Source organism: Lissotriton vulgaris, chromosome 2_1 (assembly GCF_964263255.1).
Source record: "Lissotriton vulgaris chromosome 2_1, aLisVul1.2, whole genome shotgun sequence".
Classification (NCBI taxonomy): domain Eukaryota; kingdom Metazoa; phylum Chordata; class Amphibia; order Caudata; family Salamandridae; genus Lissotriton; species Lissotriton vulgaris.
This window is the reverse complement of record NC_141687.1, coordinates 1623645161-1623717249: the sequence shown is the minus strand read 5'-3', so window position 1 is coordinate 1623717249 and position 72089 is coordinate 1623645161.

Below are 72089 nucleotides of genomic sequence, written 5' to 3'. Positions count from 1 at the left end.
ATGGCCCCCAACCACATGGCCTGTCCATCCACAACAGGCCAAAAAAACGAAAATCACAGAAAAATCACCACAATCCCATGCCATGATGTTTACATTCAAGACAACCCACAGAAAGACTAGGCACATGCACCACTCACTACCCCTGGGCCCTGGGCATAATGGATGAAAGCTAGGCAAAATGGGTGCAGGCCTGAGAACCCTTCCTACATTCAAAATGGCCCCCTCCATCACAGCACATGGCCAGGGCCTGTAGCAGCACTCAAAATGGCCCCCAACCACATGGCCTGTCCATCCACAACAGGCCCAAAAAACGAAAATCACAGAAAAATCACCACAATCCCATGCCATGATGTTTAAATTCAAGACAACCCACAGAAAGACTAGGCACATGCACCACTCACTACCCCTGGGCCCTGGGCATAATGGATGAAAGCTAGGCAAAATGGGTGCAGGCCTGAGAACACTCCCTACATTCAAAATGGCCCCCTCCGTCACATCACATGGCCAGGGCCTGTAGCAGCACTCAAAATGGCCCCCAACCACATGGCCTGTCCATCCACAACAGGCCCAAAAAACGAAAATCACAGGAAAATCACCACAATCCCATGCCATGATCCAGCCCCTCAATGATGTTTAAATTCAAGACAACCCTCAGAAAGACTAGGCACATGCACCACTCACTACCCCGGGTTAAAAGGCCACAACAGGCCCAAAAAACGAAAATCACAGAAAAATCAGCACAATCCCATGCCATGATCCAGCCCCTCCATGATGTTTAAATTCAAGACAACCCACAGAAAGACTAGGCACATGCACTACTCACTACCCCGGGTGAAAAGGCCACAACAGGCCAAAAAAACGAAAATCACAGAAAAATCAGCACAATCCCATGCCATGATGATCCAGCCCCTCCATGATGTTTAAATTCAAGACAACCCACAGAAAGACTAGGCACATGCGCCGCTCACTACCCCTGGGCCCTGGGCATAATGGATGAAAGCTAGGCAAAATGGGTGCAGGCCTGAGAACACTCCCTACATTCAAAATAGCCCCCTCCATCACAGCACATGGCCAGGGCCTGTAGCAGCACTCAAAATGGCCCCCAACCACATGGCCTGTCCATCCACAACAGGCCCAAAAAACGAAAATCACAGAAAAATCACCACAATCCCATGCCATGATGTTTAAATTCAAGACAACCCACAGAAAGACTAGGCACATGCACCACTCACTACCCCTGGGCATAATGGATGAAAGCTAGGCAAAATGGGTGCAGGCCTGAGAACACTCCCTACATTCAAAATGGCCCCCTCCATCACAGCACATGGCCAGGGCCTGTAGCAGCACTCAAAATGGCCCCCAACCACATGGCCTGTCCATCCACAACAGGCCCAAAAAACGAAAATCACAGTAAAATCACCACAATCCCATGCCATGATCCAGCCCCTCCATGATGTTTAAATTCAAGACAACCCACAGAAAGACTAGGCACATGCACCACTCACTACCCCGGGTGAAAAGGCCACAACAGGCCCAAAAAACGAAAATCACAGAAAAATCAGCACAATCCCATGCCATGATCCAGCCCCTCCATGATGTTTAAATTCAAGACAACCCACAGAAAGACTAGGCACATGCACCACTCACTACCCCGGGTGAAAAGGCCACAACAGGCCAAAAAAAACGAAAATCACAGAAAAATCAGCACAATCCCATGCCATGATGATCCAGCCCCTCCATGATGTTTAAATTCAAGACAACCCACAGAAAGACTAGGCACATGCACCACTCACTACCCCTGGGCCCTGGGCATAATGGATGAAAGCTAGGCAAAATGGGTGCAGGCCTGAGAACACTCCCTACATTCAAAATGGCCCCCTCCATCACAGCACATGGCCAGGGCCTGTAGCAGCACTCAAAATGGCCCCCAACCACATGGCCTGACCATCCACAACAGGCCCAAAAAACGAAAATCACAGAAAAATCACCACAATCCCATGCCATGATCCAGCCCCTCCATGATGTTTAAATTCAAGACAACCCACAGAAAGACTAGGCACATGCACCACTCACTACCCCGGGTGAAAAGGCCACAACAGGCCAAAAAAACGAAAATCACAGAAAAATCAGCACAATCCCAAGCCATCCAGGCCCTCCATGATGTTTTTATTAAAGAGACCCCACAGAAAGACTAAGTCCACCCACCACTGAGTACCCCTGGGCAAAAGGCCCCAAAACAGCCCAAAAATCAAAAATTCCAAAATTGTACTTGCAGCAACTGTAATGCCCAAACAAACTTACTTGTGAAATTTCTAATCCAAAAGTGATCCAAAGAAAGTCAAAAAGGCCTCAAATCCAAATATCCAGCAGCATCCACAAAAAGTAATCCTTCCAGCTCCAGATCCAAATGAAAAGTGACCAGGAGATGGACAAAGCATTGGGAGGAGCCTGCTGGACAGGAACAGGAAGTTGAAGACTGTGGGGCACTTCCTTCCTCCCACCACCCCCCCCTCCCCAAAATGGACTCCTCACAAAAAAAGTGCAGGCAAATGTCAACCTAAGGAGTTATTCAGATAAAATCATCATTTCAAGAAGGTTTATGCTGCTTGCTGGTGGATTTCTTGTGCAAAATTGCAAATTTTATATTTTCGCGTGTGCGAGATTGTTGCTGCTCGCCGCATCTCAAAGCTCGCAATTGCGAAGTACCGCGATACGTGATCATGGCGTACTCGCGTTGACAAACGCTCGCTGTAAAAGTTGGCAAGCCGCGATTACGTAATCGCGTTTGCCAAATTCCCGCGGGATCCCGCAGCAAGATCCAAAATGGCGCAGCACTCGCAAAATATCAAGAAAAATAACTCGGCAAACGATGATAAACGCCGTGCGCCGCAAAATTGTATCACCAAGAAAAAAAAAAATCTGCTGCGTGCGAATTTGCGGATTTTGCGGGAAATTCGCAAATCTCGCGGATTGCGAATTTACCGAAAATCCGCAAAATCCGCGAGCGTAACGGATTTTCCGCCCATACTTAATGCTGAGGGGATGAGAGCCTCACATCTATTTGCAGTAGCGTACCCAATACCTTCTAGAACTTAGACACACTTTCGGGCCTCTATCTGATACAACAATGGATGGGAGGCAATGAATTCTCACTATATGTTGTAGAAAAACAGAAACTAACTCTTTAGAATTAGGTACATTTTTCAAAGGTATAAAATTAGACATTTTGGACAACATGTCGACAACCCTGAAGATTACAGTATGTCCCTGTTTAGTGGGTGGTAGCGCTACTATAAAATCCATTCATATGGAGTGCCATGGATAAGGAGGTGTGGGCATTGGAGTTAGTAGCCCAGCAGGGTTTTGTTGTGAGCTCTTACTCTGTGCACAGATATGATACTGCTGAGTGTATAGATGAGTGACTTGAGCCATGGATGGCCACCAAAAGGATCTTCTAAGTAAGGCAATGTTTTTTTTGTAACCTGGATGTCCTGCTAAGACATGTGAAAGACACCAATCCAAAGCCTGTTGGTGCAAGGCCTTGGTAGGAAGCACCACGTTTCTTTGAATGTATAACAGATCTTGCCTTTTCACACCTTTGTGTGTTGTTTCATACTCTTTAGTTTCCTCAGGGTCTTGTGCATGTAGCACCTCTTTCATAAATGGTTCTTCTGAACATAAAACCCCAACAATAAGCTCCAGACTGAAGAGAATGGATTGGTCATGAGTATTTTGAGTGTCTGGTATATTATAGCCAACGCATAACACAGCATCCACCTTACCATGTTTCTTGGCTGCCTGAAATTGTATGATGTAATCAAAGTTGCTAAAAAAATGTGTCCATCGCAACTGACGCAAGGACAGGGCCCTGTCTGCTTTCAAAAACTGTAGGTTTCGGTGATCCGTGATGACGTTAACAGTATGCAAAGCTCCTAACAGATACTGCCGCCATTCTTCAAAGGCTTGTTTAATGGCCATTAATTCCCTGTCTCCTGCAGAATAGTTCTGTTCGGTGGATACAAGTTTGTGTGAATAAAAGGCAACAGGGTGTAGTTGTCAGGCCTGTCTGTCTCTCTGAGTTAAAATATCTCCAATGGCCACCCATTATGCATCTGCTTCTACTATCAAAGGTTGAGAGGAATCAGGGTGGTTCAAGATAGGGGCTATAACAAAAGCTGATTTCAAAAGAGAAAAGACTTCTTCAGCGGATGGTGTCCAGAGAAAAGGAATCCCTTTTTTCAAGAGTTTAATGATGGGAGATGCCAAAGATGCAAAGCTGTTGATGAAACGTCTGTAAAAATTGTCGAAGCCTAATAAACTCTGCACTCCCTTCACAGTACTAGGAGAAGGCTATGCCGCAATAGCTGTAACCTTTGGGGGATCCGTGGTCACCCCTTTTGGGGATAACATAAAACCCAAAAAAGTAACTTCAGTAACATGAAATTCACTTTTGTGCAGTTTAACATTTCATTATTATCCCTGAGTAGTTCTAACACAGTTTTCACATGTCCTATGTGTTCCTTTATGATAGAAGAATACATCAAAATCTCATCAATATATGCAATGGCGCTCACATCCAATACCTCTCTTAAAGATTCGTCAATGAAATATTGGAAAGCAGCAGGGGTATAACAAAGCCCAAAGGGCATGACTGAGATTCATAGAGTCCAAATTTAGTACGAAAATCCATCTTTCACTCATCTCCGTCTCTAACCCTCACTAAATGGTATGATCCTCTCAAGTCCAGGTCCATAAAGATGGTAGTGTCTTTTACCTGGTCGAGCAAGGACTATATGAGAGGCAAAGGGTATCTGTTCTTCACTGTCACATTGTTCAGGGATCTATAGTCGCTCCAACACCAAAGACCTTCTCGTTTGGTATTAAAAAATAGGGGAGAAGAGGCAGCAGATCTAGATGGCTGAATGAACCCTTTTTTAAACATATATCATCCATGTATTTTCTTAAGTATATATTTTCCTTCTCAGTCAATGCATAGATTTGACAATGCATTGTTTTAGCTCTCGGAATCAGATCACACAACAGTTGTATGACCGATGAGGTGGTAAGACAGATGCCTTTTCTTTATCAAACACCTCTTTAAGAGGATGACAGTAGGCGGGCGATTCAGGTAAGTTGGAATCTATGGTCATGGCTATGTGTTATGAAGCTGTAACTTTCTTTATGCAGTGTAAGTTAAAAAAATCCGAAAAAAATACCAGATCTCGATATCTCCAATTTATCTCTGGGTTATGATTCCTCAACCAAGGAAGTCCTAAAATAGTTTGGAACTGAGGAGAAGAAATCAAATCAAAAGGGCAGGTAAGGAATCAACTGGTGTGCAGGAGGCTAGGCTGCAATTGTGACGAAACGCAAAGCGCGTTCCATTCATAGACCATTCCTTTTATGTATTTGATTTCGCTCCACCCTCCGTTCGCTTTCGGTGAATGGGGTGTGCCTGACAGTTATGGTTAGAAGATGCCTATGAGGTCTAAATGCATGAATTGAATATCTAACAACATCTAATGACACATCTTTCTCTTTCTTGAAACACATGTTTATACCAGTGCGAAGTTGGAGGGATTTGATGGTGGTTTATTTGTACTGTATTTGCCCAAAAATCATAAGGAGATCTGTGACGGACAAACATTTGGCTTCACATTTCTAAAGTTTCTATATTCCGAGCTCGAAATGTTTGAAATAACCCATCCTTCTACCAATATTGTTTCATCTGTTTGTCAATTTTGAATTTTGAACAAAGCAGGCACAGCTGTGTTTAGTCAATTAAAGAGAGGTGTACATTTCTAAACCTAGGCGAAATTATAAATTTTGTATGGCGGCACTCGACAACTTTCATTGTGCAAAGCCAGAAATTGAGCAGAACTGTACCTTCATTTTCGTTGACTACTGTTAGAGATGGGGTTTCTGGTTGGCTAAGGTATACACCCAGGTCAGGCACACCCTACACTCTAGTCAGGGTAAGCTAGATACAAAACAAAGATAACCTTTGCTCACTCTCCAATAGCTTGGCATAGAGCAGTCAGGCTTATCTAAAGCTGCAGAATGTAAATTATTTGTGCAACATCCGCTCATTAGCACAATGAATACAGCACAAAAAGACTCCACACAGGTTTATAAAAATAGGTTATTGTATTATATACAAAAAAAGTAACCAAAATGACAAAAATACAGTGTATACTTTTCAAGTTATCACATTAAATGCCACGGTAATTACAGTGCTAAAAAAAACATGTTTTCCAGTTCATAAGGTAACGTCTGTGCTAGTGGCCAGTATGATAGTGTGGTTACTGAGAAGTATTACTACCTTACCGTGGCGGGGCAAAGCAGTGCGGAAAATGGTAGTAAAGATTAATTGGTATATGGGTTCCTTGAATGTCCCTCCCTTGGACACCCCCCTGGTCACCTCGTAAACGTGTTTCAGTAGAGCAGCGGGGGAAGGCGTTGTGCGGCAGCAACTAACCAATTACAGAGTCCCACAGCAGTGGAAGGGATGAGATCTTTGATGAGCCTAAAACCTCCTGAACAGGAGGAAAGCCAGCAAGTCCTTGGCAAATGCTTGTAGTTCAGCAAAGCACAAAGGTAGCAGGCAGCAGGCCAGCACAGCAAGTCAGATGACAAAGTGGCAGTCCCTGCTGCAGCTCAGCAAGCAGCAGGCCACCACAGCAGAGCGGTTATCCAAGTGGCAGTACCTCCTGACCGCACAATGTGCAGATGTAGAGCCAGCAGTGTCTGGTTACAGGTCCAATGAAATATCTCCTTAGTGGGGGTCAGAGACCCAATACTTTTACTCAAAAGTGCCTTTGATGTAGGGTGACTTCAAAAGAATTCTTCGAAGTGCACTGATTCCCTTGTCAGCCTAGTCCTGTCAGCCAGCCTAGCAAGGGGAGAGGTAGATTAGCCCTTTGTGTGGGGATAGGACACTAGTCATGTGAGGTGTTACCTATTCCACTCGCTCTTGCCCAGGAAGACCCATCAGTATGCAGATGAATGCAGATGCAGTTGAGTGTCCTGTGTTGTGGCTGTATAAAGAGAATGCACGAATGAAGCTGTCACAAGTCCAGCCCCACCCAGATGTGTATTGGGGAAAGGCTGTGAGGCACACAGAGCAGTAAGTGCATAGAAATGTCTTCTTTCTAAAAGTGGCATTTCATTTCATTTCATAATCTTTATTTCGGCACATTAGAACCATAAAAGATACATAAACCATAAACTCACATTACTACAAGGTACTTATAAGGAAGCTGGCAATTTGATTTTACAAGATGTCACGGACACGGATAGGAAATTGTTACATTTAATACCTTAATTTAAACAGATTAAAAAGGCATCAAGAATAAATACACATGGAATTTGTTGCTTAGGTCCATAATCATCAGAAATTACTAAAATTTTAAAATAATTAATATAAGTACACATCATAATTCTGGACATGAATAGCAACAACCTTTTGTAAACCGTTACTCCAATAATAGTACATAATATATAATTTCTCTAAAGTTTCAGGCCCACTTTAGCACAAACAAAATTTATTGCTAGAAGAAATCTACTAACGCCAAAAATTATCACCTGACTAGTGTCAGTTTTTAAAATCCTTTCCCCTTCTTTATATGATCGCACTCCTAGATTTAGACAGAGAGGTTTGATCCATCTTTTTCTAGCTGCCTCATAAGCTGGGCAGAAGAAAAGAATATGTGGCTCGTCTTCTCTTTTTTTACATGAGCACATAGTACGTAGGTCATTGGTCTTTTCAATGTGGTTACTTGACCACCTGGCTACAGTCACATTTGTTTTCAAAATTCCGTACCTATATTTAATATATAGTGTTTTGGCCAAAGGTGGCTGTAACTCATTCAAAAACTGCTCAAAATGAGCACTATCTTTGAACGCGAGGAACTTACTTATCAAGGTTCCACCAACTCATTCTTTTAACACACTATCAGCCAGATTCGTGAAGCAAAATTGCGATCGCAATAGCTGCGAAAAAGCTATTGCGAGCGCAATTGTCAAAAACGGTATTCTAGAAAAAAAAGCGAATTCGCAAACACAGAATTGCGAAATCGCAAAATTATTTTCAGAATCCCGACAGTAGCCCAATAGCGATTCTGAAATTGCGAGAAACCACGGATTCTGCGAATAAAATAGCGAAATCGCAATACAATCGCAATCGCTATTCAAGAAAAATCGCAATTAGCGAAAAACCCGTAAATCGCATTTAGCGAGGCGCAATTTAAGGACAACCCAAAGCAGGTGGTAACCATCAAAGCAAAGCAAATTTTTTTTTGAAAAATCGTTTCCCAATCAGTAACAGGTGCTGGCCTGACCAAACACACTTAAGGAGATGCAGCAGCAGCATTAGGAGTCTCACAATGCCAGGACTCTGCATGGTGGTCAGGCGGCGAAGGCTACAGCGAGCAGCACGGATCAGACGTAGGATCCAGGAGAGGATATTCCGCCAGCGGGTCACCCTGCTGGGCCAAACCAGAGAGCAAATATACGCAAAGTACCACCTGAATGGGCCAATGATCATCAAGCTAATTCAGGACCTTGACCCCCTGATGCAGCACCCAACAAGGCGGACCAATGCCGTGCCCACACATGTCCAGGTATTGTGCAGCCTGCACCTTCTGGCCTCCGGGAGCTTCCAGGGGATAGTTGCCAATGCTGGGGGGATATCCCAGCCCACCATGTCCCGCTGCCTAAGGAGTTTCCTAGATGCAATGCTGACCCAGTTACACCACCACATCAAATTTCCCACCAGCCAACAGGACTTGGATGAGACCAAGCATCATTTCTACAATGTTGCGCAATTCCCACATGTGATAGGATGCGTTGACTGTACCCACATCCACATCTGCCCACCAGCTGAAACGGAGTACATGTACGCAACCGCAAGTCCTACCACTCCCTCAAACATCCAGATGGTGTGCAATGCTAAGACATACATCACGGACATAGTGGCACAGTACCCGGGGAGCACACATGACTCCTTCATATTCCGGCACTGCGGCCTCCACACACGACTGGCTAGGGGAGACTTTGGTGAAGGACACCTACTTGGTAAGTACACTTGGCCCACAATGTTACACTGTGATGAAGTAGCTGTGCTGCACATGCACTGACCCTCTGCTCCTCTCATTCAGGTGACAGTGGCTACGCCCTCCGTGAATACCTCCTCACCCCATACCTCAACCCTGCTACACCACAGCAATGGCGTTACAATGTATAACACATACGCACAAGGAATTGCATTGAAAGGACATTTGGGCTACTGAAGAGCAGATTCCGCATACTGCACAAGACTGGTGGGGCCATGTACTACAGTCCTGATGTCTGCTGCCGCATTGTGGCTATGTGTGCAATACTACACAACATTGCTACCAAGCGCCGGATACCTGTAGAGATCTCTGGCAGTGAGTCGGAAGGGGACGACCGGCCACCTGCACATGTGCGTCATGCTCGCCAGGAACATCCTGCTGAAGGACACAGACGGCGCAACCACATCACAATGAACTTTTTCTAGTGTACCCACTCCCCTCACCCAACAATTCACAAATGCATGCCTACGGAAAGAATGACAGGAGGCCGATGTACGATGCTTGAACAAATATTATTGTTGAAGGCACAATAAAAATGAACATTTGAAATGATTTACATGTGAGTAGTATTCCGCCATATTGCTCAAAGTCATAACCACGACATGCTTCTGTCATCTGCATGTCCCTGCCAATGGATAGTAATGTCAAGTGCGCCTCCGGCGCGCGGCACCCAATCGCCTCTCAGGCTCATCCTCAGGGAGGGCACGTGAACCCGCAGTGGGCCTGCTGCTGCGGCGTAGGACACCGACCTGTGAGGCAGACAGGCTGCTGACACTCGAGGTCCCCTCACTAGTGTCGTCCCCACCACCATTGGCTGGGCCAGTTGGATGTAGTGCCAGTACAGCACTGGTCACCTGCTCCAGTACACGCGCCACATCCCCACAGCATTGCACCATCTGCTGCTGCATTGCCAGGGACCGACATGACAGCTGGGAGGTGGCATTACCTATCACGTAGTTGGAACGCGTGTAGGCAGATAGGCGCGTGAGTAGCTGGCGGTGGCGGCGGCGGGCGATGTTGCGCTGCGAGATGATGGCCGCTGTGTTTGCCTCCATGGCAGTTGTCATCCACTCAATTCTATCCGGCACATCTGCAATATTTCTGCCAATGTTGTGCAGCTGGAGTTGGATTGCACCTTGGCGTCGTACCTGCAATTGATGGATGCGCAGCATGCGGCGCTCAATACTGAGCCCTGGCACACTCACAGCCATCCCCCTCCTGCCGCTGCGTGCTGTGCTATGCTGCCGCTCCTTGCCATGCCTGCTGTGCTGGCTGGCCACAGTGGGTGTGTGCAGTGTCGCCGGTCTAGCAGCACCTGATGTTGAGGGTGCCGCTGGTGGTGGTGTTGCAGCTGCCAATGGTGCAGCGCCTGATGGAGCTGGCGCTGATGGTGGTGGTCTAGCAGCAGGCAATGGAGCAGCGCCTGATGGAGCTGGCGCTGATGGTGGTGGTCTAGCAGCAGGCAATGGAGCAGCGCCTGATGGAGCTGGCGCTGATGGTGGTGGTCTAGCAGCAGGCAATGGAGCAGTGCCTGATGGAGCTGGTTGTGTGGATGTTAGCACCTCCTCTGCATCCTCTGCTGCCTCGTCTATCTGCAGCCTATCGCTGTCGCTGGTGTTGTTGTCTGCGCCACCTGTGATGGGAAGTGGACGTAGATTAATTGCATGTATCTTTCACATGTGCAGTTGCTACATGCATGCTGGCTGACATTCCCAGACTGGCTGTGGCATTGCGTACTTTGGGACATGTCTGGCTGCATTGGAGTTTTTGTACATTGTGGGCGGACTACATGTCCCACAATGCAGTTGGGCATATCCTAATGTGCATGGGTTGCATGACTGGGGTTGATTATGGGAGGCTATACGGTCATGGCCATTGTTAGGGGACAGGGTTGCAGTCGCATGCCACTTACCTTGGCTGTCTTGGGTGGGTCGGGATGAGTCCAGAGGGATGACCCCTATGCATGCCTCACGCTGCAGTGTGTCCTCCACACGATCCTCCATGGGGGTGTTGGGAGGGACTGTTGGATCTCCACGTCCGGTTGCATGGCTCTCGCCCAGCCTCTCTGCCACCCTCTCCTTGGCATGACCTCGGAGGTCGTACCACCTCTTTTTTAGGTCGTCTATGGACCTCTGTGTCACCCCCACAACGTTGACTCTGGCGTGGATCCCCAGCCACATTCGCTGTTTCTCGGCCTCTGGCACCCTCCTGAAGTCCTTGCCGAATAGTTTGGTGTGGTTTTGGCAGACTCCATCTATTAGGTGCTCCAGCTCCTGCTCGGAAAATTTCAGCTTGCGCTTGCACCCGGTGTCACTGGGCCCTGCTGCTGCATCCTCTGCCATTGCTGCAGTCTCAAATGTCAAAGATTTCCAAGTCTGGAGGTGTTCAGAGAGGTGCTCTGTGTGATGCAGCTTCGATCTCTGCCTCAGTGTTCTGAATGGGGGTGGGAACTGCCTGCTTCCTGGTTGTGATGTCATCACTGTGCTCGAAATGCGACTTCCCGTTTTTGCGATCTCGCTATTTGCGAGATCGCATTTTGTGATCTCGCAAATTGCGAGATCGCTATTCCTACACGGAATTGGACATATTTAGCGATTTTTATGAGATTTTGAAAAATTGCTATCGCCTTTTGCGGCCGCTTGCGATTCGCTTTATTTTATCGCAGAATTTGATGACTGCCGTTCTGTGAATTCTAAATTGCGATTCGGTATTAATCGCAATTTAAAATTCACAGAAATCGTTTTTCATGAATCAGGCTGTATGTCCAATGTCTACCCAAAATGAAGATTTCAATACCCTTTTTGAGTTTTGGGCCAGTGTCAATGGTGCTTCTCAAAACTGCGCGAAACCAATCCTTTTTAACCATAAACGAACATGTTTTAACCATATGTTGTTATTGTTGTGATCTAATTCAATTATTTCTTGTAGACCATCTTTGTAATCACCAACTCTGGTGTAGACCAGAGTCTTACTCACAATGACAATGGTCTCAGGATAGCGTAATGATCCATACGTTTCATGTTCAGATCGAGCATAATTGGTATTAATGGTGTACTTGTGAGCAATCTTAGAAGTGCTCTATAACATTTATTTTCACTTGTGGCGAAGGCATTTTTACTCGAGGTCCCCCATATTTCTGCTCCATATAATGCGGCAGACTGGGCTTTGAATTTAAAAATCTCGAGAGCCGGGGAAAGAGCCTTACTATGGCTGTTCCCATGTCTTTTCGTGATTGGTAAAATATTCTGCGCTAGAATCATTTAGTTTTTTTCTATTTGGGTTTTCCATGATAGTTTTGAATCCAGTGAAAAACCCAAATATGTGAAATTCTGTACGTGTTCCAACTTTTGGCCATTTAAAGACAATTTCCCCGAAAGGTTTTATGGGGGTTTATGGCCATATATCTGGTCTTATTAGGGTTGATCTGAATTTAGTAAACTTTGTAGTCCTCTGGGCATTTGAGATATTAATATTGTATCGTCCGCAAAAAGGAGGGCTGGTACCCTCTCTCCTCTCAGTTTCGGTGCATCGTTATTGCAACCCTTTAAATAGGATGGGATGTCATTAACAAACATTGAAAATAATGTGGGTGTCAATACACATCCTTGGCAACCCCCCTCTTTATGGGGATCGGACTTGTCAGTTCGTCCTGGGCCTCACCTAACTTTAGCATAATTGTTTTCATGCAATCTCATGATCTGTTGCAAAAGGCAAACTGGCAGCCCTCGGCAATTTAATGAATCCCATAACAATTCATAGGGTATAAGATCAAACGCCGCCCTGAGATCTATAAAAGCAACATACAGATGGCCCTTTCTTATGTTTACATACTTCCAACATAAACAACAGAATCTAAAACCTGGTCTATAGTGCTTATTTTGGGTCTGAAATCTGTCTGGAACTTAGTGAGGGTGGTATTTTCCTCAATCCATGTGATCATACGATTTAAAATATGCCTTGCGTACATTTTTTGTAAAATATCCATTAATCTAATCGGGCGATAGTTAGCTGGATCGTTCATGTCGCCCTTTTACAAAATTAATACGATTTCCACCCCCTCCATTTTTCCGGAAAATCCACGCCCGCAGCTACAGCATTACATAAGCAGTTAATATAGGGGCCCCAGACACTAGTTTCATGCTTATATAAGTCGCCTGGAATTTTATCCAGTCCCGGTGCCTTCCCATATTTAACTGCATAATAGCTACTATCGTTTCAACTAAGTCAAATTCTAATTTATCTTCTCTATGGTGTGACAATAGCTCTTCCCTATTTATGGCCCCAACGTTATCTGGGCTCTATATAACTTAGTAAAGTGCTCAACCCAAGTATTCTCATCTAGAAAAACATCCTAAACTACTCCTCCCATTTTATTCCCTTTAGCCACTAATCTCCAGAACCCCACTTGATCCTTGTTCTTTGCGGCAGTGAGCAATTGTGACCAGTTTTCCTTGTTCCAATTACTTTTGCCTTCTCTTGTATTTTCCTGTAATCCCTTCTAGCATCTTTTATTTCGACCATATCATTATTTTTTATGGCTTGAAGTAATTTGGCCTTTCCATTACGACAGTCCTTGTCAGACCACGGTTTCCCACTCGACATAGGTTTCGAATCTTTGGTGGATATCTTTGGCATTTTTGTTACCAACGATACTAATGATTTTTTTAAAAACCCTTATGTAAATCAATGAATATACTTTCGGAGGAGCTCCGCGGGCAACCAAGATGGCCGCGTAAGCTCGGAGCTCCGCGGACTTTCCGATCCTCCGCAATCATCCTGCCTGCAATCCTGATCCACGAGGGTGGATGCTTGTTGCTGATGGTCCACTGAGGCGAGAATCGTTTTCAGATCACGAATCGGTGTTTCCTACGCTAAGCTACGTCGAGTGGGACTCCGTGCCAGTGCAGTGCCATTGTCTCTCCGGACTCCGCCACTACACACTGCCGCTCCGCGGAGTGCCTGCCTGCCTTCACCAACGGCGAGGTGTTCTGGATAGCGGAGCGTTCCTGAGACGGCCTCCTACGGTCCAGCCCGTACAAATCTCCGGCTCATTGGGCTCGGACTTGCCTGGCATAGCCCTTTGTTCTCTCGGACCTAACATGGCGGGCAAAGGGGACCCCGATAAGACATCGAACAAAGGCGTCCGCGGCAAAACACAGCAACAACAGAACAGGATTGATCGCTATACCCAACTGAAGACGCCGCCTGTTACTGGACCCTCTGCCAAGAACATCCCGCACTCGGGCTCGCCGGACGGCTCTGAGCCTACCCTGAGCGATATTATGGGGGCCATTACAAGTTTCAGGGCGGATATGCAGCAACAGCATGAGGTCCTTACGCATAAAGTGGACACTATGGCCGTCGACCTGACTCTCATTAGAGCCGACTTGGGTAAAACTAATGATAGAGTCAAGAATTTGGACATCAAGACATCCAGTCTGACGGGAGACGTCTCGGACCTACAAACAGAGGTCCGGAACCTGCAGAGGACTGCGGAGCAATTCGCAAGGCGGCTGGAGGACTTTGAGAGCCGTGCCAGGCGGCAGAACGTTCGCATTGTCGGAGTACCGGAGGGGTCAGAGGAGGCGGCGACGGACCTCCTCGTGGAAGACCTGATCAAGACCCATCTGGCACCGCCTGGCCTTAGCAACTTTTTCTCGGTGGAGCGAGCCCACCGAGTGCCGGGTGGCCCGCCGAAGTCGGGCGTGGCACCCAGACCCATCGTAGCCCGGCTGCTCAATTTCCGAGACAGAGACGCGGTCCTGCAGGCTTCCAGACGGCAAGGACCGCTTAAATTCCAGAATGCCGACGTCCATTTCTATCCAGACTTTACCAGGACGGTGCAGCGACAGCGCCAGAGCTACGCCGGGGTGAAGCGAAGACTACGGGACCTGGGTTTCAAATATTCCATGATGTTCCCTGCCAAGCTCCGGATCGAACACGAGGGTCGTGCCCTCTTCTTTGACTTTGCTGAAAATGTAAGTGACTGGCTGGACACTTTATCACCGCGCCGAGACGCTCAGGATGAACATGAAGGTGGTGCTGCTGGTGGCCCGGACCTATGAGACTTGGCTCTATAGTGGGTGATTCATCGTCTGTTATTTTTACCTCAAACGACTATCGGATGTTGCTTTATGATACCGTATTAACTTTCCTGTCTGTACATGGAGGGTGGCGGGGGGTGTTCGCGGAGATTCCTCACTCCTCTGGGTGTCTTCTTGTAGAGTAGTTATGGGGCGACAGGCACACTGCTGGTTGGGGGGGCTTTTTAGTCATATGCAGGGGTGCAGGGTGGGGGGTGCAACTATGCAAGTTTCATTGTTCGTTTGTTCTTTCTCTTTCTCTTTCTCTTTCTTAAGGCAATGGACTGTGTTTTTTACTGTAACCTTGATGATTGAGTTGGTTGGAGTCGGGTGGGGCGGGTTGTTGGATGATGGGGGGTAGGAAATTAAAAGTGCTTAGCTGGAATGTCAATGGACTAGGTGACCGAGTTAAGAGAGGGGTGGTAATTCAACTGATAAAGAGGCACATGCCTGATGTTGTGCTTCTGCAAGAGACGCACTTGGTGGGGAACTCCTGTAAGGCCCTAAATCGTAAGGGTTACAAAATGGTTGCCCACTCTGGGTTCTCCTCGGGTTCCCGGGGGGCGGGCATCCTTGTGCGTGCGTCCCTTTCCCTTGAAATAGACGTCACGTTGCTTGATGATAGGGGACGCTATGCAGCTGTGGTGGGAAGATGGGAGGGGCGATCATTAGCGCTGCTTTCGGTTTATGTTCCCCCAGGCCTCCAATCTAGCACCTTTCAAGACCTTGGTGGCGCCATCTTGTCCCTGCCTTCAGGCTTACTGGTCCTAGGGGGCGATCTCAACTCCGTCTGCTCTGGCACCCTTGATCGCCAGCCGCCGAGGGACCTACGGGGTTCCCAAATGTGGCTGCCGTCCTTCCTTGACTCCATGGGTCTAGTGGATTGCTGGCGGCTACTGCATCCTGCGCTCCGCCAATTTTCGTTCCTTTCCGGTGCCCATGGGAGCCTGTCCCGTATAGATTATGTTCTCACCCTGGCGGCGCATTCGCCTGCCGTGTCCGAGGCCCGTTATCTGGCAAGGGGCGTCTCTGATCACTCTCCGTTGTGGGTCTCGTTTGATTTTGGTATCGTCCTGTCCAGCCGTCCGGTGGCGGTGAACCCCTGGTATTTCCGCAACCATAAGACACGTGCACTCCTGACTATGGCCATCGCCTTATATTTCACTGAAAATGCGGGCTCCGTTGGCTCGGCGGTCACCCTGTGGGAGGCGTTCAAGACTGTATTGCGGGGTGAAGCCCTAGCTCTCATCGCGGAGGCTAAGCGAGCTCGTGATGCCAACCTTCTGCATGTGGAAGAAGAAGTCTTGGATCTCGAGTCCCGTTTGGGGCCTGAGCCAGACCCTTCTCTCCTACACGAACTCTCCCTGAAACAGTCGGAGTACCATGATCTCGCTCTGAATGCTGCCCTGGTTTTGGCCAAGGAGCAGCAGGGCCGCATTTATGATGTCGGTGATAAGGCCGGTAAGTTGCTGGCCTGGTTGGACAGGCGGGAGATGGCAAGCCGGGTGGTTCCGGAAATCCTGGGCGAGGACGGAGTGGCGGTCACAGACCCGAGCGCTATTGCCGAGTCTTTTGCAGACTATTTCCGGGGTGTCTATACAGCCGGTTCAGACCGCTCCGAGACCGATTCAGCTGAGTTCCTCTCAACGATTGACCTCCCCTGTCTTTCTGAAGAGGAACGTACCGATATGGATCGAGATATAACCGCGGACGAGATTGCTTTGGCGATCCGCGCCTTGCGGTCGGGTAAAGCTACCGGCCCCAATGGCATACCGGTTGAGTTATACAAGATCCGGCCGGATGTGATCTCTCCTTATCTGAGAGATATGTTCCTCCGGGCCCGTGAAGAGGGAGTCCTTCCCTTAGATCAGCGACTGGCCACCATAGTGGTCATTCACAAGGACGGCAAGCCGCGGGACGTTTGCAGATCCTACCGCCCCATTTCTCTCCTCAACGCGGAGCCCAAGATCCTGGCTAAGCTACTTGCTAATCGGCTGGTCGGTGTTATCAGCGACCTGGTACACCCGGACCAATCAGGTTTTATTCCCCGCCGCAACACTGCCCTCAACCTGAGACGATTGCATGGGGTCATGGCCAGGGCTCACGCTCTGAAGGAACCGGCGGTACTTGCTTCCCTTGATGCCACGATGGCCTTTGATTCCCTGGAGTGGAGCTATTTATGGGCGGTGCTAGCAGAGCTTGGGTTTGGACCGGGCTTCCTGGGCTGGGTGCAACTTCTTTATGCATGCCCACTGGCTGCTGTCACAGTTAACGGTCGCATGTCTGCTTCTTTTGCGCTTCACCGTGGCACTAGACAGGGTTGCCCCTTGTCTCCACTCCTGTTTGCCCTGGCTCTGGAGCCGCTTGCGGCTATGTTACGCTCACACCCTGACTTGCATGGAATCACCTGGTCCCCGGGCTTTGAGGATAGGGTCTCCCTCTATGCGGACAACATCCTGCTTTACCTTACCTCTCCCTGTAAGTCGCTTATTGTGGCGTGCGACGTGCTCAGGCTGTTCGGGCGCTACTCTGGCCTGGTTATCAACTGGGCCAAATCCTCCCTTTACATTCTCAAGGGTGACACGCCGCGCCTCCCTAGGGGCTGCAACATACAGCTGGCCGGACAAGGTTTCAAGTACTTAGGAATCTATATATCGAGTAATCCTAAGGCGAGATATGACTACAACTTACTCCCGCCTCTCCAACGACTGCGGAGGGATGTGGATAGTTGGCGCAAGCTTCCGCTTTCTCTCCTGGGCCGGGCGGCATTGTTCAAAATGATGTCCCTGCCCAGGTTCTTGTATGCCTTGCAGAATACCCAGGACCTTGTTCCGGCTCGCTATTTTAGAGAGATCGAGAGCCTGCAGCGTGCCCTGCTTTGGGAGGGTCGGCCCCGCGTCGCTGTCCAGAAGCTTACATTGCCGTGGTATGACGGGGGCATCGCGCTACCAGATGTGCGGAGGTACTACTGGTCCTCTCAACTTACTGCTATTAACCATGGCCTATATGGCCCTGTGGACAGCCCGGGCTATGCTATGGATAGGTGGCTTTTGCAAGGAGGCAACTATTACCGCGCCCTATATTCCAGATCCTTCGATCGGCGCCTCACAGGCCCGACCAAGGTGGCGGTCCACACGTGGCGGACGATCACCAAGATACAGGGCTGGCAGGGCAGACTGACGAGATTTACCCCTCTGTATGATTCCGATATCCTAGGCAAGCTCTGGCACACCAAGGGTTTTGACAAATGGGACCTTATAGGTATCTCTAGGGTGGAAGACATGTTAGTTAAGGGGGAGGTCAAGACTTTTCCACAACTATAGGCTGAATACCACTTGGGTGGATCGGAGTTCTTCCGTTATGCCCAACTGAAGCACGCGCTAACTGCCGCTAGGCCAGAGGAGGGCGAAATCCCCGAGAGCTCCCCCTTGGAGGACAGAATTTTGGACGGGCATATGCCTGATAGCGCCATTTCTCTGTCCTACAAGAAGCTGATCAATGTTAGAGTCGACCTCCTCCAGCGCCTGCGAGAACAGTGGGTAGCCGACGGCCTGGAACTGGACGACGAGGACTGGCAGAGTGCTGTGTCTTCCCCTAAGGAGGTCGCCATTTCCTCGCGTCTGCGGCTGGTACAGTTTAAAATCCTCCACCGGGTGTATGTTACCGGCCCCCGGCTTGTGCGCATGGGCTTCTCGCCTGATGGCTTTTGTCGTCGTGACTGCGGAGCCCTTGCTACTTTCATGCATATCTTGTGGGAGTGCCCCGTTATTGCCCCTTACTGGGAGAGAGTACACCGAGTGATGAGGGAGGTGACTGGAGTCGAGTTGGCAGCGGAGGCGCGTGGGTGCCTCCTCAATGTCTGGGAGCCGAACGACTACAACACGGCGCAGACTCGTTGGGCTACACTGGGCAACATGGTTGCTAAGAGGGATATAGCGCAGAAATGGGGCGCTAACACGGCCCCCCTGGTGGTGCAATGGAAGGCCAATATGGATTGGTGTATGTTACGAGAGAAGACGGTGTACGCTGCCAGGGGGAGTCCTCAGACATGGAATAAGGTGTGGGGGGCATGGAATGCTTACAGGGGTGACCTGTGCCTACCACCGGAGCCTATTCCCCGTGATGAACACCTGTCGCCGTAGCCGATGACACCAGCTATATTACTCATGTTGTAATTCTCCTGCTCTTTCCTCTCCCCCCTTCCTACATCCTACTTACGTTCTTCTCTAAATTTTTACCTGGCCTCTGACGCCTCCTACTGACTCATACGCATTTCTTTTCTTCCATTGCCTCTCTTTTGCGCCCTTTGGCGCCTCTGTATTGGTTCTTGTTCCTATATAAAATAAAAAACAACCTGCATTGTCCTGATATGAATCGCTTTGCACTCTACTCCTCCTGATACCATGCTGCCTTGCCTCCGGGATGTTAGGCTGAATAGCTGTGTGCTTTGATACAATAAAGGTTTTAAAAAAATTTAAAAAAAAAAAATGAATATACTTTCTTCGAGTGGTATAGTCAAATATCTACAAAAAGTATCAGCAAGTGTACTATACATTTTTGCTAGTACTTCGCCATGCTCCAGCATATAAGCCCATTTTAATGAATGGCGATTATTGCTAGCTAAGACATCATCAAAACTTACGTGGGCTACTTCGTTGTTCATAGTTGTACCAATCATTAAACTATTATAAATAGACAATTGGAGCGGGCAATCGTCACTCTCTATTCTGGGCATGATCTCTAAGTCTGCTACATAAGACCAAATATCAAGGGAAACCATTATATAGTCGATTTTGCTCTGGGAATTATTCCTAAAAAAAGTAGGGGCCTTTAATACATCTGATGGAAAACGGCCATTACAGGCTCTCAACCCATGGGTGGCTGTCAATCTCCTAAAGTTCTAACACTGTACACGGGACCGGATTAATGTTATGTGATGTGGGAATATTATTAACATTATCTTCGTCTTCAAAGATGTCTCCAAGCCATATACTAGGCTCATAATTACAATTCAAATCACCACCTATTATTATACCTGTCTTTGCTACTAGTGAATTTAAGATTGAGTCCATCTGTTCTAATGTCAGTGACTCTTTAGATAATGGGCCTGGTCTGTTATAGATGTTGAATAGATGTAACACCCTTCCTTCCTTCCTTCGTTGTAATTTTTATTCCAAGTATGTCCATTGAATTTGTACATAGTTGTGTAACTCTGATCTCGAGTGTTATTTTCACCCATATTACAAGTCCCCCCGAGGGCCTTCCTCTTATGGATGGAACTGCATTTATGTGGAATGTTCTATACCCCACTCTATGTGGAGTCTTTGTCGCCCAAGTTTCCTGTAGGAAGCAGATATCACTTGTATCAATATACTCATTCCACTCTGGGTCACTAACATTTTTCCTAAGTCCCGCTATATTCCTTGTGATCAATTTCAATCCTAGTGGATTGCTAGCACTTGTAACTATCATGGGTCCATCTATCAGAATGTGGCTTATTTCCATGATTTCCTTTATCAAAGCAACTTTACCAGCCTCATTTGATGTTAAATTTTGAGGCGCTGAACCATTCCCACCCACATAGTCCTCATTTACCTTTGATAGTCTGGGATGGGGTACAGTAATTGAAACATTCTTTTCCCCCTCTGCCTCCCTTTCTATAGGTATCACCAGCATTTCATCTCCCAAAACTATTAGTGGTTGTAGTCAATCGACAGCCTCCAAGGAAACTATTGGAGGCATGAGGGAGAGAGATGTTATCATGATTCCTGATTGTTTCCGCTCCACCAGATCTATAGAAATACCCCAGAGGCAGAGCATGAATATTTGTGTTCTGCCTCTGTGTCCCCTCATGTGCTCTCAATAGGTTGTGAACTATATGGGGACGCCTAAAGTTTATGACTATACAATCACCTCATATGTCTTTTGGGGAATACCCCACCCACCCTACTCTGCGCACCATTAGAATTTAATTCATTTTATGGGGGCTAAACCTTTTGGACTTTAGGAGCCAATCCACTGCTTTATTTCTAAGATTGTACCAGGTTTCTGTTTGTTTCCTCCTCAGGGCTGGTACACCAGCTAATATTAGAACGAAAGGGTTTGCAGCTGGAGGTAAGTTTAAAACATCAGAATTAGGGATTAGGCCAGTCCCTTTTGGGCTAAACACTAAGACACTGGGAGTTTCATTTTCAGAGAGATCTATTCTCTTCTTAGTTAGATCTATTCTCTTCTCTACTCTGGAGTTGGTCTTGCTATAAGCCTCCCTAGTCCCTGCTGTTACTACTCGTTCTTCCACAATACCAGCACTATTTGAAGATTCTATTCTTGGTTGGACTACAGTTTGTCCATCCTGTCTGGCTTCCTTATTTTCGATGTAAATAGTCCTATACTCAGCAGGTAGTTTCGCCCTTTCATCAATAATTCTACTCCCATTCCCAATCATAATGCCTAGTTGAGCTATCGTCTGGTTTAGTTAATCAATTTTACAATCTATATCCCTCATTCTAATGCCCAAACAATCATTTATTTGGGTCTGGACGGAATCTAGAGTAGTTTTAAAAATATCCGCCACAGTTTGCTCTATTGTCTCGATTATACCATCAGTTTTACTAGGACAGGGTAGATTATCTGTCTCAGTTTGTGTTCCAAGGGATCTACTTAAGATCTCCTTATGTTCTATCTCTTTGATGTCTCCTTTCTTTGCCCTCCCCGGTCCACCTGGTTTCCCATTTTTGTCAACATGTCTTTTTCCCTGCGTTATATTCTTTGGTCTTTCTTTAGTTGTTCCCACCTGCTTTAAGGCTCGAAGCCCTGTTGCTATTACTGGCATCGTTGGTTCATCCACATCAGGGTAACCATTTAAGCTTGATTTAAGATCTATCACAGGGCTACCCGAAACAGGAGTAGGGGATGCAATCCGATTGCTCAAAGTTGCTTGTGTTAGAGCAAGCGAGGTTTGTGGGCTAGATCCCTTATATGTTGGTAATTTGGATGGATATAAGGATAATCTTCTTTCAGCAAGTTCAATTTCATGGCTTATGGGTGTTTCTGCTCTTAATATAAAATCATCAAGTGTCCCTACTGCACCCTTTCCTTTACTCATAATTGAATATAAAATATGTGCCACTTTGTTGTACTAAAATATAACTTCTCAACCAGCCCTAAATAATTTAAGCCTTATTCGCGGGCTAAAAATAAGCAAATACAAAAAAACAAAAAATTCACACCTTAAATTGCAATCTTAATCCAGTCCCACTTGATAGGCAGTAATGTAAATTATTGCACTCAAGATCTCTATGGCACTAGTCTATGAGATTGTTTCCAATGTCCCATTAATACAATCTGCTTAATATAGCTGCCCGGAATCTATCAATATTCAATACAATGCACCACAATTCAAGAGTCTATTATCTTCTTGACCAAATCGCGCCCTGGTTTGGCATAATCTAACGTAAGCACAAAGTCAGTTGGAAATGGGTAACACTACAGCATGAAATAAGGCGTATTTTGTCATACCCAAAGGTTGCTTGATGTTTCAAAGTACGATAGCCAAGGGGGCTGGCCCAGCCCAGCCTCCTTCGGCCTACGACAGCCTAAGACGGTCCCACCTTTGTCCCGGCGCTACCAGCGTGCGGCCCGCGACGCGGGAGCACTGTACTCCTTTTAAGTGCCTCCTTGCGCTTTCAGCCCACGCTGATGATGAGCGTGCCGCAAGTGCTGCCGGGCAGTGTAGTTCAAGTCCCGGTAGCTGCGGCACTGGGTATAAGGGCGGTGGTGTCAGCGGTGATCCGCGGTGGCAGGAAGAGGGTCCCGGGCACTCCTAACGTCTGTTGACCCAACAGTAATGGCAGTAAGCAAAACAAGCAGGGCATTTATAAAATAGTATAGTTAAATCCAACCTTAGTAGTAAGTATGATTCATAACTACCATTCCAAACATATGAAACATGAAAAAGCTACTCCTCTCTGATCAATATTTACAGCTTAAAAGTGTATTAAAGAGTTCCCAATGCTAACCTACGAGAGGAGTTGGCCTCACAGTAGTGAAAAACAAAACAGGCTGTTTATCCCTACCAGGACATGTAAAACATGAAGGTGCATGTCCTACCTTTTACGTACATAGCACCATGCCCTTAGGACTATCTAGGACCTACCTTAGGGGTGAGTTTCATGCAATAAAAGGGGAGTTTAGGGCTTTGCAAGTAATTTTAAATGCCAAGTCGAAGTGGCAGTAACCTTCGCACACAGGCCTGAGACAGGTTTGAAAGGCTACTTATGTTGGTGGCAGACTCAGTTCTGTAGCCCACTCGTTGAATTTAACTTACTGGCCTTGGATACGGGGATGCCACTTTACAAGGAACTTACAAGTAAATTCAATACACCAATGAGTTCTACACCAATTACACACATGTTTAGGGATGCATCACATGCACTTTAGCACTGGTCAGCATTGGTAAAGTGCTCAGAGTCCTAAGGCCAACAAAATGATACAGCAAAACATAGAGGTTAAAAGCAAAACGTTTGGGGGAAGATCACCCTTAAGCTGACCGGTCTAACACCTGCCCAATGTTCTTCCTTTGGCATGTGGAAGTAATAATAAAAGATAGAATAAATCAGAAAATATATTTTGAAAGGGTTCATATGCTCTTTGGAGAAAAATACAATTTCTTCATGAATACAGTATGAAAATTCATACAGTCTACTTCCAATAGAAAATGCTATTCATGCCATTCATATTAACTTACACATAAAATCACCACCTCATAAGCAGGTCCAGAGAGGTCACATGACCAAATTGCATAAAACTGCACATATATCAAATACATTTTGCCTCAGAAATAAGAACAGTTGCAAGATATTAATGGAAGAGAAGATTGAAAGATAATGTGGTTTGAAAGTGGCAAAGGCCTTTATCAGCTTTTAAGGAGAGGTATAGTTTCATTGTGATAATGTATCAATTGACAATGCCTAACACAAAGTTTTAGTGTGCCAACATACTTGGTACTAATGTCTTGAGGCAGCGGGTCTGTGCTTTTTAGCGATGATCTCTCTTTGTGACTCTTATGGTTCAACTATTGACTTATTCTCCCCTCCTGAAATGAGGGGTGAGACACCCCAGCTACCAAGTACTTATTTTGCGCACTTTAATATTCAAACACCCTTGTAGAGTTCATAAATTAAGCCTTCTGTACCAAGCAATTACTCGGACAGAAAAAGAAATCTGCAACATATTATCTGCATCAAGAAAGTAAATCAGGTTTTACACGTGATACTGGGAAGGAAGGAAATTGGGATTCTTAATGTACACATCAAATTGAGGCATTGTTTCAAGAGTACCCTGGGTAGAAAAACTGAGTTAAGCTTGTAGAAACCTTTTCTACCACATATGAGCAAAATGGTCAGAAAACAGGAAAGAATTGATGGATTTGAAACCACAGGCCTAAGCCTGTGGCGTTTTGTGCGTGTGCCTACCTGCACGCTGTTCGTTGCCTGGGGATCCCGACCTGCCAACAACCTCGTCTGCCTGGGGACTCGAGCGACCGGCTGATTGAAAGCTGCTGCCACTCCACCGCACCTGCTGTCTCCTCCCCCCGCCGCAGCCCTCTAACACCGGGATTGCCGCAGAGCGGGGGAGTAGAGACTACAGCCCCAGAAGCCTCCGCGACTGGCCCGGAAGTCGCGTTGAGGCTTAGCGCCCGGAGGCGCCGTTAAAGGGGCTGGCCTTGCGGCGGAACGGGTGTCTTAGCGCCTAAGCCTGTGGCGTTTTGTGCATGTGCCTACCTGCACGCTGTTCGTTGCCTGGGGATCCCGACCTGCCAACAACCTCGTCTGCCTGAGGACTCGTGCGACCGGCTGATTGAAAGCTGCTGCCACTCCACCGCACCTGCTGTCTCCTCCCCCCGCCGCAGCCCTCTAACACCGGGACTGCCACAGAGCGCGGGAGTAGAGATTACAGCCCCCAGAAGCCTCCGCGACTGGCCCGGAAGTCGCGTGGAGGCTTAGCGCCCGGAGGCGCCGTTAAAGGGGCTGGCCTTCCCGCGTCGCCCTCAGAGGCCTGAGGAGTCTGGGCTGGGCATTACCCCCTGGCCGATCCGCCATTCGTTCAAAAGGTATTTACATTCTTGACCAATAAGCATACTGTAAATGGCACCTATGGAGCCCAAGCCAAACGCTAAGATCATGGTAAAAAAAACGCCTATCCATACACGCTCTGTCACAAGGAATACTGCTCCTGAAAAAACACCGCTACCAACCCTAACTGCAATTGACCGCATGCTACAACAGACAATTGTGGTGGTAGCGAATGCCATTGAAAATACTGAGAGACGATTGTCCTTACCACCTAGTGCCTGTTTAATCCAGCACATAACACAATCCGAAGATTGCAATGTAAATAATATAAATGTGACATCATTATCAACCGACTCTATACTAATGCAATCTTACACGGGTCTCCTCGGGGCCGAGCCAACCCATGTGGAAGATCATCCCACAGTTCCTGCAGTGTTTCAAGATAGGGAAAGTCGGTTGTCCCTAACCCCAAATTTACAGATTAATGTTACACCACCTGAGGCACCGGGGCTCAGTAACGCGCCTAAGACCAGCGCAGTTCTGATTTCCTGCGACAATGAAGATCTCATCCCCACAACTGACTCACCCAATAACAGCTGTGTAGATAGTACGACTGATCACGGTTCTGCCCACCGCAGATCCAGACGCACACGCAATAGAAAACTATTGACCCCAAGTAGGGTGTGTGTGAAACAAAGGGGTAGGAGAAAGAAGGCAACTTCGTCATTATCAGAGCAGGCTAATGGAGGAGAGCCACCCCCTCCACAGTCAAGCTCAAACCTGGGTCCAAGAGGCAATACTAACCCTACCATACTCAATGGGGAGTCTCTAATGTGTCACATTGTGGATGCTATGAAGCTCCTTATTGCCCCCCTACCTGACAAACTTGCACAGATTTGTAAAAAGGTGGAACATTTGGAGAAATTAGGTTTAGCCAAGTTAGACATCCTTGAACATCTGGGTTCACAAGTCACTCCATCTCCCTTGCACGCATCTCCTATGAATAAGGACAATATGATTGCTACTAATACAACTAACACACAGGTTCCTCCCGCCAGAAACGTGGCCCCCACGGCAGCTACCGGCAAGTCCAGTAACCTACACACCTTTACCCCAGGTAACACCACAAGCGGGCCCTCTGGGGTTAGAGGTAGAGAGGCAACGAGTCATATCTCAGTAAACGGCAATCCACTAGCACGCAGCTACTATAATAACATCATTCCTGCAGTGATTAATCTCCCGCCAGAAAGTAGACCATATGTGGCAATTCTCGCTAATGTCCCGAAACTTAAACCCTCTCAATTCGAAAATAACGAAACACTCAAAAACAAAATTTTGCACTGGCTTGTCCACAATTGTGGATTCCCCCTAAGAGGGGCAAGTCAGATCCTCTCAACCCAAAGGGTAGGGTGGGTGGGTCCCAGTAAAAAGGAAATAAGTGGGGACTGCGTAATCATAAATTATAAGACCACTGAATGGGCAAGGGATTCCATCTTGAATGCGCCGATCCCATCAGATAATGATTACAACACTACCCTGTTCCCACTGGACTACTTTTACAGGAATCAGGTGGGATTTAAAATTCCAGTGCAGAATTTCAAACACCCCAGAGCAATAAACATGCCTCACCCACCTGTACAGCAGGCACCAGTGCAACCAGTCGGGCACCCTATGATTCCTTATGACCCAAACAACCAATATGTACCACAGCAACCACTGAATTTATTCAGAACACCAAACCCCAATTATTTCAATAACCTCAATGTCCCCGGGTTAGGAACTAGCGTTTATGGCCAATATGCAGTCCCAACATCCAACAGATTTCAGATATTCAACTCCCTAGATGAAAATGACTGACTAGGGGATACTGTTGTTGCTGGGCCATCTGTAACTGAGGAACCTAGGTTGATGGCCGTTAATACAGTTGAGGAATCTCCACCAGACACCGCTGTAGCAAACTCTAATGATCCAACCTTGATAGACGCTATCATACGTACCGGTGAAAACGAACTGGAGAACCCGATAACACCTTCAGTCATAACAGTTACCGACTCACCACATGTAGCTTCAGAAGAGAACCTGAGGGCCATTACGTGGAATATAGCTGGGATAGCCTCTAAGGTAAATACCCCCATTTGGGCTGACTTTATCAAACAGGGTTACAACATAATTTGCCTGCAAGAAACCTGGGACAGGGAAGATGTACACGTCGAGGGATATGCTTCTTTTAGTGTGCAGGCTGTGGCATCCCAGGCTGGTAGAGCCAAGGGTGGACTAGTGACCCTGATATCCACCGCACTGACCGAGTTTAGTGTTAGCGATCATGTTGTACTAGGAGAGCATGCTTCCGTTCTGCGCATGGCCCATAGCAGATGTAGAGATCTAATAGTAGTGAATTTCAACAATAATATTGCGGGGCACAAACGGGGAACGATCATTTCTGATATAGAGCAGGCCATCGATGTGACCTTATCAAGTACATCCAAACCAGCTGCAATCCTATGGGCAGGAGACTTCAACATCAAAACATGTAACTACGCACTCAAGGGGGCATGTGGCCACAGGGAGGAGTACTCGGGAAGGGAAACAAGTGTATATAATCATTTCCCGCACAATAATTATGGCGGTGCTGTAAATAACCTACTTTCCAAATATGACCTGGACCTCCTAGAATGTAACAAGAACATAAACAATGTCAGGTGTCCGACATTTCATGGGAGAAACAGCCAATCATCCATTGATCACATTATGATATCTTGCCCCGTAGTTTACATCAATGTCTGGGTGATCGAACAAACTGTCAGTGACCATAATAGGGTAACCGTTGAACTATTGGGCTGGGGAACCAAAAGGAACACGTATGGTCAACCAATCCAGGACATTGCGGCAGAAAGACCAAATGGGATGAGGGTGAAATGGATAAAAGTCGACCCCACTCAATTTGTAGCCAACGTGATCACAAATTGTTGCAGAGAGGTTGAGTACTGCTTGTCCTCTAATCCATGCCCACAAACCTTGTTATCCAACTTCCTAAACATAACAAAAACGATTGAGAAATCCTTGACACACAAAGCTCGGAAATTAAGGAAGGTCAAGGCGGTGTGGTTTGATGATCATTGTGCACAATCACTAAAAAGGCTGAAAACTTCACTTGATGCTACACCAAGAGACGCTAGCAAGATCAGGGAAGAGCGTCACAACTACAAAACTGCACTCTCCACCAGGAAGAAGGAATTGCAGGACGAGGCATGGGCTAAATTAGATTTGGCTGCTGATACCAAAGATCATAAACTTTTTTGGGACACTGTAAATAGTCCGTTCCTGAAGAACGATAACATTCCTGAACTAACTTCACATGTCAGTTGCCGGGCTTGGATAGCACACTTCACAGGGATTTTTAACTCTGAATTTACCTCTGGTTTTACTTCTGATTTTAATTCCAATGTTTTAACTGACACACCAACCTGTTTTAAATGGGAGAAAATATTGTTTTCTGTGACATCAAGTGAGGTGATTGAGGCAATCGAGAAGAGTAAGGGGGGGAAAGCCCCGGGACCGGATGGGGTCCCTGTGGACTTTTACAAATTTGAGATTACCCAATGGGCCCCCATTTTGACCCGTTACTTTAATTTATTTATTTATTTTAAAAATTTATAAAGCGCAACATATACCCGTGGGTGTCTTGGCGCTATGACTTAGCTGACGATCTCAGATTGAGCATGTGCCTACCTTAGAAAATGTTGTCCTGATCGGTTTATTGGTCAAATAACCAGGTTTTTACCAACTTTCTGAATTGAAGTAACGAGGGTGCCAATTTTATTTCCTTTGGAAGCGTGTTCCAAAGTCTGGCTGCAGAATTGGTGAAACATCTGTCGCCCCATGTCACCGTCCTAGTGCGTGGCACTACCAGTAGATGTCTCTGTTCAGATCGTAAGGATCTTTTCGGTAGGTAGTGGAAGAGTTTCTGTTTGAGAAATGCTGGTCCAAGACCTTTGAGAGCTTTATAGGTGAGACACAAGGTCTTGAATCTAATGCGATTTCTCACCGTTAACCAGTGGTAGTTCCTTATCGCTTGCTTGGTGGACTGAAACTTGGGAATGCCAGCTAGTAGCCTTGCGGCAGCATTTTGTATAAGCTGCAGTTTGGCCACCACCCGTGCCTGAGCATTTACAAATAATCCGTTGCAATAATCAAGTGATGAGAGTACTAAGTAGCTCACCACTGTTTTCCTTGTACTCTCAGGAAGATAGGGCAGGATTTTCCTGATGATCTTAAGCTTATAGAAGGCAGACGACGCAACCTGATTGGCATGGCTGGAGAAGTTAAGATTGTCGTCGAATATTATTCCTAAATTCCTGACCTTTTGCACAGGTTCTGGGGGGGCTCCGAGTGGGGTCGGCCACCAAGAGGTGGACCACAGTGGCGATAGTTTTCCAAAGATCATTACCTCAGTTTTGTCTGAGTTGAGACGCAAGCAGTTCTCAGACATCCATTCCTTGATGGCCAGCATGCCTTCTTGGAACCTGGCGGCTACCTCCTCACCATCATTCTTAATTGCGATCACCAATTGGGTGTCGTCGGCGTATGAGGTAAGGCTCATCTGGTAGTTCTTGATTACCCTCGCTAAGTCCTACACATAGATGTTAAAAAGTGTCGGACTTATGGATGAGCCCTGCGGCACGCCACATGGGAGGGCGAGCTCAGTGTAGTGAAGGAGTCAACGCGTAGGTTATTAGGAAGTAGCTTTAATCCAGGAATGACAACTTAACATCCACAAGAAGAGAAAGGCAGTTAAGTCAGCGAGATCCAACAGCAGAATGAGCTGCTGACACAGGAGCATTCTACATGACATACAGAGGTTCTGAAAACGACATCATGTAGGAATACAACACACCTCCCACCGAAAGACAAAAAAAAAAAAAAAAAAAAAAAAAATGAATAGAAACAAATGAAAAAAAAACATTAAGAACAAACATAATCCATAAGCTTAGCAGGAACATGTTTTACACGAGAACTACTGCGTAAACAAACAGGCTGTGAAGAGCACGCCTGAGAAACAGTATTTTGAGAAACAACATCATGAGAAACAGCATTTTGAGAAACAACATCATGAGCATTAGAAGGAACAGCCTGTAAAGAAAAATTGTTAGAACAAGCTTGAGGCAAAGACGCCTGAGAAGAATGCAGATTATCAAAGACTTCATGATAACCATGAAAACCAGAATCAACATCAGGAACAGATGGGTCCCCAGGGGAACTAGGATCCAGACGAACATACTTTTTATCCATGGCGTTGGACCTGCAAGCAGAATTGCGCCTGAAATTCCAAATTTTACCACCCTCTACACTAACTGCTTTACTGAAAACCTCCGTAACTTTGACAGGCGAAGACCACCTGGACATGCCTTTAGGAATGATACCGCCAAACTTCACCCTAACCAAATCGCCAACAGAGATCTTGGGAGAAGCAAATCTCGGAGGAGAGCTCTTAAGCATTTTGTCTTGGTATTTTCCAACGCGGTCCCTAATTCTATTCATATCCAACTCTAGATACCCAGAGTCTTTCGTCTTCAGCCACCAAGGAAAGATTTTGGTACCAGGTTTCCTGCAACGCAACATTTCAAAGGGGGACAAACCAGTAACAGAGTTGGGAGACATACGATAGGCGAACAAAGTGGCCTGTAAAGCTTTTTTCCACTTCAATCCACTCCGTAGGGCCAACTGGCAGGACTCCTTAATCACTCTGTTAAAGCGTTCCACCTGGCCATTGGATTGCGGGGAATAATTCGAAACTCTTTTGTGAAGAATCCCACAAGTTTCTAGAAAAACAGAAAAAACTTCACTTACAAATTGCGGCCCATTGTCGGAGACAATTTCTTCAGGTAAACCCTCCCTACATAAAACTTCATTTAAAAACTCAACAACAACTTCAGAGTTGACCTTTTCAACAATTTTTAACTCGGGCCACTTGGAGAAATAATCCACAAGCACCACAGCAAACATATCTTTCCCTGACTGGTAATTAAAAGGGCCGATGATGTCAATTCCCAACTTTCTCCAAGGTCCACAGGCAAATTCAACAGGGGAAAACCCAGAAGAAATAGGTTTTACAGATTTGTCGCTCAAAGAGCATGGAGAACAGTTCCTTACCCACCTGTCAACCATAGCGTCCATACTGGGCCACCAATAATACTCTCGGATCCTCCTTTTAGTCGTGGACATCCCCATGTGGCCTTCATGGGCCAAATTGCAAATGGATTCACGGACATTGAGGGGAGGGACAATTTTGTCATCTCTGTAAACCATATCATCAATTACTGACAATTCATCTTTTACTTTGAAGAAAGAGGCTAAGTCACCACACAACTTCCTCTCTTCGGGCCAACCAGCACTCAAGAAGGTTTTGACTTTAGCAAGAACCTCATCGTGACACATAGCATCAGACCAAACACTTTCAGTAATGGAATTTCCTAAATCCTTACCGCCAATTAGGTTAACATCACTAAGGGAGAAAGCGACATCACATTCATTACAAGTAACCGTGTTAGAAGTATCACCAACAGGAAGACGTGACATACAGTCAGCATGTACATTAAGCCGCCCAGGGACATAGACAACTTCACACCGGTACTCTTGCAACTTAGCAGCAAGACGAGCCAGGCGAGCAGTGAGAGTTCTACCACCACCAGCTGACAACATGTTAACAAGAGGCTTATGATCGGTCCTCAAAATAAATTTCGTGCCCCAAAGGAATTGTCGAAAATGCTGAGTAGCCCAAGTGCAAGCAAGAAGCTCCTTCTCTATGGTAGAGTAATTAAACTCGGCGTCCCGTAAAGTCCTAGAAGCATAGGATACAACATATTCCCCCAAACGATCCTTTTGCATAAGAACGGCACCAAGCCCTACATTACTGGCATCTACGCAAACAATGCAGTCTTTGTGGACAGAGAAAGGTTTAAGAAAGGGAGCATTGACAATTTTGCTTTTTAAAGAATCAAAAGAAGTTTGCTGTTCTGTAACCCCAAACAAATTTGGCTTGTTTTTTTAGCAAAGACCGCAAAGGGTGTACAATAGTAGAGTAATCTTTTACAAATTTGCCATAAAATTCGGTGAGTCCTAAGAAAGACAACAATTGTTCCTTGGAGGAAGGAATGGGAGCATCAGTAATACTTTTTACATGATTTAGTTTAGGTTTTATGCCATCTTTAGAAATCTCATGCCCCAAATATTCAACTTTAGGTTGCCTAAATTTGCACTTGTTAAACTTTAAAGTAAGACCCTTTTTTTGCACATTAGACAGCACACAATGCAAATTGTGATCATGTTCCTCGACATCTACCCCAAAAATCAGGATATCATCTTGGAACGCGATGGCTCCTTTACAGTCAAGAAGAACCTCTTTCATCAGGCGTTGGAACACAGAAGCAGCACTAGCGAGTCCAAAAGGCATTCGCAAATACTGGAACATGCCTTCAGGAGTCACAAAAGCTGTAAGTCTTTTGGAATCTTCGTGCAGCTCAACCTGATGGTAGGCGCTAGCCAAATGAATGGTTGAAAAGACAGTTGCACCTGTGAGAGAAGAAATTAGTTCATGGATGTTAGGGAGAGGATGTTTATCTACCCAGATCTCCTTGTTTAAACTGCGTAGATCCACACACAGACGGAGCTCCCCAGAACTTTTGAGCGATAAAACAATGGGAGAAACCCAAGGGGAGGATTCTATAGGTTCAATGATCTGTTTTGATACAAGATCACTCAAAATGTCCTTTAGCTTCTCACGATAGGCTAATGGAACATTCCTGACCCTGTGTTTGACTGGAATGGCATTATCATTCAGGATAATCCTGTGCTGAAAATCAACAAATTTACCTAAAGTGTCCTTGAAAACATCAGGGAACATTTTTTTAGTGTTCTCTACAAACAGAGAATTGTCTCCCACATCACAAATACTCAAGACATAAGGTTCACCTAAATAAACAGGGGGATTGGCATTGTGATCAAGTTTAATGCCAAGTAAACGTTGATGTGGCCAACTTAAGATAGCAACACCTTTGGTGGCAACATAAACTTTCCCTTTGGCAAATCTATCAGCAACCTGAATATCAGCCCAAAAGAAACCTTCCATGTTTATTTTTTTTCCAGTGTAACCACCTGGAGATATGTCAGAAGTCAATAACTTCCTGTCACCCCAGAGGTTTTTGAACAGATTCAAACCAATAATGGAATACCATGAACATGAATCCATCATTAAGAGAATGGGCTGGTTATCAATTAAAATGGTGTAAGAGGGAAACTCTTTCTGTTCAGAATCATCCACAGATAGAATACAATTGAAACTTTGTAAAACTTCCTCCTCTTCCTGAGAAATGTAATTGACCCTTTGGGAAGAACGACAAACATTGGCAAAATGTCCTTTCCTTTTACATTTAACACAAACTCTATCCCAAGCTGGACACCCTCTATAATTTCCCAAATGGTTAGAGCTACCACATCTGTAACAATAAACATTTTTCCTGTAGGAAAACTTATTTTCGACAATATTCCTATTTTCAGGAACTTTCTTTTCATTGTCCTTTCTAGGAGGTAACCTATTAAAATTAGAAGGAGTGTTTTGACTCTTCACTAACGAAACTTCAGTTTCAGGAACTTGAGACTTGGAGGTTTGACCTCTGATTTCCGAAACAAACAATTCGGATTGCTCAATGCCTTTAGCAATATTGATAACAGCGCTCAAGGAAGATTCTGTGCCCAACCAAAGTCTTTCTTGAATTTTCTTGCTTTTGGTGCGCATCATTATCTGATCTCTGAGAACTTGTTCGTAAGAGATGGTTTCAAAGGCACATGAGCAAGCTAGGGATCGTAAAGCAGAGACATAATCCTCAATAGATTCATCCTGTTTTTGAACGCGGGAATAGAATTTGAAGCGTTCCATAACAGTATTTATCTTTCTTCCGAAGCGAATTTTCCTTTGTGCACAAGCCTTCTCAAAAACATCCATGTCTCCTGCATCATCAATTGATGGAAGATTGTCAAACTCTTTAATGCCAGCTCCACCAAGGCAGTGTCTGAGAAGAGCTAACTTGCGTTTAGCTGAACACCCATCTTTTTCTAAAACATCAACATAGGCTAAGAACATAGGGTGCCATAAATCCCATTCAATATTAGGATCACCAGCGGTTTGCAAGAAATGAGGTGGAGCAGAGATATTGGACATGCTTGTTGTATTTTGTAAATAAAATTGACCTGAAAATAAAAAAAAAATAAAAATAAAAATAATGTAGAGATTCCAGTACCTTATGGTTAGTAGACCACTAACCAGCAAATCCGGTAGAAAAACGAGGCAAAATGATGAAGAAATGATGAAAAAGAGAACAGCTTCGTGAAAGTTGCTTTCCGATTCACGAAGTAAATAAGCAAGATGGCGGCACGTTGTGACGTCAGACGTTGTGAAGGTGAAAGGGTAATGCCCAGAATGCACTTGGTTTCCGGAATGGAGCGATCGGCGTGTGAAGACAGAAGCTCTTCGGCGTTGCTAGGCGCACTGAAGATTCCTCCGTGCAAGCGATCGGCGTGTGAAGACAGAAGCTCTTCGGCGTTGCTAGGAGCAATGAAGATTCCTCCGTGTTGCTTGGAAGCAGCGGGTGCAGAGATAAGAGCGAGACAAAGTTCCGCGCACTTTGAAGAATGCGTTTAACGGAACTTGCACACGCGTATGTAAAGTTATTTTTCCGAAATGGAAAGAAAAGTACAGAAAACTCACGGTTAGCACATTGAAGGTGGCAAGTTCAGGGCAAGACGGTAAAAACGTCAGCAGTGCTAGTAGGAAAGCAGTTTTCGTAAATTTCTCCAAGAGCTGAAAAGTGAACGTTGTCATCCAATGAATCCTTCTTGTGAGAAGAGTAGCTGTAGTTACCCAGTCGTCGCCAAAAATTATGTAGTGAAGGAGTCAACGCGTAGGTTATTAGGAAGTAGCTTTAATCCAGGAATGACAACTTAACATCCACAAGAAGAGAAAGGCAGTTAAGTCAGCGAGATCCAACAGCAGAATGAGCTGCTGACACAGGAGCATTCTACATGACATACAGAGGTTCTGAAAACGACATCATGTAGGAATACAACACTCAGTAGACTGAAATGCGCCCAGGGTCACTGCTTGCGTTCTGTTAGACAGAAATGAAGCCAGAAGCTCCTTGGCCCCTGAGCGAATGCCCATTTCCTCGACACGGTCAATCAGGACAGCATGATTGACCGTGTCGAAGGCCGCCGAGAGATCCAGCAGGACCAGTATCGCTGTTCCTCCTTGGTCCCTGATGGTTCTGATGTCATCGGCAGCCTTTATGAGAGCAGTCTCTGTTCCATGAAGTTTCCGGAACCCAAACTGAGACTCGTCCAGGAGGTTGTTTTGTTCGATATATTCAGCTAGTTGGCTGTTCATCGCTTTCTCCACTATTTTGGCCAGGAAAGGCAGGCTGGCGATAGGTCTATAGTTTTTGAGGGTTGTTTTATCTAGACCAGTTTTTTTGAGGAGGGGTTTCAGTAGAGTATTTTTTAACTTATCTGGGAAGATCCCGGATTGGAACATGGCGTTGCAAATAGGAGTAATGACTTCACTAACCACGTCAATTACTGGAATGAAAATTTTAGGGGGGCAGGGATCTAGGGATGAGCCTGTTTTTACCTGTCTCATGAGATCTCTTATCTCCTCATTCGTCACATCCCTGAATCTAGTACACGAACAATCCGGGTTATTTCTTGGTAGTTTAGGTTGTGTGTTGGTATTTAATGCTGCAATTGAAGATAAGTTACCAACTTCATGGGGACAATCAATTATAGTGCCACTTTTTAAAAAGGGCTCCAGGGCAGAAGCACGAAATTACCGCCCAATTTCACTTTTGGACTCGTCGCTAAAGATTTTGAGTCGTGTACTCTTGGCGAGACTAGAGTCCTGGGTAGAAGACAATAATATTCTTTCACCTATCCAGTACGGGTTCCGAAGGGGTCTAGGAACTATGGAGCAGTGCGTGAACCTGGAACTTATTATCGGCAAGTACACGAAAGCCAAGGAAGGGAATTTGTTTATGTGCTTTGCCGATCTAAGTTCCGCATTTGACTTGGTGGAACACGCACTGCTCTGGCCAACACTACTTGCCATGGGCGCACCACCCGAGATCATCCACCTCTTGGCTAGAATGTACAGTAGTCTTTCAAGCAAGGTTAGATTCGGAACAGACGGTGAATGTACCCCCTTTTTTAAAATTGGCAGAGGGATTCGACAAGGGTGCGTGCTAGCCCCTCTTTTATTCTCCCTTTTTATCAATCAGGTTGACCAATTTTTACAAGAATCTTATGCTGATGCCCCTATCATTAATGGAAAGCAAATACCCGTCCTTTTATACGCGGACGACGCGTTCCTGATTTCCAGGACCGCGAATGGGCTGCAAAAGTTAATCGAGAAGTTCCATATTTTTATTCAGGGCAGAAAGCTCAAAATTAATAAGGGCAAGACAATGAATATGACCTGTGGAAAGAAAATGAAGAAAAACAAGACATTCTTTTTAGATGGGGATAAACTCGAGGCTGTCCAATATTTCTGTTATCTAGGTATCACCTTTTCAGGAGATGGGAGATGGGTAAACGAACAATCTTGTGTTGACCTGAAAATGACCAGAAATCTAAATTGCATCTTCAGATTTGCCTCAAAACTGGGGGGTCGTAGAATCCGAGAGATGATCTCCATCTACAATTCAAGGTGTATGTCCTCTGCTCTGTACGGAGCAGGGATATGGGGATATAATCCTCAGATTGCCCTGTCCATCCAGCAGGAGGAAAACAAGTACCTAAAACGACTATTATGCCTCCCCGTTTCTGCTTCAAATGAGATTACCCACAGAGAGTTAGGCATAAATTACGTTACAGATTTGATTGCATTGCATCCCCTGTTCCTATGGCGGTCCATATGGGCTAAAGAAGAAACCAGGTTTACCCAGGAAGTAATTATGGATTGTATTAAACTTGACCGTCACTCGAAAATCCCCTGGCTAAAACACATTCAATTTTGGTATAAGACCCTTTTTGGCCAGGACATTTTTAAAGATATACTAACAGAATCAGTTTTAACAAAGCGTGACCTCAAATCCACTTACCTGGACCATGTAAAAGGGATCAGAATGAAGGAGTATGCAATGCAAAGTACGTTCAAATTATACATGGAATATAATCTTAGCACAGGTCTCTCCTCTTATCTCACATTTGTCAGTATTAATTCCCATTGCTTTGTTCTAGCTCGCCTGAGGCTGGGAATAGTTCACCATCTAGTGGCTTTCCCTACAGTAAAAAAACCTGGGATATGTCTGTGTCCATGCGATGGGAAATCTAAACAGAGCATCTGCCACTTTTTACTTTTTTGTAATTTTTATACTGGTTTTAGAAAGTTTTATCTGAAGCAATTATTCCTAGATCATAACATGTGCAATACAAGAGCCGCAATGCAATTGATGTTTGACTTGGCTTCCCCGGATGTGTGTTATCGTGTGGCCACTTATATCCTAAAATGTATGTGGCAAAGGAAATCAATTATAATATGACTCCTTTCTCCCCGAATACCCCCCTGACTGTTACATTTTATGTCACGAATGTGTCCTATCCTGTCTATGATTTATTGCTCGAGTTACATTGTTTGCACGTGTATGTATTTTGCAATGCACTTTATACTGCATATTTGCACCTGCCGAAAGTACCTTATGGTAACGATCGTCTCCGCGTTTTTTGCACTTTTGCACTGGCGTTTTGCACAAACCTTTATCGTAAACAAATTGCTGCTAAAATGTTTAAAGTGATCAAATAGACTTTGCACTTTATTCTTAATTCTGCATATTTGCACATGTCAACAGCACTTTATGCATATAATAGGTCTTTTGAATTTTGCACTTTACATTTGCGTCTTTTGCACTAACTTTTTGTATAATAACTGCTGCTAAAACGTATATAGTGACCAAATTTAACTTTGTACCCAAATGAGACACACCTGTATTACAATTGAACTAAAACAAGACTGGTATGGATATTGATGTAATTTTAACTGTTTCATTATCTAACTCACATAAATATGAATTTGAAACTGTATTTATGTATGTTGCTACATGGTTGTACTCGTACAAACCGAATAAAGCATTTTGAAACTGAAACCACTGTTATGGCATTTCCCTCAGATCTATACTACCAAAAATGGCTATGTATGTTCCTGAATTTTAACAAGTTTGTCTCACTCTTCAGAGAGATGGTCAGGGAGTTCCAGAGCTTTGCAGTAGCGGTTTCAAAACGCTTTCTGCCCCACTTGGTCTTTTTTATCCTAGGAACAATAAAATTCCTAAGCTCTGCTGATCATAACAGTCTGGCTGGCACATAAGGTTTTGGATAGCTTCCTACTTTGATAGGACCCATTTAGTTCAGTGTTTTAAATGCATTGCAAAGTTATTTAAATGGAATCTGCTTTGCTACCGACAACCAATGTAACCGGGGGAGAATGGCTTCCAAGGAGGACCCTGGCTGCGGTATTTTGTACGATCTGCAATTTTTGGATGCTATGTTTAGTTGCGCAGGTGAGTAGGGCGTTACAGAAGTCCAGTCTTGACTACATCAAGACGGATATAACTGTTTTCCTGAGTTCCAACGAAATTGAGGGTAAGACCGTCTGCAAGATTTTTAATATAAGATGGCAGCTGGAGGTAGTGGAGTTAATTTGAGCCTCAAGGATAGTTTATTATCCAGATTTTTTGCTTTGAGACAGGCGAGGGTAGTGGTTGAGCTGAGGCAGCCACCAGTTGTTGGTTCAAAAGTAGGGATTATTGTCAAAAAGTAGGACCTCTGTTTTGAAAGAGTTTAGTTTCAGACTATTGTCTGACATCCAGTTGCCGATGTGACTCATGCAGTCTTGAAAGCTACTTGCAGTGGTGCTACGAGATCCACTTACAGAAATGATTATTTGGGTATCATCACCGTACAATACAAGGGCGAACCAAAGACCTTTTATTAGTCTGGCCAGCGGGAAGACGCATAAGTTAAAAAGTGTGGGGCTCAGGGAGGATCCCTGGGATACCCCGCACGGCAATGAGAAGGGAGGATACGAAGTCCCCCTAAAGCGACCCCCTGAGATCGCTCAGCCTAGCAGGGAGAGCGCTGTGTCCCTGATCCCATTGGTAGCCAAATCATCCATCAGCAGCCCATGACCAACAGTGTTAAAAGCTGCTGACAGATCCAGTAGGATCAGGGCAGCACTGCCCCGTCATCCAACGTCCGCCTGAGCTCCTCGGTGGCCGTAAACAATGCCAGTTCTGTGCTGTGATGTGCACTAAAGCCGAATTGGGAAGGATCCAGGATATCATTATCCCTGATGAAGGAGGAAAGTTCTGAATTGATGGCCTTTTCCGCCACCTTTGAAGGGAAGGGGAGTCAGGAAATAGTCCTATTGTTAAGTGGATCCTCGGTATTTAGTGACGGTTTTTTTAGTAATGGAAGTATGGATGCTTTCTTCCATTCAAGTGGAAACATCCCCGAAACTCGAGACAGAACATAAGGTACCATTAATTGAAAACTATAAATAAAAAAAGGTTCTCTTTAGGAGGATCAATTATCAATAAAGTTTCTTGTGAAAGGACTCGTTTATCTCTGGATCCAAACCTAGAACAAGATGACACCTGAGAGCTATCATCAATAAATTACTTAGCCACAGGATCATTTCGGCATCCAGCAGCATGGAAGAAGGGTGTTCACCTCTATGCAAAGGATTTGCACACGTTGTTAACCTGATAGAACCTTTAAAATGATGGACCGTAGATTCTAGTCTCCAATGTGATTATGCAGGCAAGTGATGGAGCCTGTCTTCATTTATAGGGTTTGAGTTTGCCCATGTCCCAAGAAATAAAAAAAACAGGACCCAATGGTGCATTTTCTGGCTCAAAATTATAAGTTCTGACTAAGCAGTAAAAAGTAACTTTTAAGCATGCAGGCAGATAGTACCTTTTCAAGATGTCCTGCTCGCGTTCTTTCAAATTGTCTTTGAAAAAGTGGTGGCAAGACAGTGAGTTTTTTTCCCAACAATTTTCCTGAAAACTGGCTTAAAGATTTCTTTCATTACAGGTAGATAAACAAAGAGATTGTGCACATTTATATTGTCTATAATGTTTCAAACTGTACATGACATCTTCATGTCATCATTATATTTTCCATTCTACCACTTCCATGTAGATCTCAATAATGTATTATGAATGAGAATCTCCTTGAACGGGTAAATGTTGTAAATTCTACATTGATACAAATTTCTTAATGACAAGCAGACAACTGCAGCACTATATAGATTTTGTAGGCATATATAATAGTTATATTGCTGAATTACACAGTGATTACATGGTAAGATAGTAGATATATTACACCAGTTTTTGCATGGTTAGGCCCAAAACATCAGTAGTGATATCATAGAAAACTTTTTAACCCCTTAAAGTGTGGCGGCTTACCACCACCCAGTTCTGAGCTTAAGTTTTAAGTTTCCATAACTTTTTCCTGCCGAAGGTATGTAGGCCAAATTTTAGGCCTTTTTTCCTGCATATTGTTTCTGAAGATGACAAACAAATGCTTTTATTTTTAAAGTGCCCTATTCCGCGTGTTCACTTCAATAGCTGCTGGACACCTTTCTTTAGACAAGCTGCATCTAAAGAAAGGGGTGAAGCCACCATTAAAATGAAAGCACGGAATCGGGCACTTGTAAACAAAAATATTAATAAATAGGAAGAAAAAAAACATGCAGCAGGCGGGAGAAAACCATTTAACAAAATAGTTCTAAGATACTTTAATCAAAGCTTACCGAGTAACAACACATGCATGCAGCCTACATAGAGAAAAGGGAGAGGTTGACACCAGGAGCCAGGATGTATATTTATGACTTCTTTATTAAGTCTTCAGTTCAGGTTACAACAGTCTTGACTCCAACCAGCCTGGTGTTGTACCAGCCCCACCAGGAGCAGCCTGCCTAGCTGCTCAGCCTATCTCTAACTGCCAACATTCATCCACTCAGACACCCAGGCATTCCACGCGTCACAGGCACACCAACATTCTATGGCCAATTCACACTCTGGCTGAGCAGCTAGAGGCAGCAGGGCTGGATACATGTTATACAAAGAAGTAAGGTATAACACACTCCTCCCCTGCTTTCCAGCAGACCCGCCTACCTGCCAGCCCCCAACCAAACACTTCTGCTTTCCTGCAATGCTAGAAGCAGAAACATAAAATGGTAGTTTTACCATTTTATGTTTCTGCTTCTCGCACTGCGAGAAAGCAGTGGGGTGACGCTCCTTCGCCCTAATGGAGGAGCCGCTTCTGTATGCCACTGTCCTGAACTCAAATATCGAAACTACCTATATCACTAGAAATGCTGAAATTCCAAGGAAAAGTCTTGATGTGTCCATGTTGCATTTGAGGGCTATTCCTGTCACGGTGATTTAGACCAGCAACACAAGAGTGGTGATTTTCTCTGGGGAGCATGGCGGAAACACTGATTAGTAGAAGATTTGTTATTATTTACTGACTTTCTATCAATTTATAGCTTCCAAATGAAGAAAACATATTTTGCAAACTGCAGTCTGAAACACATGATATCATGGGTGCCCCAAATTCTGAGCTGTACAGATAAAACTGTATTCCTGAAGCCAGATTCTTCTTTAGAAGTTACCTTATAAATTGATGCATGGTCGGAACACAAACAAAAATAATTGTATGCTGCAGCATGGTTGTTGGCTCTAGGTGTTTTTCAGACAACCAACAAACACTATATATTGTCCTGACCATGAGAGTCTGATAGGCATAATGTCTTCAAGGGCTTACTTTTGTTATTCAGCAATTGGGGGAAAAAAATCACAGATGTCAACTATTGCTATTTTTTCTAACTTACTCTCATTGGTTTTGATTCCAGCGATTAATCATGAGTGATCTGCACAGATGACTTGATGAATTCATAATTGTGTGTACTCTTCGGAAATGTAAAGCTTTCTGAGGTAACCCATGAGTTCCCCCCCACAAAGTGCAAGTAGGCGTAAGCCAGAAACATATAACATATTGGCTTTCAGTTGGAAAATTGCAACAATTGAGGTGAAGAAAGGATTTTTTCGAACTGTTGTACGGTTCCTGATAGCTGAGAAGAGGATGATCTTAGCAAAGCAAATGCTTTGTTGATGCTATTTTTAAACTACTATAAACCTTTTGCACTGCATTTTTTTCCCATTTTTCCACAAAATCCTCAAAGCTTGCTGCATTTTAAGAATTTGTCAAAAATGGAGGCTTATCTGCCTCTATTTAAAGAGGGGAATTCCTTGGGGTCCCTGCCACCCTCCAAAGGGACACTTGGGGTATACAGTGACTGTCTGCCACCTCTAATTGCCACATAGTCAGTGTGCCTACTGATGTTCCTTTTGCCTCTGCATCCATGTCTGTTATAAGTCATTTAAACATAGGCAAAGTCCATTGTGACCCAGGGGGCGCTTTCTGTAACCTGGTACCTGGTGTCTAGTGAGTTTTCTACTCCCTTGGAGGACAGACTAGGGATAAATACCCCAGTCTGCCCATCCCAGTGGGGAATAAAGACTTTTGGGTCTTGAAGGGTGAGGTGTACAGAGTTTTCACTTCTCTGAATTTTCCTCCAAGTCACCCTCCAGAAGTCTTATTAAGGTAGTGCCTCGGGGGTGACACTGGCATTTTTGTCCACTTTGGAATTACAGAAAGAGCTACAGACACTTGTGGGTCCCCTTCTGTAATACCGATAGTGCTGGCACACATAAGGTGCAAGTGATATCATCAGAAGGCATTCCATCATTTGCATTGGGATGTGTCCCCATGGAAATGAGGGAATCCCTGAGCCTCTGCGCCTTTGCCATGTTATAGACGCAGGCTCAGAAGCAAATAAGCTGTCAAGAGTAGCACTGACAGTGTGCCCCCTGCTAGCAGCCCTCTGGAGTGGGGAAAGGGAGTCCCATGGACCCCACAGATATCCCCTTGCAGACAGGTGCAGTCATTCACTGCACCCATATGAAAGGGGATCTCTAATCCAGCTTCAAAGTGTAGGCGGGTTCCTGTCTGCAAAGTGCAACATGGATCGGCTTCAAAGCAGCCACTCCATTTTTCATATGAATGCGCTGTTCCCAGGGCATCACGAGTTTGAGCTGCCCCGGGGGCAGAGCACTCATTCTAATACACCACATTTTCCTTGTGTGCACTGGGCGTACCTTTTAAAAGGTGACACAGGTACAGCTAAAAGCCAATAGTGACTATCCAGTAGAAGCACAAGCGCAGAGATATCCCTTCGGGAATTGAATCAGGCGCTCTACAAGACCATAAATAAATAAAATAAATAAATAAAAACAAGGAAATAAAGCTCTATCTGTGATACGGACCCAGGAGGGCAGAAAGACCTTCAGTGGTAGTGAATATGGCCTAATGTTAAAAAGTGATGGCCTCATCCAATTCTACTTAAAAAAAACAATAACCCTGGTGGCTAATGGGTGGCTCAGATATATTGGGGGTAAACCTTCCAATCTGCCCCTCAGTGGCATAAAGACTGCTTGTTCTTTAGGAGGTGGTACAGCCACACACCCGGATGGGCAGTGCTACCACCCTGTTCTTTTTAAAAACAAAATTAATTCTGGTGCCTAGAGAAATTTGTGTCCCCCAGGTGTGGCAGATTTTGGATAGATGACACTTGTATACACCACGGGGGTGGAAAAAACCCATAGTGTGTAAGGAAAAAAAAAACACATACTCGGGTTCAGTACTGCCACCTTTTAAAGCCGTTGTTGTTTTAGTGTATTAATCACTATTTAGGGATTGTCAACCTGTGTGATCCACGAGCAGGGATTCACTAATTAGAGATACTCTGGGAAAGGGGAGATTTCCCCTTTCCCATGCTATCGCTCCCATTGTGATGGGTGCTTGGGGAGCTAAAATGTATTATCACAGTGAAAGTCTCATGTATTTTCATTTTGACTAGTTGCACGTACTGCTTGGCACTGATTGCCACTGAGGAAGTGGCCTAATGGCCAGAGCAGCCAACTTCGGAGCCGGGGAACCATGTTCGAGTCTGTTGTCGTCTTAACATCCTGTGATTATGGGCAAATCACCTGTGCCTACCAAGTATGAATGTGACCTTGTGTAATGTAACTAGTGTCCATGTAAAGTGCTCCAATACCTTTAAAAAATTGGTTTGTGAGGCAAGCTCTTCCCTCACAGCTCAAGTTTTTGCTCAAAAAAGAAAACCTTTGTGCTGATATTCTGCCTCTAGTCCGTGGATGAGACTTTCCTGTACTCTGCATTGGTGAGGTAGCTCAGAAGAGGAATGCTGTCCCCTGCGCATAAGAATTTAATTTAGATGACGCCTTTACAGAGACCACAAAACAACAGCTGCTGCAGTATGTACCCTCTGAGACCAAGGAAACAAAATCAGCAATAAGCTTCCAAACTCATGACTTAATGGAATGAAGACTCTGAGATATTAACCAGTTTTTGCCCGCTTCTATGGACCAAGTAATGTATTTGCCGACATTACCTAAACTCCCCATTATATATCCCAACAAAATGTTGTTTCCTATTCTATGCAAATGTTTCCTCCAGAGACAGAGCTGCGAATCATAAATGCCACACATGAGTGAAGTTTCATTACTTATGGAGATTTGGGTCCCTCTGTTTTAATGGAAAGCACAATCGCTTTACCTGATACCTTGCTAGATACTGGTATCTACCAATAAAAAAAAGCTTACCAAAAGAACTTTTTATTGAGCAATCTACACTAAAAGAGCCAATATTAAAAACTGTTCTTTTTACAAGCTGCATCAGTCCTCCTCTGTACAATCAGGTCACATGAAGAGTCTTAAAAAACACAGCAACACAATTCTTCATTTCCTCCGTCCCAATGTCCACCATCTGGAATATTCCTGCATCACCAAACAAAGTAAACCAATGCCAAGAATGGAGCAACCAAAGAATTCTTTATATAAGTAAACCTAAACACAGTAAGGATGCAGTCCTATTCAAAGAACCCCTTGGAAGCACTATGACACTACTTCTTGCTCATATGTGTTCTAAAAACAACAGATCACATCACCAAAGCTCCTACTATCTCATGTCCAAACTAACTTAATCTAACTTTTTAGAAAGCTGAATTCAAAATAAAGCTCTACACTCCTGCTATTGTCTGTTTCCAGATACTAGAAAATGTAATGCCAAATTCTCAAACAACTGGGAAAGAAATGGCTACCCCATTGCCTGTTACTTCTCTCTCAATGATACTATGAGGTTCCACATGTTTAAGTCCTCTTATTCGCCTGAAAATATTTGAGAGGCTGCAAAATGCCCTATTAACGTTCACAAACGAAATATCAATTACTCTTCAGCTTGATGAAGATATGGAGAAAATAATTCTGGTTTTTAGCTTTGTGCTCGCTCACTACTACCCTGGAATAAACAAACTGAGGACTGATATGTAACCAAGACTCAATTCTCTTTCAAACATTATTATTTAATACTCAATGGGGCATATTCTCAAGGACTTACCGCAGAGTTAGCAGCACTTTATTGCAGCCAAAGTGCCAATAGATTTATCACCCTATTCACAAGCTGGTGCTTACAGCCGATATTGCCAGTTTTCCTGCGATAGCAGCCGCAAAAATCATCACTATGGATGACACCGGCAACTAATGCTAAGGAGATGTAGAGTAGGCATTCCAATGCTAAAAGCAGTGACAACACCACTTCACAACATTCTCAACGGCCAGCCAGATCGGCGACAAGATCACAAAACATGCAATAAAGCGCGTTAGCAGCAGGGAATTAACACCTGCTCTTTACTGGTATTAAGTAGGACGATAACCTGCACCAGAAATGGGAGCCCAGCCCACAGCCACACCAGAAGAACAACAGACGCCATGGAGCTACGGATCATGCAGCTCGGAGCCCCAAGAGGGCCACAATACCCACCGCTAACACACCCAGGCCCGCCATCCCCCCGGAACACCCAGGCCCCCCCGGACTACCACAGAGGCAGCGCAGAGAAAGACAGCGGACCTTCAAAAAGCACACAAGCCTCACAGACTTAACACCAGAGGATGTCATTGTCCACTACAGGCTCAAAAGGACAACCATATTCTGCATCCTGACCAACATTGCCCACAGGCTGACAGTACCAACACAGCGGACAACCAACATCCCTCTGCAGACAAAGCTGCTGGCTGTGCTGCACCTGTTTTCCTCCGGGGCCTTCCAACCAACAACAGCCAGAGTCGGAGGAGTCTACCAGCCAGCATTATCCAAGTTCCTCACACCTGGATGCCATAATCAGATTGGTACCCCAGAACCTTTACTTCCCACACACTGCGCAGGAACAGCTGGAGACCAAGCAAGGCTTCTACTCCATAGCTGACTTCCCGCACATGTTGGGGGCAATCAACTGCACACATGTACTCCTCGTGCCCACTGCCGCCACTGCACACAATTACAGCAACAGAAAACACACACATTCCATCAATGTGCAGGCAATAGTGGACCACCTGCGACTCTTCACCAATGTCGTTGCCAACTACCCAGGCAGTGCATGATTCCTTCATTTTCCGACAGTCAATCGCCAACCAGCGCTTTGAGGCTGGCACCTATGGGAATGCATTGCTCGTTGGTAAGTACAACATGAACACACCACACACTTCAACTCCACAATCTGGGAATGCACACATTACAAACTCACATACAACATGCCAAACAACATGCTCACCTACCAGACACCTACCAGACACGACAGCACAACTTACTGTGGTAACCTGGGCTAGCCATGTACACAAGCCATCAACGGCTTGGCACCTCAACCACTCAATAGCAGAATGTGTGGAGAGGTGGGAACCAGGCTTTGCGAAGGAGGCAAGTGACCCATGATAGAGAATGTACACAATGCCAAGTGTGGCGTGGATGTGCTGGCCAGACTTCAGTATGCAGACCACGGACATGTCCATGTCGACATATACTGCTGGTGTTTGGAGTGTAGTGGACACTGGACGCAACCATGTTACCCAAGGCAGTGGGGAAGATCGCAGAAATGTAGCTTGTTACGTCCCCCCCTGTAAGCGTGAGCGGAGTGGGCTGGCCCGGCGTACGCCAGGCCAGCGTACGGGTGTGAATAAAAAGCCTGTTGCTCTGAAAGTGGTTCTCTTCCAGAATGGCCAATGTGTCTGCAAGGGAGCGCCTCTCAGCCCGCAACGAGGCCGCCACCGTGAGCGGAGGTGCCTGCGATCCTGTGTGCCTGCTGCACCCCAGGCCGCAGGTCTCCAGACCCATCTTGGCCACCCCTGTGCAACCAAGCCTCATTGCTCACTGACATTTGTCAAAGAGGGCCCACCACGTGCTGGTGCAAGCTCCAAGCCATAGGCCTGCGAATTGGCAGCCTCCTCAGACCATCACAGCCTCCGCGACACAGGCCCCCAGCACTCCTTTCTTTTTGACGTACTCTACCGCTGCCTCCGGCCTACACTGGGGTCCAGTAGGTCACACATTTGGAACTAAGTCTTGATTCCATGATAGCCCGAGTTCATATGTTGATGGCAGCATTTATATCACTATACTCCCTTTGATCTGGTCCCACCAACTCTGTGCCTCGCAAGCCAATGACCCGTGTCTGTGGGCCCTTGCTGACTACTGCCTTTGGTCCACACTGCGGTCAAGTAGGTCACACATTTGGAACTGAGTCTTGCATTCTTAATGGCAGAGTTTATACCAAAGTACACGCCTCATCGCAGAGTGCATCCCCTTTCAGCTCTGGTGCCACTAACTCTGTGCACCGAAATTCATGGACGTTCTCTGGTTGAACTTTGGTGGCATCTGAGTCTATGGCCTGGGGGTTGACTACATCATCATGTGGCTGGTACTGACTTGGTGTTAAATATGAGTATGTAGCATTCATCTCCTTCATATTGCCTGATTCAGCTTGGATCTGCCCTCTGTGTCATGCCCTGGAAGAACACCTTCCACTGTCCCCAAAACACTCTGCGACATTCAGCTTTGACATCGACGAGGACCTGCTCAGCTCTCATGGCCCTACCTCAGTGCACTGCAAGTCACCGTCCCGTGGTGGTGTGCCTGTGCCGGCGGCAGTGCATCCGGGGCCACTAACTCTGTGCAGCTCAAGTCATGGACCCTTGCTGATTGAACTTTTAACTTCTGATTGTCTGATCACTGTTGTAGTTGTTGCCAGCACCAACCAATCCCTGAGGGCTGGCTTAAACTCACCCCACACCGATCCAGCACAGGCGTCACTGGAAATGTGACCCTGGCAATAAAAGGGGCATGGTGCAAGTGCCCGTAGCCAGTTCCACAAACTATCTAAGTGTGTCTATGTGGGGATTATGTATGCATGAGTGCCCGGGCCCTACCACATTACATTGTGCTGTGTACAGCAGACACATCCAAGTCACCTCAAGCAGTGGGGAAGACCTGAACATGTAGCTGTGTCCTACCCACCTGTAAGCGTAAGCGGAGTGGGCAGGTGTACAACGGTCCAGCTTAGGGGTGTGGATTACCACCCCGGGGCTCTGGGCGTGGTTACGTTTTGGCCTTGCCAAGGAAGTAACTAATGCGTGTGCCTCTGTTGTAGTCTCGGCATCACCCGTCCCGCAATGGACAATGTTGCAATGTAGCATGCCCCCGGAGTGTGGGCTCGGCTGAACGGATAAATGAAGGAGCACTAGCCCGCTCGGGGTCCGGGATCATACATGCCAACTGTTGTATGTGCCACTATTACCGCAGCATGAGCCAAATGTCTATCCTCAATCGCATCGCGAGTTCAGGCAGCCATGAACTCTACATCTGTGTCCACCCTATCCTTACCATAGGTCTACACACAAGTGGCGGCCCACCTTCAATGCACAACATCACAGTGTTGTTGTAAGGCTTGTGGACATGCACAGACAGGCATGACAATGGTGTGCTGTAAGAGTGCAAGTGATGAACCGTGCTGCGTACATTAGTAAATAGGCTCGGGGGAGGGAGGAGCAGAAGTAAGGCTACATAATACACATTGATGCCGCTCATTTGCTACAAGCAGTACATGTCACCCAGGAATCACTAAGTCACACATATCACACACCAATGAACTAGTGAGCCTGCCAACACATCATGCAGAACCAACTATTGACTCATGTCTCTCTGCACTGTCACAGATGATCAAGGATTTGCACTCTGCCCTTGTATGATGACACCCCTCTGAGCCCCGAACACACAGGCCCAGAAGAAGGACAATTGGCCCACAAACCCACCAGGGGCTTCGTGAAACACACATTTGGCATGTTGAAGTCACATTTCAAGAGCCTGGATATCACAGGTAAAAGGCTCAGGTACAGCCCAGACATCGGGAAACATCCGTTACAACGCGGATGTTTCAACGCGGTGCTGTTACGACGCGTCCGTAACAACGCAAGTCGTTACCACGACTTGCGCTGGAGGGCGCTAGAAGATTAAAAATAGTAAATTTACTATTCCAACACCTTCCCTAGTGTCCACGGGGACTGGTGTTAGAATAGTAAATTATACTATTCGATATCCGCGCCCCCAACGCAAGTCGTGGTAACGACTTGCGTTGTAAGGGACGCGTTGTAACAGCACGCGTTGTGACGGTACGCGTTGTACCGTCACCAATCCCAGACATCGTGTGCAAGATGATTGGAGCATGTTGTGTGTTGCACAACATATGTGTATGCACCAATGCCCCATGGCTAAAGTGCCAGATGCACCGGACGATGATGAGGAAGATGAGGCAGATGTACCACACCCCACTGCAGCTGCAGCAGGAATTGCCCACACAAACACCATCACTGACAAATCCTTCACATGAGCATGTCACATTGTGACAGTCCTTAGCAATCATGGGACAATACAAAATGACCACAGGCACAGCATGTGCAAATTAATTCCTTACAACACACATTCCCTGAGTGCATGTCACTCCTCTGTACAAGCACATCACTCTGATAAGTGTAAGTGCAACATGTAGTGCTTACAATCTCAGAAATTGAAAATAGATGGTGGGTGTGTCACCCCTGTACAGAGAGGCTGTTTAGGGTGTCACGTATTCGAAATGCCATTTCTGTGTGCCAAAGATAGTACGGAATCCCACTCATCAGCGTTTCACATGTGTCCCAAATCATTACATATAGGCTGTCATTTGTGACCTACAAATGACAACAGGGCTTCTTTTAGGGTCAAATATGTACCACCATGATGCAGGGATACACCCTGTGACTCAAGTCACACAACATGAGCAACATGGACTTAAAGGGGAACCACTGCCCCTACATTCGTCCATGCTTTCATACTTGATTAATCATAGACATGACACATCTGTGTGTATTAGAATGTATTATTCACGTTTAGTGAAGTGTTGAAGCCGTCTTAGTACTGGGCCATGCAGACAACACTTTCCAATTTTGCCCCGTGTAGAGACAGCCGGAGTCCTTTAGGGATTGACAAGTTATTGGGAAGAGGAAGAGTCCAGTTATCTGGCTGATTGCTGTGTCATTGTTAAGCAAAGAAAATATGGCAGTCCATGTCAAGGTCCAAGGTTAGTGTCGCAGAGTGTATCGGGGGACAGTGGAAGGTGTTATTCCAGGGCATGATGAAGAGGGCAGAACCAAGCTGAAACAAGCCATATGGCGGAGATGAGTTCTACTGCTTCCTTCTTACCACTAAGGCAGATTCATCCTCATCTTCATCCTCTGATGTTTCAAGGGCCTCACATGTGTGTGTTTGGTCTGTAGCACTGTGTGATACTGACACATTGGGGGCTGGAGATGTAGATGTAAAAGTAGCAGCAGCATTCATCTGCACAATGTCTTGTGGCAACATTCCCATGATGAGGATCTGCAGGGCATGGAAGATTCAATCTACAGCTTTCTCGTGTGCAGTCGTGGAAGCCATTCTTTGCGCCTGCATCGGCTCCAGGTTTTCCATGACCCTCCTTATGTTTCCCAAATCACGGACGACATCCCTATAGCCACTCTGACTAGACAGTTGTTGTCTCCGTGTCATGACTCCAGCAATGCCAGCCATGAATTTTTGGAGGGCATGGGGCGGACTGTGGGTGTCTGTTAGGGAATGTAAGTGATCCCTGATGGGACTTAGACACCCACGTATGGCATCTAGTTTGGCTGCCATGAGGTCGAACCCCACCCGCACCTGTTCAGCCAGCTCCTTCTGGCAGTCAAACACACAGCAAAGGAACGCCATGTGCTCTCCGGGGAGGTTCTGGGAGCCAGGCGTGGTGGTGGGTGCTTCCTGCTGTGTGGTCTGTGCAGGGGGTGGGCTCACCTCAATGGTGCTGGGCTGCCCTGCTACTGGAGGTTGGGTGCAGAGGTTGTTCATGAACCGGTGGAGTTCGTCGTAGTCGATGCCCTGGGGGTCGTCGTCCATTATCACTGACGTGATAAAGGGTCTGCTCTGCAGGATGTTTTTATTGTCCCTCTGCAATGTAAAGGGGAGATACAGTTTCACAGTGTGTTCCATGTATGTTGAAGCATTGGCGAAGTTTACATACAGACTGCATGACAATGTACATTGTGACTGTTTGTGAGGCAATGCCTATTTGATGGCAGACAGTGGACATTTGTACTACATCACGGATGTTAGGTTGTACTTGTACAAAGTTGTCTAATCGTTTCCTGCTATGCCAGATGTGATTGCTGTTTTGTACACACATGCGCCACCAGTTGTGTCCTGTGTTCTGTTGTGAAAGTGTTGCTGTTTGAACCACATTGAAGTCAATGTTGAGGTGCTCTTATTCTTATGTGTGTGTGCTGCCTTGTGGGTGAGTCACCCCTGCAGCTCTGATTTGGCTGCCCCTTATCCCTCTCAGGCGATGTGCCTTTGACTTCTGAGCTTCTACAGTGCTGAGATGTTGCAAACTTGGGTAAATTGGGCTCTTGGTCGAGTTGTGACTCTTGGGCATGGTTTGTCCGCAGATGTGTTGTCGACGTCAGGGGTTGTTTGTGCACGTGGATGTGTCAGAGTGTGACCTGCTCCTTTCCGGATGTGGTCCACACTCAGCCACCCCAGTGTCATGGCATGCACAATGTCATGATGATTGGACTGCAGTAATGCTATTCATCATGTAGTGTCACTTGCATTGTCAGTGTGGCTCACAAATACGCATCTTTGCTAGGTTTCGCACTTGTACATGTGTTGGTGGTGAGATTGGTGATGTGTGGGGTGGGAACACTTTGGGCACATGGTGGAAGGGGGCCTACTTGGTATTTGTATGTGTACTGCAGTGTGGTACAGGGATCAGGTACATGATCCAGAGTCATTGTGGGTGTGCAGTGTGCTCTACTTAACTGTGCATGTGTACCATTATGCCCATCTCCCCCTGTCCCCCAGTCCCTGGTTGTTACTCACCCTGTTGATGTTGTGTCAGGTCATGTTGAGCAGTGTCCGGATCCCCAACTCCTGGCACTGTATCCTGACTGATGACTGTGGCCACCATGTTCTCCATGTCAACCAGCTCCTGGTGGGCCGCTGGACCCCCACCACCAATCTGGGTTGCTACTTTCATGATGGCATCGAGTTTCTTTTTGGCTTTACCACTTCAAATTATTCCTGCGCCTCTTGACCTCTTCTATTGTTCTACTCAACGCTGCACCTGCACTCACATGGTCGAAGATGGTCTGCCATATTTATGTCTTTGTTGCCAATTATACGTTGAAGGTGATGAACAGTTGTTGGTAGCGTTCTATCACCTCAGTAACGATGATCCTGTGTTCCTACGGATTGAACCGCGTCGTCCTCTTCCTCTTCTCCTTGGCCTTCCCCGACCCGAGGCTCCTTGCTGGTCGTCTGTGGGGCGTGCGGGGTTCGCGTTGTCCTCTGCACTCGGTCCGGGTGCGTCCATGGTGCTACGCAGTAACATTTTTTAATGATTTTTTTTTCTCTGCTTTTATAGTGCATTTTCCCGCATGACCCGTGGGAACGGCAGGCCTGTCGCTGGTTATCGCTGATTTTTGGATCGCGATTTGGGACATCGCCGCTTTTTTCATGTTCGTGTTTCGCATTTTTTAGGCGTCGCGTTAATTTTAACACTGTCATTTGACGCATTATCGTGAGGCTATCGCATGCTACCGCCGTGGTGAGAATACAACGTTAACACAGAGTTATTTTCCCGCGATAGACTGCGATGTGAAAAGTTGCGTTAAGCTAATTTTGCGATAATTATCAGACATTCTTGACAATATCTCCCAATGAGTATCGCAAATTAAAAAACACAAACAATTCTACTCTACTTTGGCTCACAAGATGCCTGGCAATTGCCGAATACATTTGTGAGAGTAAAGGCAAACTAATGAAAGTTGGCTAAACAACATGACCAGGTATGCCTCATTAGATATAAGAGCAATCTGCAAAACAAAAGGGAACATTTCTCTACATTTTGGAACATGCAGTTAAAAATTTATGCATGACTTTCCTCATTCTTTCATCACCTCAGTGGAAGTAAAATGACCGTAATCTTTGTTAGAATGTGCAATTCCATATAACATCTACTTGTGAAATTTTAAGTATTCAGTAAACGTCTCCCATCACATTCAAATGTATATCTATCCTAATCATTCTCACTCAATTTATTATGGAACTCAATTAATTTTTATCTTGTGTCCTATCTTCTCGTCCTGGAACTTACTTCTCTCTATAGTGTTGGTCACTGTTCCTCCTCTATCTAAATCTATCTTCTCTTTCAAGCCACTTTAATTCTGGTAATTGAACCATATTGAGGAATTTCATCTCATAAATGTACTCTATCAATTGCCTCCCGAATCCTGCATGACTTATGTCATATATCAGTTCACGTTCTCTCTTTCTCTCGCGATATACATATATATATATATATTTCGTGATCAAGCCTGCTGGGTCAGGTGAAACGCGTAGAAAGCGGCAATAAATGAAATATATTTTTCACCACATTGGCGTCGTCTCCTCTGACTATCCTGTGTCGAGGTTGAGTTTTGAATATATATATATGTATACACATGCACATTTATATACACACACACACACACATATATATATATATATAACTTCTTTCAATATACGTCTTCTATGTCTATGACATTACTTTGATTGGCTCCAAGTAATTTAAAATGAGCGTGCCCGCCTTGTAACGATTGTCATGTGATCAAGGTGCTGTTGGCACCGAAACGCATCATGGCGGACTGGTGATGAGCGATTTATGGAAATAAAACTTACCACATTCACAGATATTGGGTTTGCTTCGTCTACTTTGCTGCTGCTGCATGCTGCTGCCGACGTTCTATGCCGAAACTATATTCCAGGATTGCTTCTCTGGATTTGGCAAACCCCTCCACGCTTGGGCCAAGAGGATTGAAGCTGTGATTCCTGTTCAGGAGTTTTTGTTTGGATGCACTCTGTGAAGAGTAACCTCTGCGCCCCGGGAGAACAAGCAGTTCTGGAGTCAACTCGAGGAAGGTAGTCAGAAGTGGTTCCGGTTTGCAGCGGACGCCTACTGGAGTCGTCCGGTGGGTCGCTGTTTGTGAACTGGACGGGAGGTGCACTGACGAGTACTCGATACGAGGACGGGAAGATTGAGGAAGTCCCGAGTGGAGTGTGACAAATCCCGCTAATGCGTCAACTGCAGGTAAAACAAACATTGTAATACGCATGGCGGGAGGACTGTAACAATTAGTGCTCACACCATGTCCGCCGACACGTTGCAAGGACGGTCTGAGGCGGCTAAAACTATGTTCTGTGACTCTCCGGCTGGGGAAACATCAACATTGTTAACATCAAGTTTACCACAAGAGGTCCCTAATGATGCGAGAGACTTGTTTAAAGCCCTAGAAAAGGTATCAAAGGCTGAACAGTCAAAGTGGTGGGAACATACTTCCCTTTCTGGATATCTGGAGGTTGGGAGAGTCCCGCGTGGGCTAAGGATCTTTTTGGCACCATCTTACGATAACCCTGACACTAAAATGCTCACAGACTGGGCTGAATGCAATCTCGATTCATCTAAAAGACTTATGACCATTTTAGTACAATATGCTGAAAGTGATAGGGTCAAGCTTTTGGCTGAAATGGAAAGAATAAATGGGGAGATAGACAAACTGCCAAGCACCCCATTAATTGCTAAATACCGAGAGGATATGCTAGTGAGACTAAAGCAAGAGGAGGACATAATAAAACGTCGAAAAGCCTATAAATTTCAAAGAGATAGGCTAGATTATGAAAACGGACAAATCTTTACTTTCGCCAAGAAATATGATAGCATTAAGAAAACACAGCCTAACAATAAGCAACTACATCATCAAGGCCAGACAGATCTGTGAGCCTTTCTTCCGTTGAAGCAATATCAAGCATTGAAAGTGGGTCTGATAATGAGCAAAACAGAATTCAGCGGGTGGGGTTTCGCAAATATACTCCAGCCCAAGAACTGGAGGTCGTTCAACAGGACAGGAAGCAGACCCTACGCTCTGGTGCTCAAAATGTTGCAAGAAACAAAATACATACACCAAACGCGCAGCAAGGAGAAAGCACAGCAAATGCAAGCGCGCAAAATTAACCGCAAAGAAAGCAGCCAAAGCGCAATCAATGGAATCGGCGCTAGTTTCTTCATCTTCTTCATCTTCTTGCAATATCAACAGCAATACTGAATCTCCAACTGTTGTTAATCTAACAGACCTAATCCTGACAACAAAGGAAGTAGAAACGCTATCCTTGGGCTTATCATACAGCGCAAGAGCAAACTTTGATTATGCGGACACCAAAATAGAACTGTTTAAATATGTCCGCAAACTAAAGTTACGCAAATATAATGTGGGACGCAAACCGGTGATATTGCCCACTACAGCCGGCAGCATTTCACAACCTATTCCAATGCTGGATGAGAGTCTCTTAACTACAATAATTGATATGCAAATGGTACCTATGTCTTCGCAGTCAGACCCGGGCCCGGGTCATGAACAATTTTCCACAACTACTAACTTTAAGCCCAAATCGAAATTTTGTCCACTAATGATTAAGGACAATCTGGATCAATTTCAAGACAAGGTTGCACAGGAAATAAGGGAACTTTATCTCAAACGTAATGAGTTTGCAAATAAACATAAGTATCAAGACTTTGCCTATCACCAATGTGTCAAGAAATTGAAGAGTAACACAAAGGTGGTAATAAGACAATCGGACAAAGGTGGTAATGTTGTTCTGTGGCCCCTACAAATGTATCTAGAAGAGGCGAAGGGCCAATTGAATGATCGCACATGTTATCGAAGGGCAGATCACAATGAGGTCATGATGTCAAAAAGCCTAATACATTCCAAACTCATGGCATGGAGAAGTGCCGGATTGATTACGATGGATGAATTTAAATTCATGAAAAATGACAACCCAATCACTCCTGTCATATATTTCATCCCTAAGATACATAAAAACAATACTGTGCCACCAGGGCGCCCAATCATTTCCTCATGTAATGGTATACTGGAAAACACAAGCAAATATGTGGACTATTTTCTCCAAGACTTTGTTAAATCTTGGCCATCTTATGTACTTGACACAAGTGACTTTCTTAGAAAAGTGTATGATGTGCAATGGAAATCAAGTTACCTGTTGATAGCCTTAGATGTGTCTGCATTATACACCAGCATTCATCACAGGGACGGCCTTAGAGCGGTGCAGCACTATCTTAGTGCCAGGCCAGATCATTGCAAAACTCATACACGCATGATCATGGATATGATCACCTTGTGTTTAGAGAATAACTTCTTTCTATTTGGGAAGCAATATTTCCAGCAAACTAGAGGAGTAGCGATGGGGGCTGGCTTCTCTCCCAGTTATGCCTGTTTGCACATGGGGTACTGGGAGGAGCAGGTCCTATCGGTCAACTACTCGGAGATCTAGGCTACCAAATTTATTTCTTGGTTAAGGTACATAGACGACCTTTTCGTAATTTGGGATGGAAGTCTAAAGGAAGCTAAGGGGTTCATTGATAGCCTAAATGTAAACAATATGAATCTTCAATTTACCAGCCAGATCAGTGATACTTCCATTAGTTTTCTTGATGTGGAAATTGTTGTAAATGGAGGAAAACTGGAAACCAAGCTTTTTAGAAAAGCAACAGCTGGTAATAGTATCCTCCATTCAAGCAGTCACCATCCTGCCCACTTGATCAACAGTATACCTTACGGTGAGATGCTCCGCATCAGGCAGATTTGTAGTACGGAAGAAGGTTGTTTGTCAGCACAGCATGAATGTGCGGCTAGATTTAAAGAAGAGGGTATAGCCATAAGATAATAATGAGGGCTATGAATCGTGCTAATGCACAGCCAAGAGCCCCATTATTAGCCATCACCGCCATTGCCCCTAATACTACCATCATGACAAGTTCGACTGCTTTACAGACAACTAAACAACAGGAGGAGAATCCAACTAGATTGATTCTAACTTACAGTAACCAGCACCGTACCATCAGAAATATTATCAAACGCAACTGGTCACTAATTTCTAGCGATCCAGTTATAGGTAATCAATTTAAGGGGGCTCCCTTGATTGCCTACAAGCGGGCAAGGTCTTTGGGCAGTTGTCTGGTTTCAAGCAGTCCTGAAACCCGAGCAGAGACTCCATGGATGGATAAGAGCAAAGGGTTCTTACGCTGTCCAACTTGCAAGGCCTGCAAGAATGGAGTCAGTAAGAAGGAATACACCACGCCTTTCAACAAAATACCGACTACCATCAGGTATAAGTTGACGTGCCGTACCGAATACGCTGTGTACGTGTGGAGTGCCCTTGTGGCTTACGTTATGTGGGAAGTACAAGGCCACAAGTACATAAACGGATACTCCAACACCTTAGGGCCATCATAAATGGCGACACAGCGTATCCGGTAGCAAGACATTTTGAGTTGATGCACAATAAAAAGGCTGCCGATTTGCGCTATTTTGTGATAGACACAGTCCCTCCCCAGAGAAGGGGTGGGGACCGTGATCTATTACTGCGCAGATTGGAAATACGACACATCATCTTACTTGACACTAAGAGCCCGAATGGACTCAATGCAGGGGAAGACTGCCATACTTATCTGTAACTATAATCAAATCTTTTTTCCATTTTAGCATATCAATATTTTAAGTACATAGTATCTGCCTCAGACCTAATATCACATTTTAAAATCACATTTTCTTTAGTTTTCACGGGGTTGCACAATTGGCTCGGAGTCCACAAACGATAAAATACTTTTTTCAGCATTTTATATGTCAGTAGGCAATAATTGGTACACAACAGGAGCATCATGCACTTTCTCATACAGTATAAAGAAAGGGTTTTAAGCTTTTATCAAATTGGTTATTTATTTTTAACCTACTACTGTGAGTGAGAGGAAAAAATCAATTATGTGTGAATGTATATATACATATATATGAATTTTGAAATTTTATGAGTATATATTTATATGTATTTATTTATTTATTTATTGAATTTTAAATTCATTTGCACAGCATGATTTTTGCACAAATTCTAACAATTTTACCAATTTCATTCATTGTGTAAAATTATATGAGTATCAATATTGTCCTACTTATGCGTATATATACAGCAGTGCATTTATGCAGTAATTTCTTTCAATATACGTCTTCTATGTCTATGACGTTACTTTGATTGGCTCCAAGTAATTTAAAATGAGCACGCCCGCCTTGTAACGATTGTCATGTGATCAAGGTGCTGTTGGCACCGAAACGCGTCATGGCGGAGTGGTGATGAGCGATTTATGGAAATAAAACTTACCACATTCACAGATATTGGGTTTGCTTCGTCTACTTTGCTGCTGCTGCATGCTGCTGCCGACGTTCTATGCCGAATATATATATATATATATATATATATATATATATATATATATATATATATATATATCTCTCAAGGCTTTGGGTTAAAAAGTGTGTTGCAGAATCTCCTATAGCAAAGAGGGTGTTAGCGGGGAAAATGCTCATTTTCTTCTAAGGGACTGATTCTGATCTAGCTCGGAAGGGCACTGAATGCGATCCGGCCGGAAAAAGTACGAGCCGTACGTGTGTTCCCAACTCGTACAGCTGTACGGGTGAGCAAGTACGATGCGAGCAATGCGAAATTCACCGACTGGGTCGTTTCCGGTCGAAACCGCTTCGTACGTCTCGCCCATAAGCAAACTGTGCCGTGCAATGGATGCGATTTATGACTGAGCCGGTACGATACACGTGTCGGGCAGCCAGTGCGAGCAGAAGTTTCCAGCTCACAAAACATCCGGGAACTTGCCTTTGGGGGTCCACGTTGAACACCCTGTCACCCACAGCCTTGCGACTCAGACACAGGGGGAGACCCAAGGGTCTCCCCAACACAGGCATGTACAGTGCGGATGGCACCGACGCGTACCCACTGTAGGGGGGACCCTTGTGCGAGGCGCACCCATTCAGTCAATGGGAGCCCATGTACGTTTCGTAGGACCAGCTCCCATTGACGTCTATGGGAGTCCGACCGAACCGAGTTCGGCAGCATGCAGCCTCTTCGTACTCGCTCGGTCAGACTGCAGGACTCCGGCTCGGTCGGAAAACACTCCGGATATGGTTTACCACAAGACTATCAGCAGCCGGTATATCGACAACGACAAACAAAGCAACGGGAGAAATACGAGCAAGAAACGCGGAAATCTGACACGCAAAGGTAAAATTATACTGCGATTCAAAATACATGCCGATACTGCTCCCCTGTGCCAGACAATACCACTTTAAAACGCTATATTGTCCCCAGCACTTTCGAAACACAATATGCGAGTCTGTCATGATACTGCTTCCATGCATTATTCGAAAATGCCACGCTGCCCCCTGCATTTCCAAACGTAATATGCACGTCTGCACTACAAATAATCCCCACCGCTTCCGCTTGGCTCACAGTCATCACCAAGATATATGAAATGCATTGCCATGACCTGTCTTAGATAGAACAAGAGCTGAAGACTATACCAGCAACCTGAGCTCCCACGCAAAACTACCTGGCTCAACAAACCGGGTTTTTATAGGTGTACTTCATGCCGTGCTTGTACCTTTGCTGTCAATGGTACGCATTACACATCTGCCTACAATGAGAGAGCTATTCCAATAAAAGAACATCTCACATGTCGCAGTGACTATGTAGTTTACCAACTTACCTGCACATGTTCACTCTCCTACATTGGAAGTACTAAGTTGCAAGCCAACCAACGAATATTGCAACATATTCGAGCCATAGTAAACTCTGATATGAATTATCCAGTGGCTCGCCACTTCAAAGCAGTTCATGATAAAAAATTGAAAGATTTGAAATATACTTTACTGTGTTCTGTAGCTAATCCGGGCAGGGGTGGCGATCGTGAGAAACTGTTGCGTCAAATGGAAGCGTTTTTTATTCTATTGCTCGACACCAGATCTCCTAATGGGTTAAATGCTTTTGATGAATTACATCATTTTCTGTAATATGTTTTTTTTTTTGCTTAACCATGTTTAGTTAGTCATTTCCCTTTTGCTATATTATCTATGTGTCTGATTATGACAAGTTCATATGTGCTTGATGAGCACTTGCTGCTGTTCTGTGGTATTTACTCTTTTTCTACAGGTTTTCATAGGAGCTTCCTATTGCCTAAATGTATTCCATGTATCTAACATCTGAATATGAGTTTTTTTTAAGCACTTGCACTTTAGCACTCAAGCATTTTGAGATATTGGTTTATACAATTTTTCTGATTCAGGCCTGTGGACTAGGTTTTTTAACCACATCTTGCACTTGCAATAGATACATTTTTTCCATGCTATACTTTTTTATGAATTCATGGGAGAGTATATAAGGAATACATATGTTGTGGTTATGTTCCATAATTTATTGGAAAATGTTGTCACGGCAAACTACTTCTTCATTGAAATTGATTTGACTTTTATTTAATTGTTTGCATTTTGACATCTGGCCTCAGTAATCACATTCGAGCACTATGCTTTTACTGTGTCTCTCTGTTTAAACATCTCTAAGCACTTTAGCTCTTATTGTCAACATTGTGTTTAACTTTTTGCTTGTTTGCTTTGTTGTGACCCTTGCGTCCTGTTTCTTTAGGCGCTTGGGCTTTTAATCACCATTTATTGCACCGCCTACTCCTGACGCGTCATGTGACCAAGCTCCGTTCGCGAAGCGAAACGCGTCTGGGAGGGCACTAGCTCTGACACTTTTTGCAGAATAAACATGCACTGCTGGCACTTTGAATAGTGTGATGGCTTTCTTGGTGATTTAACATCTGATATCCATTCGTTCTTTGGAGAGGAGGTCTGCGCTTGTTTAAACCGCTGCCAGAAGCGGTTGGGATCTTTCATTTTACTTCAATACCGGGATTGGTTTGCTTCCGGTTTCGTGGACCCGCCCAATCTTTGAGGCACGGCGTTTGTTGCAACCCAAAACGCCTTGGCGTTCTACAGTTGGACTGAATAAGTACTGTTTGCCATGCCCCCCGCAGTTCATGGACTGATTTATTTCATCTATTCGTGCAAGTGGTGACCGGACCCGGAGTGGAGCTTCGGAGCTGGAGAGGTCGGCGGACTTCTAACGGCATTACGAGGTGGAATCCGGTAAGGCACCGAGCGTGCGAACTACCTTTACATCATTGAACTAAAGCGGGTTTGGGCTTGACTCCAACTAAAACTTTGAACTGATTTAAGCCAAACAGCAGTGTAGCGGCGCATTCAAATCCGCCTACTTTACATGCAAATATGTTTTCCACCGACGCGCTTAGGAGTAGGGAAACGGCGGCGGAGGCTCTCTATGAAAACCTGCCTACTGCAACGTCTGCAACCACTCACGAAAATCGTACCACGAACACCAATAACAGCACTAGGGAATTACTAAAGACATTGGAGAAACTACTTCGTAGTGAGTTATCGAAGTGGTGGGAGAAGAAATCATTAGAAAAGTATCTTGAAGCCAACCGTGTTCCGCGTGGTTTGAGAGTAATGATTGTTCCCACATATGAAAACCCGGATCCTAAAATGCTTCAGGAATGGGCAGAGAATAATTTGCAATCATCCAGAAACATGCTACTGATTTTGATCAAATATGCCCACTCAGATAGAGAAGCATTATTAACTGAAATTGACAAGGTAAATGCACTTTTGGAAGCCACTGGTGAAACTGAATTAATAGCTAACACCCACAAAGAAATTGACCAAAGACTCATAAAGTTGGAGCAAACTATTCAAGAGTGTAAAATTCATAAATTTGCAAGAGACAAACAAGACTATGCGACAGGGCGTATTTTTACCTTTTCACGTAAATACGATTCCTATAAACGCAAAGCTATGTCCGTCCAACAGAAACCGGGTGTGACTACTGATCAAACGGCACCTTCATGCTCTACTGTGACCAATGAAGATAACTTATCAGTAGCATCATTCAGCGGCTCAGAAGAAAGTTTGCCACCTGCTGCTGCAGGTTCTGCCGACCTTACAAACTTTTCAGTAGTTGATGAATTAAATTTTGTCAGCGAGGACCGGAGGTACTCTCTGCGCTCACGGAACAATCCTCCACAAGCAGGCAAAGCGGCAGTCAAAAACGCCGCTGCCGGAAACGGATTGCCAAAAAGAGGTGGAGGGCGAGGCAGAGTGCGCAGGAATTGGAACAAGTAACAAGCGCACAAGATAATACAGTAATTAACTTGACTGATATGACACTTTCTAGGGCGGAGGAACAACTCCTCTCTTTGGGACTTTCGTATTGTCCACCCAATGACTTCTCTTATGTCCAAGCACGCATTGATGTATTCAAATTTATTAGAAAAATTAAATTACAAAAGTATTTTTTGTTACATCCGGAAAATCCAAATATCCGTGCTAATGTACCAGTGACAACATCAGATCAGGATTCATTGCAGGTTAAGAATTTACAAGGACTACAAACCTTGATTTCTTTAGCCAATGAAGAAAGTTCGCAAACTAACCTTACAGTCAGTCAAGTCATTACTGTGAACCAATCATCAACTACTGCTTTTCGGGGCAAATCCACATTTCTGCCTTTGATGCCCAAAGACGCACTGGATGTTTTCAGTGACAGGATCATCACAGAACTTAAGACACTTAACAAATCAGTGCTTGGAAAGAAAAAACAATGTGATTTTAACAATGTACAATATACTAAACTTGTTAAAAAAATTCAGGGTAATAACCAGGTGATAGTGAAGAGTGCGGACAAGGGGGGTAACACAGTATTGTGGGCAAAAACTGATTATGTATTAGAGGCAGCCCGCCAACTTGGTGACCCCCTTTGTTATACCAAAACTACTAAGTTTGTGATGCTTAATAGCCATGAAAAAACTAGAAAATATATCAATCTCTGGCACAGACGTGGCTTACTCACCAAGGATGAAACAAAATTCCTTAATGTATCACATCCCATCACGCCCCTTTTCTATCTTTTACCTAAGATTCATAAATGCACTGTTCCTGTCCCAGGCCGTCCTATCATTTCTGCCCAAGGCAGTATGAATGAAAATATTTCAAAATATGTGGATTTTTTCTTACAGCCCCATATGATTTCTCTCCCTTCTTTTCTTAAAGATACCACTGATTTTTTGGTTAAGATTAGTCAAATCACTTGGTGTCCTGATTTTTGATTCCTGGTGATGGATATTGAGGCACTTTACACCAGCATCAACCATCTACAGGGCCTGGAAGCTGTTCAATACTTCTTAGATTCTCGTGAGGCTGCCATGAGAGATCACAACCTCATGTTACTTGACATGATACGTATTTGCCTCTTTAACAACTACTTCCAATTTGACAAGGATTTTTACCATCAGGAGCGCGGAGTGGCCATGGGTTCATGCTTCTCCCCCAGCTACTCATGTCTCCATGTTGGCTGGTGGGAGAAGCATGTTCTGGGGGTCACCCATGGACATTGGCTTCCTCACCTTGTTCACTATTGGAGGTTTATCGACGATATTTTTATCGTCTGGAAGGGATCTCAAGAACAAGCAGCTTTGTTTGTTAATGACATCAATACTAACAACAGGAACCTAAAATTCACTGCTAACATTACATCAAACTCTGCAGAATTTTTGGATGTCAAGGTTTATATCGATCATAACACCATTCAGACAAAACTTCACAGGAAAAGCACTGCGGGCAATTCCATCTTGCACGCCCGAAGTGCCCATCCCCCACATACCATCAACAGCATACCTCTGGGAGAATTCATTCGCATTAAACGAATTTGCAGTAGCCCAGACACCACTAACCAGTGTTTATTGGAATCTAGGGAAAGATTCCTCAGGCGAGGTTATAATCTAGTGATTCTAGATCGGGCTCTTGCTAAAGCACTAGCTCGTCCTCGTGAGGAACTCCTCACTCCAAAATTAAAATCATCCCTGATTCCGCTACTATGGGCTCAATTGGTTTTATCACCACCTACTGTTCCCAGACTTCTAAGCTAAGTAAGATCATCAGATCAGAGTGGCCTATAGTATTAACAGATGTGATTCTTGGTCCATTTTTGCCTAAATTGCCGGCCATCACCTTTAGGAGGGCTCCTTCTATGAAAGACTCCTTAGATAGAACCCAACCTGAGCTCCCACCCAAAAATACCTGGCTCAACAAACCGGGTTTTTATAGGTGTACTTCATGCCGTGCTTGTACCTTTGCTGTCAACGGTACGCATTACACATCTGCCTTCAATGAGAGAGCTATTCTAATTAAAGAACATCTCACATGTCGCAGTGACTATGTAGTTTACCAACTTACCTGCACATGTTCACTCTCCTACATTGGAAGTACTAAGTTGCAAGCCAACCAACGAATATTGCAACATATTCTAGCCATAGTAAACTCTGATATGAATTATCCAGTGGCTCGCCACTTCAAAGCAGTTCATGATAAAAAATTGAAAGATTTGAAATATACTTTACTGTGTTCAGTAGCTAATCCGGGCAGGGGTGGCGATCGTGAGAAACTGTTGCGTCAAAGGGAAGCGTTTTTTATTCTATTGCTCGACACCAGATCTCCTAATGGGTTAAATGCTTTTGATGAATTACATCATTTTCTGTAATATGGTTTTTTTGCTTAACCATGTTTAGTTAGTCATTTCTCTTTTGCTATATTTTCTATGTGTCTGATTATGACAAGTTCATATGTGTTTGATGAGCACTTGCTGCTGTTCTGTGGTATTTACTCTTTTTCTACAGGTTTTCATAGGAGCTTCCTATTGCCTAAATGTATTCCATGTATCTAACATCTGAATATGAGGTTTTTTTAAGCACTTGCACTTTAGCATTCAAGCATTTTGAGACATTGGTTTATACAATTTTTCTGATTCAGGCCTGTGGACTAGGTTTTTTAACCACATCTTGCACTTGCAATAGATACATTTTTTCCATGCTATACTTTTTTATGAATTCATGGGAGAGTATATAAGGAATACATATGTTGTGGTTATGTTCCATAATTTATTGGAAAATGTTGTCACGGCAAACTACTTCTTCATTGAAATTGATTTGATTTTTATTTAATTGTTTGCATTTTGACATCTGGCCTTGTTATCACATTCGAGCACTATGCTTTTACTGTGTCTCTCTGTTTAAACATCTCTAAGCACTTTAGCTCTTATTGTCAACATTGTGTTTAACTTTTTGCTTGTTTGCTTTGTTTTGACCCTTGCGTCCTGTTTCTTTAGGCGCTTGGGCTTTTAATCACCATTTATTGCACCGCATACTCCTGACGCGTCATGTGACCAAGTTCCATTCGCGGAGTGAAACACGTCAGGGAGGGCACTAGCTCTGACACTTTTTGCAGAATAAACATGCACTGCTGGCACTTTGAATAGTGTGATGGCTTTCTTGGTGAATTAACATCTGATATCCATTCGTTCTTTGGAGAGGAGGTCTGCGCCCGTTTAAACCGCTGCCAGAAGTGGTTGGGATCCTTCATTTTATATATATATATATATATATATATATATATATATATATATATATATATATATATATATATATATATATCTCAAGGCTTTGGGTTAAAAAGTGTGTTGCAGAATCTCCTATTGCAAAGAGGGTGTTAGCGGGGAAAATGCTCATTTTCTTCTAAGGGGCTGATTCTGATTTAGCTCGGAAGGGCACTGAATGCGATCCGGCCGGAAAAAGTACGAGCCGTACGTGTGTTCCCGACTCGTACAGCTGTATGGGTGAGCAAGTACCATGCGAGCAACGCGATATTCACCGACTGGGTCGTTTCCGGGTCGAAACCGCTCCGTACGTCTCGCCCGTAAGCAAACTGTGCCGTGCAATGGATGTGATTTATGACTGAGCCGGTACGATACACGTGTCGGGCAGCCAGTGCGAGCTGAAGTTTCCAGCTCACAAAACATCCGGGAACTTGCTTTTGGGGGTCCACGTTGAACACCCTGTCACCCACAGCCTTGCGACTCAGACACAGGGGGAGACCCAAGGGTCTCCCCAACACAGGCATGTACAGTGCGGATGGCACCGACGCGTACCCACTGTAGGGGGGACCCTTGTGCGAGGCGCACCCATTCAGTCAATGGGAGCCCATGTGCGTTTCGTAGGACCAGCTCCCATTGACGTCTATGGGAGTCCGACCGAACCGAGTCCGGCAGCATGCAGCCTCTTCGTACTCGCTCGGTCAGACTGCAGGACTCCGGCTCGGTCGGAAAACACTCCGGATCTGGATTACCGCAAGACTATCAGCAGCCGGTATATCGACAATGACAAACATAGCAACGGGAAAGATACGAGCAAGAAACGCGGAAATCTGACATGCGAAGGTAAAATTATACTGCGATTCAAAATACATGCCGATACTGCTCCCCTGTGCCAGACAATACCACTTTAAAACGCTATATTGTCCCCAGCACTTTTTCGAAACACAATATGCGAGTCTGTCATGATACTGCTTCCATGCATTATTCGAAAATGCCACGCTGCCCCTGCATTTCCAAACGTAATATGCACGTCTGCACTACAAATAATCCCCACCGCTTCCGCTTGGCTCACAGTCATCACCAAGATATATGAAATGCATTGCCATGACCTGTCTTAGATAGGACAAGAGCTGAAGACTATACCACTATACATGGCTATGGCTCTTCTTCCTTTTTACTCCACAGAGTGACAATCACAACCCCATTTCCAAACAAAAAGAGACAATCACATAAGAAAGACTCATAAGGTATGAAAGCTTCATTTATCTATCGATAGACATTGCATTTTGCATCACAAAAACGGACACAACCAATGCCTACCATTTTGCATTGCAGACATTTCTTGGATCAAGTTCTGAGCATATTTACCAACAGAAGCCCCCTGCGGGGAGGCAACACACGTTGTTCTAAAGTAAGGACCAAAGCTTTTATTTCTTACAAACAAACTGACACGCATCCCAAATGAGTCTGGTTTAGATAGGTTCTTATGGTTCCTATTTTTATGATTGCTTTCTAGTGAATGAGTGCCACTAATGAGGATATCATCAAATCATGTGAATTTTTAAGGTAAGAGGGCCGTCATTACTGGTCTAGAGAGTGTGCAGATAGCAATATTTCACATAATAAAGTAAGACAAGGTTTCCTTTTTGTTTTACAGAAATATTTTGAGGTCCTGAAGAGAGTTCCTTCACTGAGGAACTCGAAACGCGTCAACCACCAGGTTGTTAGGCCAATCTTTCAAATGTTCAAAGAACCATTTTGAATATTTTCATATGTTTAGATGGCCTATTGGATAAATTAGTGAATGTGTGTTGAAAGTACACCTTAAGAGTACCATTTGATTCCCACTATGTGTGGTATTGAGTAATTACAATTTGTGTTTTCCCCCCATCTTTCCTTCCCGCCTTTTTTCACGTTGTTTAAAAGACTTGCACATATGAGTATGAATGAAGATGGATCAGTGATTGACAGAATGCTAGTTATAAGTGAGCGCAACCTTTTTTAGATAGGATCTTTTCCCTCTCTATCTCCTGTGGTTTCTATGTCAGTTTATAATGAAAAAATGTTTTTCTAAATAATATGTGTTGATTTCATAATTTAAATAAAATAGATTGATTTCAATAAACACTTGATTTGAAGAATCAGTTTGAGTCTGTTCTTCATGGTCTAGTTACGAGATGATTATATTGCAGTAGTGGCAAACTGTTGTTGTTTCTTAGTGTATAAGGCTTGGCCTTACTGCAGATTGGCCATAACCCTTCTTTGGTTTACTTTGTTCCTTATTCCAGCTCCCCACCACTTCCTGTATCCCGGTGGCTTCATTACAGTTTAGTTGACATTTGAAGGAAATCTGTAAGGACTAAACTTTTGTTTCTGCAGGATAAGGACCATCTTATGACAATACAACTTTTTGCCTTAGAACATGGGGGCCTATTCTTCCCGCCACAGCACCGGGTCATGGGACCGACTGCCCATGTCGCTGCAGTCCTGCCATACACATTAGGATGCGCCCGCCACACTGGCGGGCGCATACTGCATTTTTAACATTGCGGCGGGCGGTGCTGGAAGCAGCACCCGCCGCAATGTAAAAAATGCATGTTGTGTATTTGCATGCACAACGTGACAGGCACTGCGTGATGCCTGCCACCTTGTGCATGTAAATGCAGGAGGTACCAAAGGTACCCCCATGTGCACCCCCTAGCCCCCAACACCCTTGTGGCCCGCTATGGGCCCCCAACAGCAAAGACCACAAGCCTTTCCATGGCGGCAGCACCACCATGGAAAGGCAAGTTATCGCCTGCATCATAATATGGACGGCGGTGTCTTGCAGAGACCGCCACCATGTTATGGCCTTTTTCCGCCCGGTCGACGATTCAACTGGCAGAAAAGCGGAGGACGGTCTTTCCATCGGTTGCGGACCCCCCCAGCTATCCTAATGTGGCGGAGGTTCATTCATGGCAGGATGGCGGGCGGATTGCCCCCGTCGGCCCGGTGGGGGCGATCCCCCAGCCATCCTAATGGGCCCCATAATCTTTTGCTAGTGTAGAATCTTATGATGCTGCAGAAGGAGTTGGTATTGGAGCAGGTTTAGTTGTTGAAGTTATTGCTTGGAGAAAATCAGGATTATATGAGTGTAAAGCTGGAAACTCAGCAGTTCCTCCGATTGGTGGGACTATCTCAACTGAGCTAATTTCTTCCTGTGGGCACTTTGGAATAGAGAGAGGAGGTATTATGGCTGACCTGGAGGCACCCTGGCTATGGTAGGGGCTGATAAACAGATAAAATCAGCCTCATGATGATTCTTGATGTGCTCCATTGTCACCTTTCACTTTTTTTTTAGTACCAGACTTTGGTCGCAGGGTTACAATGAGAGTGACTTCTACCGCAAGAACTGGAACAAGTGGCTGATATGATGATCCAAAAGGTGGTTAATCAGGAATCCGTTCTTGAACTAATTCTTCCAATTTGGCAGCTATCCTTCAGCAGTTTCACCTTCAGTGGCCAAGTTCAGAGAAGGTTTCTTTGTTGCAAATTTTCCTCTCTAGTCTTGAAAATGTGGAAATATTTTGAAAAGTTAATCAGATGAATGAGATTGGGTCTCCACCTTTTCAGAGAACATTTAATCAGGTTCAAACATGACTACCCAAAACAAAAATGTGTACACTTTGCAAACCCTAATGCACCTGCCTGCGGGTTATTCGCTGCCTAATGAACCCAACATAGGTTGTGGTACAATGACAATCTGATAACAGTCTCACAGTCAAGGCTTCCTTAAGCATACAATTGGCTCGGTTGATGATTCTGCTTGTCACTGTTTTGAAGGGGTGAGAGTAGAGCAGGTGAACTCTAGGAATGTGTGAAATTTGTGAAGTGCTTTTGTAATGTAATGTAATGTGCACTTATATAGCGCTTCTGTCTGTACCTTGGTGCTTTTGCGTACGTCTGTGAAAGTTTGGGAATGTTATGTGAAATTACGCTTAATTATGCAAAATCATTTAGCACTTAGTGTTGACTGTAGTGTTGACACTACGGTCAACACTGAGGGGAGCGCAAATTATGCACTACATGTACCATGATGCAAAGGAGAAAACTTTTCTGGGTTAGGATGTAGTGTCTGACCGTACCCTTTTCCTTGCCCAAACTGTTTTTTCGAAACCTCCTCTACCATTTATCACACATTTCTAATGTTCCTTTTTCCGTACAGCCCTAGCCAGAGAGTACAGTCTGGGTGCGGAGAGTATGGTCCAGGTGTGGAAATTCCAGCCCGAGTGTGGACGTAAAGTTAGGAGTAGTAAGTGCATTCTGTGAATACCAACAATCGTAAGCACCTTCTGTGAATACCAAAAGTAGTAAATTTAAGATTTTGTCTCAGATTAGTTCTGTGAATTGGCCCCTAAGTCTTTTAAGGTTGTGCCAGCAGTGGCATCCTTTTGTGGCAATCCTCACAGAAATCTGGAGCACGAGTTGACAGCAACCAATATGTACATATAAAGGTTGTCAGCGGGCAAAGGCAAGATGACACTAAAAGCTTTATCTGATTTCGTCATAGGGGTAGGAGTAGACCTCACAGAAGTAGAGGGTTTTCTTTGATGTCAAACAGAGCAGTGCTGTACAGATTTCTTTGTAGCCTAAAACATTCATAGCGACCCGCATCATAAGGGATTCAATTTACAACTCAGTCAAATTGTGTGAATTTATTTAATTAGTTAAACTTAACAAACCCTTAGACAGAATAGGAGGTTGCTACATGAGCTGAGGGAGGAAGTACCAATATTTCACCAATGTCTCTATTTAGGAAAGTAATCCAAAGAAATTGTGTTTGGTCCATAAATGTACCAGAATTCCTGCCGAGCTGGGCCCCTTGTTACATTATCAAGACCATTCCTAATCATGACTAAGTAGATCCTCTTAGTTCTCAGACAACCATATTTATACCAAGTTATCACCTTGAACAGGAAGAACGGAGCCATGCAACTCTCAACTTACCTGGAGAGAATGTGTTTTAGGTAAAAAACAAACCTGCCAAAGACAAGAAATTCATACAGTTATTTTTCAGGCGTTTTTTAGGGAAAACTTCAGTGGAGAATAAATGCAAACATGTTATTGCAAATATGAGACTAAAAGTAACAAGCATGAAGGAGCACAATGTGAAAATGATAAAAGCAGTCAACACAGTAAATTTTGATTGATGGCTACACAGCTAACCGAAGCTGATAAACATATTTTGATGATCAAAAGTCGACCATTCTGGGAGCATTCAGTTTGAAATGTTTGTCACTGTATACTTAACTCTGACTGCTTGCAAGACAAGGCTAAACTGTGTCTATAGGGTCACTTCTGTTATTGATTGATGGGATCTATTGGGTCAGGAAAATAACAATGCTGCAATTGTGATCCCTACATTCAGTCAGAAAATTCCCATCCCTATTTCCACATTTCCATCCCATTTTCACCGTGATCCTCATACCAGTTTCACAAGTAAAATGCCAACGCTAGACTCCGACCAGCAGCAACATGTCAAGCATTCCCTTTTCATGTTCCAGAGACCCGGAGTTCATCAAATGTCAGGTCATTCTTTCATATACCAAGGATCACAATCACATCAGCTGTCACCACCTATGTACTAGCCTATGTACTAGCTGAATGTATGGCAAATCTGCCACTCCCACAGCGTACCCTTACAATACCTTTGTGATACTTTATGTTGCTGTATCACTGTTTCCCCAAACCATTACATCAACCTGCACATTGCTTCTATCTAACTATTGCACTGATACTGCTGATTTAAATAG